The sequence below is a fragment of the Spea bombifrons genome, chromosome 3 (assembly GCF_027358695.1).
Source record: "Spea bombifrons isolate aSpeBom1 chromosome 3, aSpeBom1.2.pri, whole genome shotgun sequence".
Classification (NCBI taxonomy): Eukaryota; Metazoa; Chordata; class Amphibia; order Anura; family Pelobatidae; genus Spea; species Spea bombifrons.
This window is the reverse complement of record NC_071089.1, coordinates 118,405,972-118,478,060: the sequence shown is the minus strand read 5'-3', so window position 1 is coordinate 118,478,060 and position 72,089 is coordinate 118,405,972. Positions and strand designations below refer to the sequence as shown.

At 42.1% G+C, this 72,089-nt stretch overlaps 1 protein-coding gene across 1 annotated transcript; it reads left to right on the top strand.

The window, feature by feature from the left end:
• The first annotated feature begins 25,944 nt into the window (after positions 1-25,944).
• Positions 25,945-66,277, top strand: LOC128484385 (uncharacterized). Its single transcript, XM_053460744.1, has 3 exons — positions 25,945-26,233; positions 61,771-62,258; positions 65,660-66,277. Exons 2-3 carry the CDS (start codon positions 61,777-61,779, stop codon positions 65,814-65,816), a joined length of 639 nt encoding a protein of 212 aa, XP_053316719.1. The 5' UTR covers positions 25,945-26,233; positions 61,771-61,776; the 3' UTR covers positions 65,817-66,277.
• Positions 66,278-72,089: the final 5,812 nt, after the last annotated feature.

Here is a 72,089-nt window from a genome sequence, read left to right as displayed (position 1 = left end):
CGCAGCAGGTTGTACAAGGACATGAGAATGAGCAATGAGTTTGCTCTGACTTGTTGGGATGTATAACGAAAAAATGCCGGCTTCGTTCCCGCCCAACAAATTGCTTTGGAGATGCCCTCCTCGAAAGTTTGCGTCGTCCACACAGCAGCAACCCGGGTTTAGCCGATATACGAACAGAGAGGCAGGGAGGTGAAGTATAAATATATTTAATTTAAAAAAAATATATAGCATGCTTTTAAAAAAGCAATCTATAGCGCATCTAAGTCTCAGCGTTCCTTTTCAAGGTAAACGATTTGCAGATTTAGCGCGATGATGATAATCCAACACGCAAACGCGTTTCACCCAATAGGGCTTCTTCAGTGACGTGTTGGTTGGTTCTCTCCTCCCTCCTTAAATACTTGATCTCATGAGTGGAACACCAAAGATATATTTGATTTTCACATATTTGCGGAAAGCACTATGATTTTTTTTTTTCTTCTATATATTGACACGCGATATTGACACAACGAACGAAAACTGAAAATCAATATAAGTATTTGTTTATTTTTTATTGTATTGCACTTGTATTGGAATAATTAGCAAAATCACTATCTTTCACGATTTTAGGCGCAACACTTTATTCTATTTTGATAGGTATTTTTGGGGTTATCCTAATAGTGTTTGCTGCATTTTTTTTATATATTCACTTATATTGATATATATACACACAATTGTTTAATTATTCAACTATATTTAAGCGCCTGATCACTATTATTTCTAGTACAAGGACATGTAATATTGACAAAAACACTTAGCTATCCGATCGAAAGTGTAAGCGTTGCTTGTGGTCCCTAATGCGAGATATGAAGCTCTGGGCACGTTTGGCTCGCAATGCTCTTGCTAGGAGTTTTCCCGACTTCTCCCCGAACTTGTAAAACAGGCGTTTAGTCAACAGGTAGTTTCGTTTAATTTTAGTGTCAAGGAGAGACGCCAACCTAGACCTGAGGGTCGATAGTTCAAGTTGAAGGGATGGGAGAAGGGTCATCTTATGCCTCATCTCCAGACGCGCTATTTGTTGCATAAGTGACAAAATAGCTGCTAAGTTCATCTTTCATTGTGGCGCCTAGCTTAATAAGGTGACCGCGGATCACCGCCTTATGTGCCTCCCAGATTACTGGGACAGGCACCTCAGACTCTGTTTTCCGTGACGTAATGCTGAAGGTGGGAAGACAGGTCAGAGAGGTGGTGAGGGTTAAGGGGGAGACTTTATGAACCAGGGCTACAATGCCAGGATTATTGACAACCAGATATGGAAAGCCACCAACATTCCCAGAAAAAAAAAAAAAAAAAAAAAAAAAAAAAAAAAAAATTACTGAAGTACAGAGAACATCGTAATGGAACCCATGTGCCGCTGGTGGTCACTTACTACCCCCAAGTAGAAGCTCTACGCAAAATATCCAAAGAACTTCAAGCAACACTACACACCGGTGACAGACTCAAGGAAATTTTTCCACAGCCTCCTGTACTTTCCTTCAGACAGCCCCCCAATCTTAAACAACTGATAACCAGGAGTGCCCTGAACAAGTCCACCAAAAAAAAAAAAAAAAAAAAAAAAAAAAAGCCCCTGCCTACAAGGAAGGTGTAAACCATGCACACACATCCACACTGTGGTCATGGTGCCTACACCAAATACACATCATACGATCAATGGTGCCTTCTCCTGCAAATCTTCTAACGTGGATTACCTTATTGTGTGCAAAGCATCCAACAGCCCTCTATGTGGGTGAAACAGGCCGGCCATTGCATAAAAGGTTTAATTCACCCAGATTCAACATCAACAACAAGAGAGCAGAGACACCAGCGGGGAGAACATTTTTGCCAAAATGGACACCGTATCAGAGACAGACTATTAATTGGACTGTTCAAAACTCAGAGGGAGAGAAAAATATGGGAGGTTAAATACTGAAATTTAACTAACGGTCATAACTCCAGCCCCAGTAGTGTGAACAACTGGCCTATCTAGAAGCCGAGGTTGGAGCTCTGAAGAGGCACATTGAAACAGGATTGACAATCTTGGAGTCTCTTGCTCACTAAGTTTAGATGGGGCCCCTAGCAATGAGGGAGGAGATCAGTCCGAAGGGAGCCAGGCATTTAGCTGGGTGACAGTAAGACGTGGTCGCAGTGGGGGAGGGGAAGAGGGAAGCCAGTCCTGAGTTTTTTCTATCCCAACAAAATTTGTCCATTAAAGCGAGCATGTTGGGGAGGCAGACCAAGAGGTGGGATTTCTTGAAAAAGCTCTTCTCCCCAACAGCCGGGAAAGCAGCTCATCCAGTGTACAGGAAGGAAGGGAAGCACAGGGAGGTTGTGGTGGTAGGGCATTCTATAATTAAGAACAGACAGGGTAATCTGCGGCTCTGACTAAGTGGTTTGCCGTCTCCTGGGTTCAGCATGTTGCAGACAGTGGATAGATTAATGGGAGGCTCCAGCTGTCTTGGTGCACATTGGCACCAGAGACGTAGTCGTGATGGATTGCACCTGAATGCAAGAGGGTCCAATGTGCTTGGGGGGAGAATAGCTAGATGGTTGGCGATTTTAAGCTAGGACTGGGGCGGCGATAAATACCAGGCTAGACAGTATAGATATAGAGCAGCATATATTTTGCCTGCATCATGTGTGAAATCAGCTTCTCGGCCTTTTGGCCAAGATCAAGTGTCTTATCCTAAGGTCTGACAATTGGTTGTTAGAACCCCAATAGCAGCATATATACATGAGTGGAAAGGCTGAGGTCTAACTGATGCCTTTCTGACCATATTCCAGTCCTCCAAGCAGAGAGCACAGACCCATCTTCCCGGTCCAGAAGGAGCAATGCAAGCAAGATGACCAGTGAAGCAGGCAAAGACTCACCAGGCCCTAGCTCTGCTGCTGGATGCCACTGAACCCAGGCCTCAGCACACCAGCATTTTTCCTTTCTCTGCTTGCACATAGATGAGGTTGTTGGCTCCTCATCAGTCTGGTTGCAGCTTGCTGTCCAGGGGTTAATAGGGAGGAGGTTTAATTGCACCTCCCCCAACACATTAATAAGGTTTTGGTAGCGTATGAACTGCTTGTGTGTCCACTATGTAGGAGAGTAGCTTCTCACCCTATTGAGAGTTTGCCTTGACATGGTAGGTGATCTTAATTATGCTTTGGCCAATTCATATAACCAAAACGTCATTTACGTTATATTTGTTGCCGACTTAGAGAATGTCATGACCCACATAATTGTCTATTCCTTTAACTGGTTTCCTGTGGCCCTAAGCTACTTAAAGACCATTGGTCCTTCCCTGCAAGCGACAAGGAGATCTGGCCTTGCTGCAGGCCTTATGGGTGGGGAGGGAAACGAGGGGAGCTGAGAGAGCTAGAAAAGGAGGCCTTAGAGGAATGGACGGAGCTGTTAGAGTTTGCTATGGGCCCCATAGCTAGTATTTTAGTGGGATTTAATGGCAGCGTGTCTAAACAGCCAGGAAGAATTGCAGCAAAACAATTCACTCAGTATAGAGAAAGAATTGGCTAACATTACAATGAAACAAAACAGATGGTCCTAGAGAAGTAGCTCAGCGAATATTATTCTGGTCTACACTACGCCAGCCACAGCAGCCAATGGTGTTGGGTTCACCAGCACATATATCCAGAGTGTTGGATGCTCTGCCCCATGGAAGTCAGGAGTTTGTGAGGCTGTTTGACCAAAGGCCCACAGACCTAGAACTGCTGCTAGAGCAGACAAGTGGTGGATTGATCAAGGAGAACCTGGAGATATGACATGCAAGGAGAATAATCGGAGAAATGGGCAATGGGAGGAGCTTCAGGGAAACAGACAGACTTGGTCAAAATTGGAGGAGATAAGAAGGACATTGGAGGAATGATTGGAATACCAAAAGGATAGGTATATTAGGGAAACAGATGGGCTGAGACAAAAAAGGTACAACTGCTACTGGCAAAATAACTGGGACGCTAAGAGGGATAGAGGATAATTGTAGAAATCAGAGATGGGAGTATCCTCAGAGAAACATCACTAGGCAAAATGATGATAATTGGAGGAAGAATGAAAGTGTGAATGACTACAGGGAACCAGAACAAGCTGAGAGAATGAGGGATGATGTAGAACAGGTTAGGGAGTAAAAAAGGGGGGGGAAATCAAGAAACCGGAAGAGAATAAAGTAGTAAGAATTGCTAGCGGTTCCTGCATCTGACTTAGAAGATGGACAATCTGATTGTTCCTCCATCTATTCCTCCAGCACAGGGTCACAAAGTTCTATGAGTGAAATATTGTCTGGTTGTGAATACTCTAAAGAACACTCTACAGGACAGAACAGACCCAGCAGATCAACTTTTCTTTGGGTCTCAAACTAGACACTGACCCTGAAGATCCAGGCAACTAAACTTCATTCTGGGAAAGAAGGAGTTTCCTGTGCCTTATGCAAGACTTGAGAAGAATGTGGGCTAAAACATGGTAGTGTGGTTATTTTGCAGGATGGGGAGCAGATATGGAAGATTAAGGCCAGTATGGGCTCCTGATTTGAGAGCTGCACCACCGGCCATAAGCCTTAAAATTAGTGGAAATGTACTCCAACCTACCACATAGTTAGACATTGGGTCATTAGAGAATGAAGACCAAGGAAGGACATGTCTGCTGCTTACATTGTAGGGAAGGAAGTAAATAGTTAATTATTGCGGTGGATTGATATATTAGAAGCCTGAGGTATACATAGGGATGACATAAGTGACATCTGTAGTTTAAATACTATTACATACCACATGCAAAGACCCATTTGACAACCTTAACTCCCTAGCTAAACATTGAGTAAAAGAAAGTATGTAGCCTTGTTGGCTAACTTTGTGCAGAGACATGAAGCTGTAATCTTGAATTCAGGGCTGGATTTCCCATAAGGCAGACTAGACATGTGCCTAGGGTATGATTTAAAGACACAGGGGGGTATAAAGACTTTGTTCATCTCCCACTCTTACACACACCTGCCCATTTAGAGAGCTTCAACACCTACGACTCCTGTCCTGTCTAGAAGGCTTTAAAAAATGTCACAGGAGGGGGCGAAGTTTGCATCTGGATCTTGGAAAGCTTTTTGCCCCAAACACAATTTGCACTCTCTGCTTGGACTTGGTTGTTTCCCTCATTAAAAATTCACAGCCACCTTCCAATGTCTTCTTTGAAGCCAAGTACATTGTTGGCATTAAATATTTACTATCTAAACCCAGCCACCCTGGCCTATTCGTGTATTACAGATACTCATCCAATGCCTGGCAGGGTGGTTGATTTCTGCCCAGTGTTCTGAACGTCAAAGTATCGAAATTCCACAAAGCACGGGAAGAAGAGCGCTTGTAACTTAACGCAGGCACGGCAGCGAGGTTTCTAAAATAGACTGGAATCCTGATCTAAGAAAACAATCTACAAATGGATGTCAAATGCGTTGTGGCCATGAACAGTGTTCTGCTAAAAAGAATTGAAAAACTGCTTTATGAGATAACACTTTAAATATGATGTATTAAGTAGCAACAGCTAAGTTTAGCTAATTAGATTTAACTCTTGATCACATTAATTAGAAAAGGATAGAATTGATGTACTTAATATAAGTGAACAGTTGAGGAGCACTTCAGACCAGGAGCAAACTATGAAGATAGTTGTCCCTTTCAACAGATAAAATATCTTTAGCGCAATTAAGACTGTTACAGGGTTAGAGATTTATGCCTTAGATGCCTAGAAGTAAGAAGCACCGTCTGGCCTGTTTGGGTATTACAGATGCTCTTCCATGGCCTGAGAGGGTCCTTTATTTCTGCCCAGTGTTCTGAATGTCAAAGTAAAGAAATTCCACCAAGTGCAGGACAACTGCTTCTAGCCCAAGGTGGACAAATGACATTTCATGGAAACAAAAAAAATAAAAAAGCCTTAATATGGGGCTGGATTTCCCATAAGGCAGACTAGACAAGTGTGAAAGGATAACTTTTTCACAGTAATACGACTTATTCTTCTATAATTAGTGAAGATCGGTGTCAAAGCCTTTAAAATAAAGAATTTCAGGAGCTTTCCTCCAATATTGAGTCCTCAAAAAAAAAAAAACAAAAAAAAAACTAAAATTGTAAAGCCCTGTGGCATCTCATATATATAAGAAATTGTAGTAGACAGTAAGTTAACCAGAAAAGAGGCTTAGACCATAATATGAACAGAGTGCAAATCAAAAAGGGAAGACTGAAGACATGAGAGTTCAAAGATTTAGTGGCGTAAGATTAGAAAAGTTAGGGGACTAAGAAATTTAAGATACTTAATTTGGACTAGAGGGGCCAACTGGTCCTTCCACCAGGACCTGAAGCTAACCAATGTCTGTCACACCAACTTGTGTAGTACGTACATGGACTTGCTACCCTGTATGGTATGGCCAATTTCAGTATGAGAGGTGTTAATTTGATAGTATACGCATGTGGTGACAAAAGGTCTTAAGATAAATTTGTCTTCTGAAGCTCAGACTACAAACAGCCCTCTACAAGGTGTGAAATCTTACAGTGGAGATGCCTCTGTCACGGGCGTCCAACATGCGGCCCGCGGAACCTCGAGGTGCGGCCTGCGTGAGATCAGCAGCCAGGATCACAAGAGCCCTGCTGCTGACTTGTGGGAGGGTCTTTTCTCGGCTCCAGTTCTGCTTCCTCTGTGAAGAGAACGAGGGAGGCCACGCCCCCTGCTGAAGTCTGTGAGCGGCATCGAGAGCTGTAGTGAAGGTAAGGGGGTGGGGGAGGTTGTGAATGAGTATGCCTGATTGAAGGAATGAATCTGTGAATGAATGGATTTGTGTTATAGCATGGATGTGTAAGTGCTGGAACCTAGGCATGATGGGACTGTGATTGCTGTTAGCAATCACACTCCTATCATGCCAAGTCAGCCAGTACATGCTGAAACCTGGCTAGCTGCCCCCCTTATGTATTGATGCTGCCAGCAGTATGGGGTCTACACTTACAGCCACCCTGTACCAGCATGTACTGGCTGACAGGAGTGTGAGTCCAATTGTGGTGTGTTACTTTTAATAAAAGTGTGGTTATACACTAAAATTGGACAAAAAATACAATGCCCAGCCAAACCAGTACATGCTGGAATCTGGGTATGCCTGAGATTGCTGTTAATCATAATATATAATTTTTTTGTACAATTTTGGTGTGTAAATTACTTTTATTAAAAGTGTGTGTGGGGGTGGGGTCACCTTCAGTTTTGGCTAAGTGAACCCTGAATTTTTGGTTTTGGTCCAGATTTTTTTTTTTTTTTTTTTTTTTTTTTTTTTACTTATCCAGAATTTGTAGTCACAAAACTTTCTAGGCCCAGAAATCAGTGAGAGGAAAAGTAAAGGTTTTGTGTCATTTATTTTAATCTGCGTATCTTATTAAAGGCCATATTTTCTCACAGTGAAAAATGAGTGCGGCCCGCGCACGTATACAGTTCTGATGAAGTGGCCCACCGCAGAAAAAACTTGGGCACCCCTGCTCTATGTCTACTTGATCTACCGTATGCCTGGATCCCCTCATGGATACTGGATTCTTTGATATGCTAAGTGACCACTAGCAGTCAGGAAAACAATTTCATAGCCAACATATATCAATAATAACTCACATTCGTTATCATACCTCCTTGTATGCATACCTAGAACGGGGAAAGCGCACCCTACAAAAAGAGTACAAACATGGCGGCGCCACTTAAACGGTTTGGAAGGAATTGTGAAGTCTATGATGTTCAGTCATAAGTAGCAAGTGTGATATCTACGGGCTTCACAATTTACAAGAAAATCATAAATGCATGAATTATTGCAGCGGCGAGCACAGGGACGATAAAATGAAAATAACTTATTTGGATTGATATGTTTCCACCACACAAGGGGGAGGTCACTTATGGTACACCTTCCCTCCGCTTATACCACCTCTGGGCCGGCATGGAAACTCGAGATGAACTGGGAAAGCGTATAAAGTTAATGAGAGAAGATGGGTCAGTGCTTACTAGGGGCCAAGATCTAATTTTGAGTAAGTCGACCATCTTTCCTTGCCGGAGCCCTACAGACAGAAAAAAAAACTTACTTACTTTACCATTCAGTGAGTATTTAGGTTTTCTGTAATTTTCTCCTTTATTTTATCTGTTTGGTGTAAATCTGTTTCATATTTTTTGTATGTACTGTGACTTTTGTTCATAATAAATATTCCTTTATTAAGTCCTGCCTTTGTCTGGTAAAGACTCGCGTTACCTGATGAGACCATTTTATCGGTAATTTGAAATCACGTAATTATTGGGTTAAAATATATTGTGTGGGTTTTTAGTCTGATTCGCTTGGGGGACCAAGGCACCCCATTTTTAAATTGTCTTGGTGGTGGCAGCGTTATTTTGATGTTATATCATTATAGTTAATTGAGGGTGGTATTAAGGGTGGATATTTCAGACAGTGAATTTTAACTCTTTTACCACCAGAACCAAGTCACGCGCACGCTTGGGGTAGGGAGCGTTCATGACAATGTCCATGTATAAGAAAAGAAAGCCCCAGGCGAGAGTATGGAGCAAGAAGGGCGCATGACTGAGGGGACGACAGGCAGCCCTCTCCCCCCTCCCGTTTTCCTGTTTATCTGAAATTCTGAGTCAGCTCAGGGGGCTGTCAGTTTATGTTGATTGACGGCCCTGGGCTGACTATGATAGGAGTGAATCATCCTACTGTGCTTAGGGGTGGGGGTCACTATATATATGGGAGCCCACCCCATTTAGGTCACTTTTTCAATTGACCTGAAAAGCTTTCCCTCCCTCCCCTCTCTTTTCTTTTAATTGTCTGTTCCTTGGTGGTTGGTTATCAAGCTGGCATAGAGCAAGGGTTAACCACCTTAGGTGTGGTTTTACCCGTGGTGCACAGGCCCTCGGCCTAAGTGCAGGACACTCCCTGGGCTTGTGCCTTGGTGAATCCTAGCAGTGGCAATGGCTGCCGTGCAGGGGACGCCGGTGGTCTCTACGGTTTTACGCCTGTGCCAGCCGGTTCGGTAGTTTCAGCCGTTGTTTACAATTTAGGGTTACGATGTGTAACCTGTACATTTGGTTTACAATTGTTAGTTTTAAGGCTTGCACGTGTCATAAGTAAGTCGGGTGGTGCGGCACGTGCATCGCTATATTATATGGTGTTTACATAATAAAGTTTATTTTCTATTAATAAAGTTATTTATATCTGTGTCACGGTGTGGAAGGCGTAAAGCGGACTGCACCGTGGCCTTATTTTTCCATAAGTTGACTATAATAAAGCATTATATTGTTTACTTAGTGTTTGTGTATTTATTTGGGAAGGGGGGTAAAAGAGGGCGACGCATTGGCGCTACCTCGGTCATGTCTCCACGTGAAATGGTAACTACGTTTGTGTTATTAGCACATTACAGCCAAGGTTCTGCTGGTGTTAGAATCTTAAGTGAAAAACTACATGCCAGGGTCACGCCAAGCCGTGATGCCAACGTTAACTAGATGTAAAGACGAATTTTGGTTTCCCCAGAGTCATCTACAGGAGATTTTTAGGTTTTTGTAACGTCATTCAAGTAACTCTTAGCCAAGATAGAAAGTATATAAGTTACAGAACAGTGAGTTGGGTGAGAGGACCACGGAAGGTAGCAGCTTGGTAGTGATGATCCCTGCAAACTAGATGGGCTGAATGGTTCTTATCTGCAGTCAAATTCTATGAAGTAGCATGTATGTTCCTTCACCCGTTAACTGGGACGATACACAATGGGACCATTTCTACAGCATTTCTGCCCTTGGAGGCTGAAGTATGCTTCTGTAGACCACAGGTAGCATGGGGATAAGTGGCCATATATAACTAAACCATCAATTCTACCACCACCATCTGGTTTGTATCCCAAAGCTCCAGTGTTTATGGGGGGGGGTGTACTGAGGTGAATAAAAAACCTACAGAACAGGGTGAAAGAACAGCTGTCACCCATATGATCAGCCTTAGCCATTAATGTGTCTGGATAGTGATGGCACCATAAAAATTCAGCAGGGATGTGGATCACTTCATGCGCAAGTCACAGTAGAGTAGATGAGTGGATTAAACAGGACTTTGCATTTAATTCACACATATATTGCTCATGCCCAGCAAGCACATTATTATAAAAGGCACAGCTAAGATTCTCATGACAAACCACCACCTTCTTACTCATACAGAAAGTAATTGTTGGGTTTTTGGAATCCATGGTATTTGAACCTTTAAGTAGCTGCGTCACAGCCTCGGAAATGTAACTGTAAACCCTAATGAAATCAAAGCCAAGTGTGATTTGTTGGACTTCACTGTAGTCATGCGTAACCAGTCAAAGCCCTGACACGTGGGTTACATTCATCGCCAGACTGTAGAAGACCTTTGGGATTTTTTTTTTTTTTTTTGCTTCTTGTTTGATGATCTATTGAAATACCGAGAATCGTTTGGCAGAGAAAGATTGAATGTTGCAAGTATGCCTTAGCTCCAGAGCAGTCTAGCCACGTTATGGTAGATCGCATGTCTTCCATCTACTGTACTGACCAAGACACCCGCTAAAAACCGAGAAGTCTAGCTCTTAATGTATCAGAATCCATGTCATTGTACGGTTGGTGCAGACACCAAAACCACAGACAGCGGATGTGAAGCCTGTTAATGTATTTATGCCAAATTTGATTTTTATGAGCTCCTTCTGTAGGTTTTACAATTTAGTCTTAGTGGCAACTCACTGCGGTGGCCAGTGCGTTCATATTCTCTGAATTAAACCCTCAATGGATGAATAGCTAAGCTCTCCGAGCAGCAGCCAAGGACCCTTCATAGAATTTATCCTTTACCCACAAGCCAAAGGCTAGGGCAGCGGCATCCAACCAGCTTCTGCAGGACTACATCTCCCATCCTCCTCAGCCGGCCCCTTAACCGAAACAGCATTAGGGGAGATGTAGTCCTGCAGCAGCTGGAGGGCCGTAGGTTGGACGCCCCTGGGCTAGAGGCTCAATTTATTCACGTGTACATTTTGGGTGCGTTTGGACATTGCATGCACTGGAGGTGGGCCGTGTTCCCCATAAGGACCACCATGGCCCTACAACTTTGGAGCACCCACCCTCATCTTCTGACATGGAATGTGGAGATGCCTCAGGCTACAAATAAAGGGGCAAGTGTTGAAGTAAAATTGTAGTCCCACAGGGAAAAATGCAAGCTCTAGCTGGAATTGTGGCTTTCATCGCTTAGAACTTAATGAACTCTTAACGTCAGACGGTGGTTCTTTTGCATTTCCAGCCAACTTTCCATGGTTCATAAATAGTGGTGGGATTGGGGCGCATCTCTTTATTCAGAATCTTTACCACCTGAGGCCATTGCTGGATCCCTTTGACTGCCAGCATTAATCACTGATCTGTGGGACGGGCTATGAATCAAGATATGCTCGCTTAGCGAATTCTTATATATGGCGGTTAAAATAACCCATTGCGTTACTATGCTGTGTATAAACGGTTTCAGCTTCACCATTGAACTACAACTCCCACGACACTCTGCAACACTCAATTTTAAACTTAACTTGACTGTTCAACCAGATTGCAGGGTGCAGAAAGTATGCGTAATGTATAATCACTTATCCAGACTTAACGCAAAAAAAGGTGGATTTACCGCTACATATATACGGTCCCAGTTACCAGACATGTCTATCATTAACACTTTCTCGCTCTGTCACACTGGACTGTCTTCATTTATAAAAGCCTCTTAATAGATTTCCCCCCATACTTAAAGCTAAATTTGAGAGACAGAGTTTCTTGCATTTCTAGGGAGCTGTGCTTTAGACCACATTTTGCCTCCAACCACCTGATTTTCAGCATTTTTGCTTTTTATCCGCTTGGATCTCAGAGCTCCCCCCCCAGCCTGACCAACCCCCATCATGCTTCAATCCCCCTGAAAGGCAATGATGGGAGCAGAATGGTTTAAGTAAGTAGAGGGGCAAGCAAATGGAGCACAGGTGGGGGAATCAGGTGCAGCGCGCTAGTAAATTAAAGCTGCCAGAAGAGCAGCACGTCACAGTGCCCCTACTGGTCAGAGCTGGTATTACCACAGCTGCCAAGTTACAGGTTTAAATCCTGTCTTGGTGTTTTTGAAAGACAAATCCTCACCACAAGAAGGATTATAAATAGGGTCTGCGTGATCAGTTATTCAATGGTTAATATTGAATATTGATATAAGTGTATCACAGTCTGCTCATTCAAATTCTTAAATCTATTTTAACCCCTATTGCTTTCTTAGGAGGTGTATGAACAGTTTTAGCTTCACCATTGGAATTATAACTCCCACAACACTCTGCAACCCTTAGCATAGCAATTGAGTTTAACTCTTTCATACTGTGGCTGGTGTTAAGATTCTTCTGTTGACCAGGAACTATACAGCTAACGATTAGCAAAAAAAAAACAAATTTTACTGTCCAACTTCTGCCACCAACCATTAGTCCCCAGTATAAAGCCTCCCTAAATATATATATTTACTATTAAAAATAATTAAAAAAAATACAATTTCTCCCTTGCATTTCTAGCAGACTAGTCCTGTAATCAGCCCACATTATACCCCCAACCCCATGATTTTCAGTATTTTCTCTATAAGCTGCAAAAACCATAAGTTCCATTAACAGCACCTACAGTTTCCAACCTGCCTGGAGCTGCCAAGAAAGCGCAGGGGCACGGCTTACCCCCAGAGTCTGAATAAAAAAATAGCAGACCCCCTAAGGGCCAGGACAGCAGTATATATATATATATTGTTTTTAAATACATTTTAAAAGTTTTTTTCAATAGCATTGATTTCTAACCAAAACCCAAAGCTCCCCCCGCACCTAACCACCACCAACCCCCATCATGCTTCAATTCCCCTGAAAGGGAGTGATGGGAGCAGCAGGGTTTAAATAGGTAGAGGGGCAAGGAAATGGAGCACAGGTGGGGGATCAGGTGCAGAGCGTTGGTAATTAAAGCTGCCAGAAGAAGCTAGGAGAGTATATTCCAAACAGCAGCACACACAGTGCCCCTGGTGGTCAGGGCTGGTATTACCACAGCTTTTAAGGTTTAAATCCTGTCTTGGTGTTTTTGGAAGACAAATGCTCACTACAGCAAGGATTATGAAAAGGGTCTGTGTGATGGGTTGTGAAATGGTTAATATTGAAAGTGTGTCAAGGTCTGCTCACTTAACAAATTCTTGGATATGGCCATTAAAACTATATATATATAGTACAGTATGTATATAAATCTATATATATGTATGTATGTATATATATATATATGTATATATATATATACATATATATAGTTGTAACTCCCATGACACTCTGCAACCCTCAGAATTCCAATTAAACTTTTTTATAATAATATTAATTAATATTAAATATTAAGTAATAATCTTATGGGACCCTATATATTTTTTCATGACAACCATTTATAGGTACGTGGTTTAAGGAGAGCCATGCATCCCATCACCGTCCCATGATATGATGCTAAAAATACAAAAAATCCCTCCAAAAAGTACAAATACCCATTAGTAAAAGTAACAAACATTTTTTTTAAAGCCCACTCTCAACTAAATGTATCACATATATGACATTGTTCATACATATAGACACACAACGCATGGGGACAGTTTACAACATTTTACTGGGGTTAATTCCATAATCATAAAAATCAAGACACAAAATGTAAAATTATAAAAAAAAAATTACACGTTCGCAGGAATTCCAATAGTTTTTTGCAGCCCTGGTGAACACGCTTTTCTACAGAGCTACGACTCCCATCACCCTCATCATCGTCCTGGCTGAGGGTGATGGAACTATGGTCTAAAAAAAGTTCACCAGCCTTTTTTTATATATAAAAAAATGAATATAAATGTATTCAATAAAATCCTGAACCTTTTTTGATCTTATTTTGTTGACTTTTATTGGGGTAGGAGGGTATTTATAGTTGGGGGTAAAAAAGCAAAAATAAAAGCAAATCTATCTCCGTTAGTACATATATATTGATATTTTCCATCAAATAAGGAGTTGCTCCCCACTCTATTTTGAGAACCCTCAACCATCTTTATACATATATAGTCAGAATGGGAAATATTTATACAAACTGACTTTTAGGGAGAAATATACCGTAGTTGATTATAAAACGACCCTGATTATAAGACGACCCCCCCCAAATTTGAATATTAATTTAGGGGGGGAAAAAGCCTGAATATAACACGACCCTATAGGAAAAAAGTTTTACTAGTTAATATTAATTCACATGTAAACTATTTTTTCATATTTAATAAAAACTGATGCCTTCTAGCAAAAAGGAGTACATTCCTTCACCTCTCAGTTTTACTTTACTGAGCCTCCCAGCAGAGGTGGTAGAGGGTATTAAACATGCATGGGATAGACATACGGCTCCTGAATCTAAGACGAGACCAACGACTGATTAAGGTTTGAGTCTTTACAGCAGGAGAAACGGGCAGACGAGACGGGGGCCGGATGGGGCCGATCTGCCATCAAGTTCTATGTTTCTACCGAAGAATGCGTGTGCGTGGAAGAACCATGGGATGTAACATATTTTGGCAACCAGGTGTTTGTTGGTTATGTTCCTGGTTGATATCTTCCATTTGAAAATATCATCTGTTTCTTACTATACGTGGGTTAATTGGCTAAATCCTTTATTTTCCAACAATACCCCAATGTATAAATATATTTGAATTTGGAATTAAATTCCCTATTTTTTTTCAGGATGAGAAGAAAGTTAGGAGTCCTTAATGCCTACAACCAACATTCAGTGACGAAGAGGACACTAAGAGGGCTACAGATCGTGTTCCACCAAGGATATTCTCCTTGGGTATCTATATACTATCCTAGCCTTTTTTCTCCCTTCATGGCTCTTTCCATAACATTTCATAGAGATACGTCACCTTATAGAATCGTTGTATATGGGTATGTCTCTCCCTTTTACGTTCCTTCTCTTTCTGCCTATCCATGTAAAGGTCTTTGGTGTTCTAGCTGCGTCTGTTCTAATCAAGAAATAACATGTATTTGTGACTTTTAAGGACGTTAGGAATAAAATATATTCTATGAAACCTAAGGCAGTCTGGATACATCAGCCGATCGATTCTGCTAAACATACAGCAGAATTCTATAATCTGTACAAACGTACTGTATCAGGACATTCCGTTTAACAGAAAAATATATACGAAAGCACATTTTTTTATCGAATCTGTTGAAATCGTATAATATTTGCCGATATGTTGCATAATTCTAAAGACGATGGGAAAATATCACATTAGTCATCACTCCCTGTTCCAAAAAAAAGTAAATTAGGAAATATTTTTATTGTTATTATTATTATATTTTTTTATTATAATTATTTTATTAAATCCCAAAATTAATTATTTCAATAACTTTTGAACTTGAAAAAAACCAAACTGCTCGCATAATAATTTATTTGGAGCGAACGGCTGGATTACTGTGTAATCTAACAGCGTATTTGAAGTTACGATATTGTTCATAAATACTTCATGTTGCCGACCCGCAGACTGAACCGTGTACGTTTTTGATGTTTTGTAAGACGGCTTCAAGAGTTTTCTGTTGCCGTCTCTCCCTCCTGAGATGTTCAGAGCTTCGGAGTTCCTCGGTCGGAAAAATATCACCTTCCTGAAAAGAAAAAAAAAATAAACACTTCTCAGATCCTTCCGTGGTCCCAGTCGGAGTTTTTTAGGCCTGGGGCTAGTCATCGACTGATCTTCACGGAGGAACATTCAACTGCCGTGTCACGGATCCACCGGCTACTGGAGCCCAACACTGATATATTGTTACGACATTTTGGAATAGAATTAAGCTGCTTTAAATAGTCTTTGGGCAACCGTAGTAGTTTTTTTTTTTTTTTTTTTTTAATACCATTAATTTACACTATGTTAATAAGTAATAAAGTTTTTCTTAAAATTAATTTTAATTAAAATAAATACATTTAAAATACAAAGTTTAAAAATTGTTATTAGTAGGTATTTCTACCAATACTAAGCAAGTCTTCCAGTATAGAACAAACAAGTCTGCTTTGTTTTTATTGGGTTTTTTTAAATAAAATGTAATTATTATAATCTTTTTTTGTTAATCATATATATATATATATATATATATATATATCATTGAATGTACCACAGGAAAAAGACATATTGGTATACATGCTGTAAAATATACAGATCCTCACAACCACCAAAATATTGATCATAAAGCAGCCTAAATTAAATGAAATGTCTTATACAAAGTCTTAATATAAAATAAATTAATTAATTGAATAATACGTAAGCAAATAGCTCATGGCAGGTTTTCTGTAAGATTTTTCGGCAAGATTCTTTGTGTTGTGCTTCTTACCCGCCGCCATATTGGTTTATTCGTATGAACAACGAAAATGCAACTTTCGCGTTGGTTTTCTTGTTCTCCCGAATACGAATGCACAAGTCTCGTTTTCACTGTGGAATCATGGGAAATATTGTAACATTTTAATGGAAATCCCTGGCTAGGCTCTCCATAGGCGTCCGAGCGGGAAAGTATATTTATAAATACATTTATGAATATTAATGACGGAACTTGAAGTATTCTAGAGGGTTTTCAGTGCTGGATTCAGTTCTGGATGTATGCGATACCCACTCCCTTCCTACCCCCCTTCTCACGATCTACCCCCCCCACTTCTCACGATCTACCCTCCCCCCCCCCCTTCTCACGATCTAACCACTCCCTCCCTACCCCCCTTTGTAGGTCACTTACCGTGCAGTCCTGTGGTGGGGGGCGCGTGGCCTCTGTCTCGCTGCGCACGGCTTCACCGCTGAGCGCCGGCATATGACGTCATATGCCGGTGCTCAGCATGAAGCGCCGGCACCCGAGACAGACGCCTCACGCTTCCACCACTGCAGTCGGGGCAGCGCTGAGGCAGGCGGCGGGGAGCAGAGGAGTCCTGGAGTTCTGTCAGTAAGGGGGGCCTAGGAGGTGCCGAGCGGTCGTTTTCAGCAACCGCTCGGCACCCCTTGGGCCCATCTGACTGGCAGAACTCCAGGGCCCGGTCGCAGTCGCGACCCCTGCGACCCCGGTAGTTCCGCCACTGCCGAAAACCGTGACTGTACGGAGGTTTTACTCAAACATACAGTGCTGTGAAAAATGATTTGCTCCCTTCCTGATTTCTTTTATATTTGTCACAATTAACTGTTTCAGATCATTAAATTAATTTTAATATTGGACAGAGTACCAGAAAACGCAGTTTTAAATGATGATTTCATGTATGGAAGAAAAAACTATCCAACCCAACCCGGCCCTGTGTGAAAAAGTAATTGCCTCTCCCTCTTAGTTACTTAATCAACCATTTAACTAAATGTAGTTGATAATTGGGTTATATTTCACTAGACACCCCCAGAGAGTGCTCAGATCACAACGTGACAGCCTCCTATAAGCGTCAATACATAAAGAAAACGAAACAAGAGTAGTGAGAGCACTAAAATTATTAAATTATATTAAATAGTGTAAATATGTACCAAAACATACCAAAATGGTGTAAAAATAAAAATAATAAACCAGTGTTACCATATACTGATTGGAATTCAGTTATATTAGTATATACTTATGCGATGCGATGCGATGTCATCACAAACATAAGGGGAAAAAATAGGAAAAGTATAGAAAATCCTGGATTTTATAATCTATCAAACCAAATCTCACTGCAGAAATAAAATGCTTTAAACGCTCGTATTGCTACGCCGCGGTGAGTCCGCCAATATAATTATCACAAAGTCTGCCGTTTCCAGGAAGGATGATGTCACCGCGACGTGTAATGTGAAAAAGAACCTCTAAGTTCAGACCAACAAGCTTTGATTGATAATTGCACAAAGGAGGCAGCCGGCCGACCGACCATAATTCCTCCGAGACTCATCCAGGAGGTCAAAAAAGAACCCAGACTAACGTGTAAAGATCTGCAGGCCTCTTTTGTGTCAGTGAAGGTCCATGTTCACACAATAAGAAAGAGACTGTGCAAAAATGGCATCCATGGGAGAGTTGCAAGACGCAAACCAACCTGGCCGAAAAGAACACAAAGGCTCGTCTCAAATTTGCAAAAAACACCTTGATGACCCCAAGACTTTGAGGATAATATTCTTTGGACTGAGGAGTCTAAAGTGGAACTTTTTGGAAGACATCTGGAGTAAAGCTAACACAGAATAAGAACATCATACCAACAGTCACACACGCATTCGCGTAGAGCTCTACATGCTGCCCGGACTAAGCACCGGGGAATCAGATGCAGGGGACCTGGATCCTCCTGTGTTATGCCCCCCCAACTTACCGGTGCTTCTGAGCCCCCGTGCTCAAGCGGAAGTTGTCTACGCGAATCGCGTAGAGCTCTACACGCTGCCCGGACTAAGCACCGGGGACTCAGAAGCACCGGTAAGTTTGGAGGAGGGAGGGAGTGTTAAATTGGGAGGCATGAGGCATTTCTGGAGACAGAGTGCTGTGTGAAATGCCTTTTAACCCCCTTAATGCCACTCTGCCTCCAGAAATGCCTTTTAACCCTCTATACATCACTCTGCCTCCTGAAATGCCTTATACCTCTCTATATGCCACTCTGCCCCATAATATGCCTTTTAACTCCCTAAATGCCAGAGTGGCATATAGGGGTATAAGGCAATTCTGGAGGCAGAGTGGCACATAGGGGGTCAAAAGGCATATCATGGGGCACAGTGGCATTTAGAGGGTTAAAAGGCATATCATGGGGCACAGTGGCATATAGGGGGTATAAGGCATTTCTGGGGCAGAGTGGCAAGCCAGGGGGCAGATGTGCATAACTGGGGGGGGGCAGGTTGAAAAAAAGGAAATAAAAACAAAATATTTTTCTGAATTATAGTTTTAATTAACAAACAATTGTTCACATAGTTTACATGAATTAACATTTACTGGTAAAACTTTTTTCCTATAGGGTCGTCTTATATTCGGGCTTTTTCTTTTTTTCATAAACTAATATTCAGATTTTGGGGGGTCGTCTTATAATCAGGGTTGTCTTATAATCGAGCAAATACGGTATTATTATTATCATCTTTTATTTATATAGCACCAACAATCTACGCAGCACTTCATACAATACATATATTCAAGGGGTCTGACAAGACGAGAATTGACAGACTAAGACAAACCGATACATTAGGTGGAGAGAGCCCGGCTCGCAAGCTTACAATCTATCAGAAAATTCTGAAGAAGAACGTCCGGCCGTCAGTTTGTGACCTAAAGCTGAAACGCAGTTGGGTTATGCAGCAGGACGAAGATCTCTGAATGGCTCAGGAGAAACAAAATGGAGGTCATGGAGGCCGAGTCAAAGACTTAAATGTGATTCAGATGCTGTGGAATGACCTTAAAAACGCAGTTCATGGATGAAAAACCCCCCAATGTGGCTAAATTAAAACAATTCTGCCAAGAAGAGCGGCCAAAATTCCTCCACAGCGATGGAAAAGACTCACTGCCAGTTATTACAAACGTCTGATTGCAGTCGCTCCCGCCGAGGGTGCCACAACCAGTTATCAGGTTTAGGGGCAATTACTTGTTCACATGAGTGATATAGGTTTTGATTAACTCTTTACCGTCACTGAATTAAATGATTATTTATAAACTGCATTTTGGGTTATATTTGTCTAGTTGGATGATCTGAAATATTTAAATGTGAAAAAATAAGCAAAAAAATAAAAGAAAATCAGAAACCATCAGGGAAGCTGGATTATGTGAGTATAAAAAAAATGTGCGTTACGGATAAATCTTTTTGGCCCAGATAAATGATTTTGATGAATTCCTGCCTTTTCTCTGTGGACCAAAAACAATAAGAATATTGTGGAAAACAATTTTATTTCCTAGAAATATTCTTCAAAATAATAAAACAAAATTTCCTGATCAAATGAAAATGTCGTTGGCACAGCAGAGATGGAATAGATGTAGAACATGTCCCAGAAGAGGGTGGAGCGATGTATAAAGCGGGCAATAAATGGTAAAAAACATTAAAAAAAACACATTTGCCAGCTTAGTCAGTCTTGATATAGAAAGGCGCTAAAGAAACCTAGAAAAAAAAAAGAATTTCATTTAGTTTCCTATTATCTGGTAGCACACGGGGAGACATGTAGCTCCTGCTTTTAGTAGGCAGAGCAGAAATAAACACTTAAATACCCCCACACCACCACTTACCCCCTCAGTGAAAGAACAAAGTATGAAAAAAGGACAGAAAACAATGTTCTACAGGATGATAAAGGAGGAAAGGAAACCCCTAGGTAAGGAATTGTTCATTTCCCTTTCTATCACCGGTAGCACATTTGAGGAGATATAGAAAAGAATTATGGAGGGTACAGAACAAGAATCTGAAGAATTCTGTGTACAAACTTAGAATCTTCAGAGGACAACTCAGAAGTCAGAACATCTGCTGACTCGGCTCAGGAGGTAACCATGGAACGAGGAGAGAGAACTTCAGACCATGGGAAGGATCGAGAACGGCTGTTATATAAGCTTCAGACAATGGTGGTTCTGGAAAGCATTAGGCCTCTCTCTAGAACGATGCCTGGAACACGATTCTCGTGATCTTGAGATGTGAAAGCGGTTGGAACTAAATCTAGGAAGAAGTCTCTTATGAGGTAGCCAATTTTTTTCCCTATGGTGTGTTCCAGGAAGACGTCCAATTCCTTTTCTAAGAGCTGTTTCCCTCAGGAAAAGAAGGCTAGATAAATTGTTCTTGGAAGCCATGTCCATGGGCCGGCCCTTCAGCCACAATGCCCTCCTAGCCAACACATATAGGGCAGCATATCCGGCAAACATCCTAACCAACTGAATGGCTGCATCACAAATAAAAAAGTCCCACGTAATAGCGCTGTGGAGGGTACCTTGGCTGGGATCTTGTGGTCCGCATTCAGGACAGAGATGGGATCTTCATCATTTCAACTGTCTGTGTGGGAGGCATCCTGCCCTCCACCACCATCTACACTATGGACAAAAGTATTGGGACACCTGACCATTACACCAACAGGGACCCTGTTGGTGTAATCGTCAGGTGTCTCAATATTATAGTGAGGCTCCACAGCGTTGTTTATGCCTCGCCTGAGAAACTCACTGTCCTACCCACCCTGAAGGATTTGGAGGCAGAGTACAAGTCCTCCAGCATCAATGGGGCCTCCACTGCAGTTTGATCCAGGTCCCCTGGGGCTGGGGGTGGACACTACTACACCCCTCGCCTACATTGCTTCCTGTGGGAGGACAGCAAGTCTCAGAGCCCTGGAAATCGGTGAGGGTCCTGGCAGACGTGCCGCATCCAGGGGCAGACCGTGGATCTTTCCTCATGACGTTAGCTGTAGCCATGAGCTGGAGGAGCTGTTGTTGCCGTCATGTTTTAACCTCAGGCGTCAATGTCACTCCTCAAAGATGGGAAGGGGTGCAGCTATGCTTACCATCTTAGGACAGGAAAATGGTAAAAAAAAAAGGGAGGGGATAAGAAAAAAGGCAAAAGGAGCAAATACGGCAAATCAGAGCTATAGAGCCAAAAATAGATAAACTAAAACAAAGAAAAAATAGAAAAAGTTGAAAAACAAGAAAGGAAACAAAAAGCAGAAAGTCTGAGGACTAGCGTCGCCTGGCAAAAATAAGCAATTTTACATTGCGACTCATTAATGGTTATTTAACCCCTTAAGGACAATGGGCGGTCCCTAAACCCATTGAAAACAATGCATTTTGAGCCTGTACATGTACAGGCTGTCATTAAGGGGTTAAACGAAGAATAATGGGTTTTATTTACCCCGTTTAATTTATAATGCCGTTCCCTGCTGTTTCTATACACATTATCGGGGCTTTTAGGGCAGTAGAACCCTGCGATCCCCTCATACCCAGCAAATATTCTGCAAGCTCTACGTTTTGGAATTAGAGTTTTAGGATTATTTAGCGAAGTTTATTTTTTTTTTAGCGTTTCTTGAATCTTTTAGAGATCTATTTATAGTCTTGCAGCTGTTTAGATGAGATGTGCAGAAATTGGCACACGGCGATCACATGAACGCAAAAGAGCCTTTAACCTTTTTTTCCCTACTTTGATTTAAAAAGCTCCGCTGCTTAAAATAGTTTTAAACGTGTGTTTTTTCAATCATTCTGGTCACTACCTCAACTGCTCTGAGCGTCCGTTAAAGAGATCGATTACCCCCCGGGAACGGATCCCGCAGATCCGGCACACACTGCTTACGGATTACACATTTCTGGATTCCGTCTTTTAGCGAGAGCAGATTCTACCGCGGGAAACAGGTTGAGCAGCTGCTTGGTGCTTTAAAAGACCTCTTAAAACGTCAAGGAAATACTCAAATTCTGTGTCTTTTCTTAAAAAATTTCAAAGGAGGCGGAATGTTACAACAAGAGACCCAAATCTAACACTAGAGGATCAGAGGCTGAGATGGAATGGAAGGAAGTTTTACTTCACTGAGAAGGTGGTAGATAAGCAGAACAGCCTCCCAGCAGAGGTGTTAGAGGATGATACAGTGAGGGTATTAAACATGCATGGGATAGACATACGGCTCCTGAATCTAAGACGAGACCAACGACTGATTAAGGTCTTTACAGCAGGAGAAAGGGGCGAGTAGACGGGGGCCGGATGGGGCCGATCTGCTGGCAGATTACTACACAGTTCCAGTTCCACAAATCATTTATTGTTCTCTCTAGGATGTTGAGCAAATAAACTTTACCAGATTTGTCAGTTTTATGCTAAACATCAAATCATTAAAACAGTAGAGAAACATATAAGAAGCCTTTTTCAGTTTCTATAGCAACAGCCTATCGGTGCCTGCTTTATGTGTCACATGATTATTAAGCGTTCCCAGCATTTATTATGAATGTGAGAAGTTTTTATCCTTTTTCTAATGCTGCATTTAGTTACAGAAGCGTTCCAGTCAGCGGATCGGTGAAACACGGCATTTATGGACTGCGTGTCGTCATGTAGGCCTAGAAATATTATTATCATTAAAGCATCAAGTCTTTAAACTCGAAAACCATCATTTCCCATCGTTTTGTAGCTTTTTCCACTTTTGAAAGGCCATTCCACTTATGCACTACTACAGAGTGGCATTTGCTAGTGTAGGCCAAATAGCATACAAGGGTAGATCTTGGCTCCCTCTTTGTCTAGCGGGTGAGCAGTTCCACTGACGGCGGCGGGCGGTATGTGCTGACGTTGCGGTGGAGGCTACCCCAAAACACAAATTTTTTTACCATGGTTGGAGAGGAAGTGGGCGGAGAGTGAGGCCGTTCCCGCAACCTGGCGTTTCCCCGGTTCTCCAGGAGTCTCCGGACAAAAACCAGAGAGTTCCTCGGTATGCCAGCTAGGCCTATGGCGGCAGATATAGAGATCCTGGGCTGCGTCACTGGGGGGGGTCAGTCACCCCTTGTTCTCCACAGCTTCCAGAGTTGGAGAGTTGGAGAGACATATTGTTACATTGAAACATATGGAGAGCACCAATATGATGTCATATCTTAGCGCTCTAGATGAAGAAGACCTCTTCGGATCAGGATGTCCTTTGAGCCTCTGTTGGTCTGACGCTCAGGCCTAATGGAAGCGACCCCTATAACTAGGGAATTGCATTTTTCTCTTTTAGTCCCTGTATACTTTGTATTATTATATACCGCGTACGCCCTCAGACAGCTGACGCAAACAAATGGTAAAGAATTCGAGGGGGGGGTATATACGGCTTTTTCAGATGTTTTGGAATTATATTTTTGTTTAATGTGATCCACACATGAACTTTGGACGATGGGGGGGGTAAGAAAAAAAGCTTCAAACACTGAATGAAATGAATAAAAGATGGAGACACAATGGGCACACACGCCCCGGGCGTAGAAACACACACAGACGCACTTAAAAAAAGATGCCGTTAGACTTCTGTCTCTCTAGTCAGTGACATCACTTTAAACGCGAAAATGTGTTTGAAGTATTTCGTCTCTTGGGAGAACCAGACAATGTTACGAGATTTCCGACACGCAACGCGCTGCAAAGCAAATGTTCGCCTCTCTGTGATTTAGTGCAGAAAAAGTAAAAGACGACCCTGTCATCTGTTTTCTGACTACAACTCTCATTATCCCGAGACAGAGCATGTCACTTAACATTCAGATAAAGAGAGCCCTGTTCGCAAGCCAGCAACATCTCCTATATACTCGATTAATATAAACCGGGCGGGGCATAGATGGGTGTGGACAGGAAGGGGAGGGGTTGGTGTTTATTTCGTAAACGAACACTCCACAGTGCACAGGGAAGTGGGGGTGGAGGGCGCTTAATTCACTAAAATCCCTACAAATAAATATTTTGATGCAACGGTTTCTTTCAATCCTTTCCTTTAACATTCCAAAGAAGTACACATTTCTTACACAACCGATAAAAAGTTTGGGGTCACTCAGCTGTTTTCATGTAAAACAAGGACATTTCTGGCTGTAACATAATTACAAAACGGTTTCTAACCATCAATTAGCCTTTTAAACTTAAACTTGGATCAGCAAACACAGCGTGCCATTGGAACACAGGAGTGATGGGAGTGATAAAGGGCCATTGGAACACAGGACTGATGGGAGTGATAAAGGGCCATTGGAACACAGGAGTGACGGGAGTGATAAAGGGCCATTGGAACACAAGAGTGATGGGAGTGATAAAGGACCATCGGAACACAGGAGTGATGGGAGTGAAAAAGGGCCATCGGAACACAGGAGTGATGGGAGTGATGAAGGGCCATTGGAACACAGGAGTGATGGGAGTGATAAAGGGCCATTGGAACACAGGAATGATGGGAGTGATAAAGGGCCTCTGTAGAAATCAAGATATGCCATTAAAAACCATTTCAGCTACAATAGTAATTTACAGCATTAACCCCGTCTGCGCTGGATTTCTGATCCATTTCATGTTATTTTAATGGACAACGTGCATTTCTTTCAAAAGCAAGGACATTTCTAAGTGACCCCAAACTTTTGAACGTTAGTGTGTAATCTTGGTATGTTTTGGAAATAAACTCCTGTGCCACGTAACGACCAATCACAGCTTGTGGAATTTTAGTTGGAAAGTTAAATACAGTGAATTCTAGCTTTTGTTGTGGTTTCTTTTACGCGCCAATATGAGTCACGGAATCTTGAGTAACGGCCCTGGGCGTGTGCATCCCGGTAACAATAAAATAAAAAGTAAATAATAAAAAATGAGTGTTTTTCTCAAAACAATCTGCATCCATTAAAATTTAGCTTAACAGGATTCTATTCATTCTTTCCTGATTTTCCAACTTTTTCCTTTAATCATCAACAATATCCCAGCTACGCAATTAGAAACAAAAAATTTGCCGGCAAATCAGTCCCATTTGGCCCCCGTCTAGTCGCCCGTTTCTCCTGCCGTAAAGACTCAAACCTTAATCAGTCGTTGGTCTCGTCTTAGATTCGGGAGCCGTATGTCTATCCCATGCATGTTTAATACCCTCACTGTATTAGCCTCTACCACCTCTGCTGGGAGGCTGTTCCACTTATCCACCACCCTCTCAGTAAAGCATTAGCCCAAGTCTTTATACTTCTCTTTGATTGGAAGAAATAAGACGCGTTAGCCATCTACGTTCGCAGTCTACAAAATCCTTTTTTCTTATAGAGAATCCCCAAAACGACGTTATTTGTTATGTCTCCAGATGTTTCCCCGAGACCCTGATTCACGTCTGAAGTTATTTAAGGAATAATATTTACGTAGTCCGGTTGGACGGTTGAGTAGGTGATGTAGGTGGTGCAGACGTGAAGACCTTCTGGATTGTATATATGTTCTCCATCCCGTTTCCTCCCAGGTGCCCCGACGCTTCTGTGTCTTTTTAACTCCGCGTTTCATCTGTCACTCATTAGCATTCCACAGATGTTAAGTACATTTAAAAAAAAAACTAGTTTTTTAGGAAGAGAAAGGGACTATTCACTCTGAGTAACTTCTCTGACTTCCAGCTCCGAGCCAGAGCCAAATTTACTGCGAGCAACTGCTAGGAGTAAAAATATATCTGGGCTTCCCGGGAGGAAGACGGCTCACACGGGATGGAAGAAAGACGTTAAGAGCGGAATATTTTTTTGGGGGAAAAAAGGGAACTTTTAAGACTCCTCTGCTATCCCAAAACCCCAATAATTTTCTCCTTGAGATGCGCATATATTGCTCCAAACTATAAAAACCGTAACCTGTGAACACAAAGGTTGGTGCAATTTCTAAAAAACTGGGGTAAGTTGTCTGTTTTAATTTTTTTAACTCTTTTAATGCTGGAAGGTATTCCCTTTGAGGCTTTTTTATAATATTCTTCTGGGGACTAGTTTAGAAAACATATATTTTTTAGATTTCATGGTCTTGTGCTACAGTGTGTTGCGAGTGAAATTAATAAATTGCTGCTTCTATTTAGCGATTTTCCTGACGTGCATAGCTGCCAACAGTCCTGGATTCCCAGGAAAAGTCCCTTGCTTTGACCAGCCTCCCAGAATTTGCCTCCATTGCAAGTATATTTTCCCTAGGGCTAAAATCTAATGGGCTTTCTAGTAGTTAATGCTGACAGCTAATTATGTCCTCATCATGTTCTGAGTAATTATTCAGATGATTTCAATATTGTAATGCGCGTTCTCTTACGCCGCTTTTATTCGTTTTCTTTGGAGATATTTAATTCTAAATTCCAAAATGTATTTAACTTTGGCACGCTGTCACATATAATATTCACTAAAACATATTACAAATCCCCAGAGTTTACTGCAATCAGTAAGATCGTTAGAAATGCGTAATAGTTTAGGGAGAAATGAATTCAATTTTTTTAATTATTTTTTAGGGGTTTTTTTTTTTTTGCTAATTAAGCAAAATACTCTATTATTTTTGGAATAATCCTTATTGTGAATTTTTTTTAGCAGGATTTTCCAATATTATTCTTCTGTGAAACTTGATATTCAGACTAATGTGTTTTCCATTAGATTTCTAATGATATACGATGTGAAATATTTACATGTAATTGTCTCGTGTCAAAAAAAAAAGACAGTTATGATCTATCCCAGCAGGACTACTGGTCAATGTTAAGAAAAAAAAAATCATTCTTAGCTAGTCAGTTCAAATAAATGTACATATATTATATAAATAGACATATATTAAGAATTGTTTTGAGGTTCATTTTTAGTTTATAAACACTCAAACGGTTAAAGAAACAGATGAGGTTCTATATTTGCTGGATTTGCTCTGAAAAACACCCCTTGTCTTATATTCGGGGTCGTCTTATAATCGGACCTCAAACAGAGATCTGACTATAAGGCCAAGATCCAGATCACCCGCAGCGCTGCAGGGGACCCGGATCCTCTTCTTTGGCAGCCGGTGAAAGTCTGCACGATGCGCACAGACAACCTCCGCTGCTGCCCGGCACTTCCTCTGCCGGCGTGACATGACCTTCCAGTGCTCTCAGTCATAGAAGTCCCGGCGGAAGTGCCGGGCAGCAGCAGAGGTTGTCTGTGCGCATCGCGCAGACTTCCACTAGACACCAAGGAGTCTGGAGCACGGGGGACAAGTTTGGGGATGCATCGGTCTGGGGGGGGCACAGTGTCATATAAAGGGGTAAAGGGCATATCTGGGAGGCAGAGTTGCAAGCCTGGGGGCAGATGTGCATAACTGGGGGGCAGGTTGGCAAATTAAATTAAATTAAAAAAAGAAATACATTTTTCTCAATCATAGTTTTTATTAAATATAAAATATATAAAATATAAATTTAAAAAAATAGTTTACATCAATTAATATATATTAGTAAAACCTTTTTTTTCTATAGGGTCGTCTTATATTCAGGCTTTTTTTCCCTAAATTAATATTCAAATTTTGGGGGATCTTATAATCAAGCCAATACGGTATTTCTATGTTTTGCCCCATTTTATGGGGCAGTAAAGAAAGTACAGAACATTTTTACATCATTCTCTCAACCAAATACCCCAGGGACTTGTGGGTTAATAGTTTGGAGAAGTTTAACCTCCAAATGATCATTATAATCGTTATGTTTACATCTGACGAGGGGGCCTCTGAGGTCTTGAAAGTTTATATGACTGTACATCTTACTATGTTATGACTGGTCCGGTAAAACCACAAACCATGTTTTAGTAATGGCTGCTTTGCTCCAAAGCGTTGGGATGTGACGGGTAAACGATGGCCTTTTTAGCTATTTTGTTTTTTTTTCTTTTGAAACGATTTGTGCTATCTTTTTTGCATTTAAAGAGTAGATGTGATGACCTCCCCAAGGTTAACCCCCCCCCTGAAAAAGATTGTTAATATTGCATACTTTAGAGCCTGGCATAGCTGGGAACTCTCTGCATTTGGCCCAGATACTCCGGGAGACACGCTGCATCTCTGGTTCTCCGGGTCGACAACCTGAATCCTCTGGGACACAGGAGCGGGGTCCTGACAGACTTACCGTCCATTTCCCCCTTGAATGGGGGTGTATCCCGTGATGTGGGCTGGAAAGCCCACTGGAGTCGGCGAGACCACCCACTGACTTCAGCGGAAATGTCCACCAACATCAACGGGTAGTCTTGGCTGCATCCCGCAAGAGTAGGCTTCAGGCCTGCAACCTAGCGAGCAGCCCAGCATTTCCTGTGATAGAAGGAAGTAAATCCAGAGAAGATACCTGGACATGTGGCAACCCCAGATAGAACAGGAGTTGAGTGCCCTGCATGTGAGCTTGCCATCTAGCCTTATGGCACTTACATACAAAGTTACTGGCAAGAATGGTGGCCTTCTGAGGGCCACGTGCATGAACTTACATTCTAAGATATAATCATTATACATTCTATAACATAACAGCATCTTCTAAATAAGACTGTTTGTAGTCAGTAATAGAAATGACCCCACGTATCTAGATTCTGGGAACTTGCATCGCTAAGCCCACTATGATTTACGGGGCTTGGATTCCGAGACTTTAAGATGAAGACATTGTTTTCCAGCAGATATGGTCAGTAATTTCGGTGTCCGTGAGGAACGCTAGCGTTATAACATTTTATAAGAACATCTCAGGGGAAATATAAAGTATTTCTAGAGCAGGGGCGACGAGGGAATGAAAACATATTTAAAGAAACACAATTTTCTCGGCATAAAACAAGTCAGCCCTTTCATAAACACATTCCGCTCGTGTTCTTTACTTTATAACAGGTAATTCACTGCGAGTGATCAGGCATAATATCGTTCTTCCTCTAGCTTCCCGCTAATAGAACAGCTCATTTAATGATGTACTCATGCAAAACAATTTACAGAGTATTGTATTATTTATATATTTATTTGTTGGTTTCACTCCCCCACAGACATACCCTTGAATATTTCAAATGACAAATTCGGGGCACCTGTGTTTGGGGGTGTGGCTACAGGTGTTAGCGGGCGGCGCTTGGATGTGGTCAAAATCGTGACTGCCCCGTGAAAAGCAGGACACTTGGGAGGTACTCATAGAGCAATGTAGTTTGGCCTGCAGGACCTCACTGTGGTGGCTGCACTGCACCGAGGCACCACTAGATGGCAGGCAGCATTCCAGGTATGTTAGGAGAGATTAGCAGCTCGATTTAATGACCCATCTACACCTTAATTGGTGGTAATCGTGGTTGAAAATACATTGTTTGGTAGAGTGGATTGTAGATTGCCCTCGCTAAAAAAAAAAAAACAAGAAAAAACATTTGGCACGGTACAAAGCTTAGATAAACATCCAGTTACAATTTAATACTTTCAATGTTTGGTCTGTTTTAAGCTATTTCTTATGCCGCTAATGGCCTTTTTAAGTTTAAATATCTGCATGATTATTCCTCCCCATTAAGTTATCTCGCTCCTACTGTTAATTTGTTGATTGGTTCAGGCAGCCTTTGTGAGTGTAGGGGGAGGGGAACGGAGAGAACGTCCGGAAAGGAAATTGGTGGTTAGGCTTAATTTGACGTCTTTGTACCACTCAACTTTGCTTTAATTATGAAAAGTAGCTCTACCATGTCATCAAAATTATAAAATTAACAAAAGCGCGCCCTAATGCAATGTAATAAAGTGATTTAATTGTGTTAAAAGAGGCAAAGTTCTCTCTAGACTGTGCCTTTTTGGGCTTTCTTGTGTTATGTCACATGATATGGTTCTCCAACATATGGTTTTTAAAGGGACTACGTCATCTGAACAGTGTTTACAGTAGAGACCTTATAACGTAGCCCGATCCCTGGATGTTTACATTTATAGGTTTTACCTAAAACACTAAATTTAGACAAAGTATAAACACTTCCAGATTCCTTCAGGTTCGGGCATATTCTTACGTTTATAGAAATAACCTTCGTATGTTAGAGAGTTTCTGAACAGGAAGACTACGGCTTTATAACCATATGTCTATTTCTTTAAAGGGAGACTTCAGTGGCTCACCAAATAACTCATATTAAAGCACTTTTATGCATTTACTAAAGTTAAAATAAATTACTTACCTTCAGAGGAAGCTGCAGCTCCAGAGGGCACTGTGGAAAGCTCTGTGGTCCAACATTTCACGCCACTGATTGGTTCCTTCCAGTGGCCAATCAGTTGAATGAATACACTTCTGTTTAAATCAATGGGAGCACTTTATAGACATGTGCATGGGAGGGGGTAGAACACATTCTCCAGTGTCTTAAGTAGAGCTCGGCAGGGCATCGGGATGGAGTGGCAAAATCGGGACTGTACCTCGCAAAGCTGGAAAGTTGGGAGGTATGCACACATTGTTTGGCTGCCATTAAAGGCTAGAGATACTTAGTTATACTGTGTATGGGTCTGATTAGAAGCTTCACCAAGTCCTTCACCTAACAGGGAGAAGAAGAACCTCAAGAGATGAGTTCCCATTAAACCGAGACATCACTCTCCTCATTTGGTGACCACTGACCTTAAAGTGCCACGGCAACCAAGTCATCCCCAGTCCATCCCTGATTGCCTTCGTGGATAATGTTCTTAGAACTCCTCAACTTATTCACTTACTGTCACATCTGTCACCATATTTTCCTGTGCTGGAAAATATCCAATGTTATCTAGCGTGGCTAAATAATTACAAATCTGACCTGAAAATGGTAACCTGAGGTCTGAAATCCTGTATACGTTATATCCCTCATTGTATCGGAATGTCTGGTTTTAGTTCTTGGAAAACCAGACTGTTAAGAAAATAATACCAAAGGAAAAAAATGTGTTTTTGTAAAAAAAAAAATAATAAAAACATAAAATTTAGAAGTCCTCACCCCTAGCATCCTAGGTTCGTGGCCCGATTAGAGTTAATTTGACATATTTAAATTATATATATACATATATATACATCTAATACATTAATTCTTGAATATGTTATTTTCTTTATTGTGGAGAAAAGGTCAGATTATCATCTTTAACCCTTTCAACTTTCGGGACCTAAGCATGGGCTGCCTGTCTGGGAATGAAAGGGTTAACGCCATTATTTAACATCAATGCTTTCACTCCTCTTACCAGCCTGGAACAAATGATTCACAATAATCTAAAATATGTTATTATATATATATATATATATATATATATGTATATATATATATATATATATATGTATATATATATATATATGTATATATATATATATATATATGTATATGTATATATATGTATATATATATATATGTATATGTATATATATATATATATGTATATGTATATATATATATATATGTATATGTATATATATGTATATATATATATATGTATATGTATATATATATATATATATATGTATATGTATATATATATATATATATATGTATATATATATATATGTATATGTATATATATATATATATATGTATATATATATATGTATATATGTATATATATATATGTATATGTATATATATATATATATATATATATATATATATATGTATATATATATATATATATATATATATATATATATATATATATGTATATATATATATAACTTAATACTTTAAGCACTGGGTATGACTTTAAAAGCCAGAAGTTGAAGCAGACGAAGTGTCCTGGGAGGAAGACATTTGGAAATGTCGATTTTTATTGCCGACTTTGTGTGCCAATCATTACTGGAGCCAGAAGGCAATATGTATGGAGTACAAAAAGTTACAAAGGGATAATCTTTTTAAGATCTGTTTAAAGGCCTAGACGTGATGTAACATCTTCCACATAACCATCATCATCATATTCTTTAAACATTAGAGTGTTTCATGCGCCGATCCCAATTTCACTATACATTTCTGGAGTTTAAGATTTATGGAAATTGGCTGAATTCAAAACAATCAGCAGAAGTGTCCCTGTGGTTTCCATGGTGATTGCTAAAAATGTAGTAAACATTAAGGAATACATACAGTAAGTATAGATATGAGGTGCTGGAAGGCTGCTAATCGGAGGAAGGGGGTAGAAGAACTGACTAAAGTAGGTGATGTCATATAACGGAGCGCTGGCTTTGGTAGGCGGTCCCAATGACATCAGTGGGCGGTCCTGCTAGCCCCAGACACAGGAAATGCTGTGGCTGCTCAGGAAGTGGGCAGGGAGCGAGGCAACCCAGAGTTTGGTGAAATGGTTCCCGGCTAAATGGCAAGGCACACCACTCCACAGTGTATATGGGCCGGTTACAAGGGAGGTCTCTCCAACCAGCCCTTGCATCAGTGGCTCGCTGGTGGAATCTGATTGGCCAGTAGAGTGTCCTGGTTTCCGGCAGAGGGGCTACTGCCCTCTGGAACTGCCGCTGTAGACTTAGTAGATCTGCAATGAGCAGAGAACTGGGTTTTTTTTAAGTCTTTTACAACAATACCCTAGGTGCCAACTCAGAACAGTCCTGTCTGCAGCAAATCTGGATTTAGGTAAAAAGGGACGAAAATGTTGTGTGTAGAAAAGGATGGTCAGTTGAAGAGCTTTGGGAGTCTCAGCTGATCTTTGAGGCAGGGTAAATTATTGCCACAGAAGATTAGTGCTTACCTGGTCAAACACTTATTTCAGGGAAGGTTTTGGGACATTACCAGAGATGATGTTTCTAAACAACATAGTCAGGGCTGTTGGTCCAAGAATCCTCCTGCAGACATCATAGTAACAGTAATTCAGGATGGAAAAAGAACACAAAGTCACCCCCGCTGTTAACCCAGAAGAAGTGATCTGACTGCTGCACCTCTTACCCGAGGAGTTTTGTCTAAAGGCTGCCCTGTCCTGTACAGCGGGCAATTACTTTCAAGGGATCCATGTATAAAGTGGATATAGAGGCAAATGATAATTATTATTGACCTTATTTGCATGCGCCTACCCAGAATCCCTTGTGGTTGTGGCAGCACCATGAGATTTCTGAGGGAAAAAACAAGCCTTCTGGCTTGTCTGGTGTCTGTAGATGAGTGTTTAATAATACTTCTACAACCCAGAAGAAGCAAAACCCCACAATGAAGTAATTTTAAATTCCGACTCAAAAGCAGGAGAAATTCCTTCTGGATGCCAAGATGGCCTCTGATTTCTCACTGGATCAACAAACTATAACTAATCCCGTCCTTATAACCCGTTATATCCCTGTATATTAGCCTCATATTATAGATTATATACTCTCCGTCCGTATAACTAATCCCGTCCTTATAACACGTTATATCCCTGTATATTCCTCATATAATATATTATATACTCTCCGGCCGTATAACTAATCCCGTCCTTATAACCCGTTATATCCTGTATATTCCTCATATTATATATTATATACTCTCCCCCCCGTATAACTAATCCCGTCCTTATAACCCATTATATCCTGTATATTCCTCATATTATATATTATATACTCTCCGGCCATATAACTAATCCTGTCCTTATAACGCGTTATATCCCTGTATATGCCTCATATTATATATTATATACTCTCCGGCCGTATAACTAATCCCGTCCTTATAACCCGTAATATCCCTGTATATTCCTCATATTATATATTATATACTCTCCGTCCGTATAACTAATCTCGTCCTTATAACTCGTTATATCCTGTATATTCCTCATATAATATATTATATACTCTCCGGCCGTATAACTAATCCCGTCCTTATAACCCGTTATATCCTGTATATTCCTCATATTATATATTATATACTCTCCGTCCGTATAACTAATCCCGTCCTTATAACCCGTTATATCCCTGTATATTACTCATATTATATATTATATACTCTCCGTCCGTATAACTAATCCCGTCCTTATAACCCGTTATATCCTGTATATTCCTCATTGTATATTATATACTCTCCGGCCGTATAACTAATACTGTCTTTATAACCCGTTATATATCCCTGTATATTCCTCATATTATATATTATATACTCTCCGGCCGTATAACTAATCCCGTCCTTATAACCCGTTATATCCCTGTATATTCCTCATATTATATATTATATACTCTCCGGCCGTATAACTAATCCTGTCCTTATAACCCGTTATATCCTGTATATTCCTCATATTATATATTATATACTCTCCCCCCATATAACTAATCCCGTCCTTATAACCCGTTATATCCCTGTATATTCCTCATATTATAGATTATATACTCTCCGGCCGTATAACTAATCCCGTCTTTATAACCCGTTATATCCTGTATATTCCTCATATTATATATTATATACTCTCCATACCGTATAACTAATCCCGTCCTTATAACCCGTTATATCCTGTATATTCCTCATATTATATATTATATACTCTCTGGCCGTATAACTAATCCTGTCCTTATAACCCGTTATATCCTGTATATTCCTCATATTATATATTATATACTCTCCATACCGTATAACTAATCCCGTCCTTATAACCCGTTATATCCTGTATATTCCTCATATTATATATTATATACTCTCCGGCCGTATAACTAATCCCGTCCTTATAACCCGTTATATCCCTGTATATTCCTCATATTATATATTATATACTCTCCCCCCATATAACTAATCCCGTCCTTATAACCCATTATATCCCTGTATATTCCTCATATTTTAGATTATATACTCTCCGGCCGTATAACTAATCCCGTCCTTATAACCCGTTATATCCCTGTATAGTCCTCATATTATATATTATATACTCTCCCCCGTATAACTAATCCCATCCTTATAACCCGTTATATCCTGTATATTCCTCATATTATATATTATATACTCTCCATCCCGTATAACTAATCCCGTCCTTATAACCCGTTATATCCTGTATATTCCTCATATTATATATTATATACTCTCCCCCGTATAATTAATCCCGTCCTTATAACCCGTTATATCCTGTATATTCCTCATATTATATATTATATACTCTCCGGCCGTATAACTAATCCTGTCCTTATAACCCGTTATATCCCTGTATATTCCTCATATTATATATTATATACTCTCCCCCGTATAACTAATCCCGTCCTTATAACCCGTTATATCCTGTATATTCCTCATATTATATATTATATACTCTCCCCCGTATAACTAATCATGTCCTTATAACCCGTTATATCCTGTATATTCCTCATATTATATATTATATACTCTCCCCCGTATAACTAATCCCGTCCTTATAACCCGTTATATCTCTGTATATTCCTCATATTATCTATTATATACTCTCCAGCCGTATAACTAATCCCGTCCTTATAACCCATTATATCTCTGTATATTCCTCATGTTATATATTAAATACTCTCCGGCCGTATAACTAATCCCGTCCTTATAACCCGTTATATCCCTGTATATTCCTCATATTATATATTATATACTCTCCGGCCGTATAACTAATCCCGTCCTTATAACCCGTTATATCCTGTATATTCCTCATATTATATATTATATACTCTCCGGCCGTATAACTAATCCCGTCCTTATAACCCGTTATATCCTGTGTATTCCTCATATTATATATTATATACTCTCCGGCCGTATAACTAATCCCATCCTTATAACCCGTTATATCCTGTATATTCCTCATATTATATATTAGACGTGGGCACCGACGGAGTCTTCGTGAAAATGTAGAATACGAATATTCGTCCATTTCTGTGTTTGTTTCGGACGAATATACGCATATGTTCTTCATCTTCATTTTTCTCTTCGTTTTCTGACGGTTTTCTAGCCTATCTGAAGTCTTCTGTAGTATAGCAGGGGTTAATACGGAAATCCACAAGGGAGAAAAAGCTAATTGTGTGAGAAAAGTAGATCCCTAGCACTCTAACCCCCAAAAAAATTTCCTTACATGCCGTTACATCTAAGCCTCTCACCCAATGATGCCCATGATGCCTGTTGAAGAACCAAGGATTGAAACCTAGGACATTCTTTCTTAATTTTCATGTGGTTGGCAGTTGGTTAATATTTTAGACATCCATCTGTTTAAACAACTGTACAGAAAAAGAGAAATTAATGGAAAAGGACATTAATGATAATTTTTGAGTAACTGGCCTTTAAAATTGAGAACAGTCTTACGTGAAAATCTGGTGAAAATAATGCTTATTTAATTACATTTTAATCCACATCATGGAAGATGAGTAAACTTGTAATATTCTAATATCGAATTTATTAAACTTTTGCCCAGTTTCAATGAAAGATGTAAAAAATGTTGAGCATCCTATAGTGTTCCCATCGCTATTTTCGATGGCTAAAGGTAAACCTTGTAATCACACTTTTCATATATATATTTATATATATTTTTTATTTTTTTTTGTGGTTGTGGGTAAATTATCCCTGCGCTCATCACGCTGACGTGGCCAATATCAGTTTACAATAGCGTGTCAGAGTTCATGCTATGATGTCAGAGCTCATGTGTACTTCCTGTATTCTACTAGACGCACTACTCAGATTACACCTTCCGCTCTTGTGTCATCTGGAAAATCTGGTGACTGTTTTACATTTTTAATTTTTTTGCCATTTTTAAATAAGTTTTTTAAGGCTACTAAAGGAGAAAATTTTAAGCAGAAATCCTCTTTCAGTGCTACTGGATGGAGATTCATTCATTCCAATCCATATTCCAGAGGGTGCCAAAAAACTTTTATTAATGAAATTCAAACCCCCATAAAGAAAGATTTCCCAATTATTGGGACTTTAAACCGTTCTTTCAGGATTTGATAATTGCTTATTTTCTAAAACTATATCAACAGCTAATCTAGCCACCCAAACCATCCAGGTACCCCATATTATGCCACATCTGCTTTAAATGGACCTGCGGTTCAGGCAGCAGTGGGGATGACTAGGGGGCTTGGGCATTTTAAGCCAACAGACATCAGTGGGACCCCCTACCTGCATGCTGCATAGGAGGGCTCCTGGTAGACGGAGCCAGAACGTTCCTAGGTGTGGATATCTAACACTCATAATTAATGTTTGTTTTTTCCTCCCAGTATGTTATGGTTGATCTCCCTGCTTGAATGCAGGTGACTCAATTAATTGTATCCTTAAATAATGACAAGTCAAGGTTTCCATGAGGACCGGTGTTCATACATTTGATGAGTCGCTACATAGAATCTCCATGATGGGCCATTAAAGGGTTACTATTTAGAGAGTCTCAGCACATTTCCCAGGTATGGCCGCCTGGCATTTGCCCATTTAGCCAGTCCAGGCCTGCTTGAAGTGAATAAAATTCAGGTTCTTACAGCTGCGCATGTTCCGTTCCCTCCCTCAATTCACCCATTCCAGCTTCACACATACGAAGATGTTGGGGGCTCCTGTGCTCTGTTATTAGGACCCTTTACATTCTCATTATTAATAGGGGTCACCCAGAAGACCTCCATTGACTCTTACAGCGGTTTATTACAGAATTCTGCTCGGGGTAACATTAAGATGTAATCGAGTTTTCAAACAAAATCTATTAACCGCTAGGGTTCCGGTTCACATTTGCAATAAAGTCCAATCCCCGCAAATTACCTGCAGAAATACATATTTATTCCTTCGTACGCAGGTAACATATTACGAAACCATAAACATAGGAGGCATGTCGTAAACGCGTTTCATCCCGCCGTGCTGTGCCGTTTGTTCACGCATTCAAAGTAAAAATGAAATCACTCGGAAATGATAATTTGACTGTAAAATGGCATAAAGGTTTTTTTCTTTCATTTCTATGCGATCTCCTGAATAAATTCCCCATTTGGCCAATGTGAAAATGAGACCGTTGCAGATGTTTTCACGTTTCGAAATTGGATGGGGTTATAGAGGTACAATAGAGGTGCAGATGCGGTATATCACACGTAATAAAAAAACATATATTATACATGTGAAAGAACGCGCCGGTACATCTAGGATTTCATTTCCATCGGGATAAAAAGGAAGAATATATATATATTAGAGTTGTGCGAACGGCCCAAAAATGATTCGCAGAAATTTGTATTTTCTTTTTTGGTCCATTCATTTACGCCCAACGAATTTCATTTCCTGCGCTTTCAGTTTGGATGAAATTCGGAGGGCTTTTGGCAAAGAAAGAAGACAGAAGAACCCTTACGAAAAAATTACTGCAGTTTTTCTGAAGTAATACTGCAGTTTTTTGGACATGAAAAAACTGCAATACTGCACTTTTACTGCAGTATTACTGCACATTTACTGCAGTTTTACTGCATTTGTACTTCACTGTACTGCAGTTGTACTGCAGTTATTTTTGTACGGAAGTACAATTGCAATAAAGCTGCAGTACTTTGAAGTACAATGCAGTATAATTGCAGTAAAAAAAAAAAGCGCAGTAAATGTGCAGTAATAATGCAGTACAGTGAAGTACAAATGCAGTAAAACTGCAGTAAACGTGCAGTAATACTGCAGTAAAAGTACAGTATTGCAGTTTTTTCATGTCCAAAAAACTGCAGAAAAACTGCAGTAATTTTTTGTAAGGGAACAAGCTGAGGCAAGAGAAGAAGCAGAGCTGCGGGAAAGGAGACAGGGATACGGTCAGTGGGGAAGTTACACATTGAGAAAGAGCGTGAGAATGCGTGAGAGACAGCATGAATGAGAATGTGGGAGAATGAGAATGAAAAAAGAAATGCAAACGAAAATTCGGAGCTCTCTGCTTCGTTTTTGTTTGTTTCGTTGGGATCCCTCGTTTTCAGGCATTCCTATGAATTGATGAAATTTCATTTAAATTCGTACAAATCCAAATGCAGACATCTAGTGTGTATATATATATATATATATAGATATAAAAGGTATCACCGCATACTCTGCAATACTCTATTTTTTGACATCGTATAGATATATATATATAGATATAGATATTTTTTACAAAAGTCTCTATCAGTTCTTCTGAGAGGCTGTTCCACTTATTTACCACCCTCTCAGTAAAATAGGACGTCCTTACATTACATTTATGTGCTATACAATAACATTTTACGTAGACAATTTGACATATACAGCGCTAGAACACCACCAATGAACCAATGCACTATTTTTTTTTAAGTGGGCAGGGCATCAGCATAAAGAGGGTGGAGCTTGATGTTAACAGGGAGAGTATCGTATTATTAAAGCCTCCTTCCTCCAGGACCATCGTAAACAATCTCTAGCGCTAGAGGTTTATGCGCAGTCCGCTAAAACAAAGCAGGAAGAAAACAGGAAGTGGCTTCCAGCTTCCTGCTTGGGCTGAAGGGAGGATTCCAACGCAAACTGCACTGAGGGGTCATGGGAAACTGAAAATTTGCATAAATGGTTGCAAAAGTGTCGTACTGTCTATATCTCCTGCTTGCAAAATACCCAGGGCAGGTGAAAGGGGCAAATATATATGGGGGAGGGGGAATTCTACAAATACCCCCCATGCATTTGCAAAAAGCAACATTATGGAAATGTAAAGAAACAACACAGCTAACATATGCATGAAAGCGGATGGGATGGCTGGGGTGTCCCTTTAAAAAAGAGTAACAGTAATGGCTGGAAATCTAAGGGCCTGGATTTCCGCAGGCGAGGGAGTGAACGTCGGGAACGAGGGAGAGACTTGAGGGGAAAAGTAGCTCTTTTCTGGGAAGGCTGGAATTTTTCTCGGTAACCTGGGAAAATTTGACAGCTATGAGCAGCAGTCACGGTGCCCAGCAAATCCCCGACAATTTTGTAAAATCAGTATAAAAATGTAGGTTTACGTATTACTGAACCCTGATTAAATTGGGGGCCACGGCATCATTTAAAATAGATCCACACGTTTCCCAAATCCTACATCTCACACCTCGACTCACTAAACGTACGGATGTAATGGTGCTTACAGATCAAATATTCAATATTTATAAAATTCAACATAAAAAAATGGTGTTTACAGATTAAAAAAAAACAATATAAACGTATTAGGAACCTACGTGCATGATTATTCCTCCCCGTTACGTTAGCTCTCTCTTGTTGTTAGGTTGCTTATTGGTGTTGATTGGTTCAGGCATGGATTTAACAAAGTACAGGAGGGAAGTTTATTCCAAAGAAGGAGAAAAGTTAGAAGAAGAGACCGGAATCTAACACTAGAGGGTCAGAGGCTGAGATTAAATGCACAGATGATTTACTTTACCGAAAGAGTGGTAGATAAGTGGAACAGCCTCCCGGCATAAATTTAAGCAAGCATGGGATAGACATACGGCTCCTGAATCTAAGACGAGACCAACGACTGATTAAGTTTTGAGTCTTTACAGCAGGAAAATGGGCCAATGGGGCCGATGTGCCGGAAGGTTCTAGGTTTTTTGCAAGGATTGAAAAGAGAGAACTTTATGATAGGGCAATGCATTTTTACTCCCTTTTCGAATGAAATATCTCCAAAAAAAATTTTCAAAAATCGCCGGGTAGTTTAAAAAATAATTTTAATGAAATTAGTTTAAAGGAAATATTTTAACAAAATGAGTTAATAAAACTAAATAAATTTAATCAGTACTGTAAGTGACAGGTCTCCTTTAACTCCCGACAGAAAATAAAAAAAATAAAACAATATAGACTTTATCTTAATAACGACAAGAACCGTTTCAATTTTCTCCTGGCTCCATCCCTCCGTGAGCTGGCTCGGCAAAAAGCAACTCATTTCATGTGAAACCCTGTTCATAAAAATCCTTTTAGACAACAGCAAACGCTCTTCCATGTAATAAAATCCGCCGTTCCGGAGAAATGAATGTTTAAGACAATACGAGCCTGGAATTTTTACAAGCAGTTTTCTGTAGACCATAAGCCACGCTAGGACAGCGCACGCTAAATTCACCAACATGCGCAATCTGCAAAGCGATGATGTCATAACGCATGAACGGCAATATTCGGCCATAAATATATAGTTATAAATCGGAGCAACCTCTATGTAGATTGCTGACACCCGCAATAAATCCCGAAGAAACATCCCTCCTCCGTTATACCGATAGAAGAAATAAGAAAACCCTGACGCTGGATCATAAAATATATGCTGGATCAAACGTGGTCACCACGATTACAGAAACATATTTTATCTCAAGAAAAAAATTCAAAACAGACATAGAAGAATAATAGAATTTGGAAGAATAATAGAATTCGGAAAATTCTTTTTACAATTTTTTTTGTTACATACGTTGCAAAGACGTCAGGAATACCAGCTTGCATTTTAAACAGGCCGTCATCGTACTTAGATATACATAAAGAAAAGGCAAAAAAACCTAAAAAACAACCTCCAAACATGTCAGAGACACAAGAATTTGGTTTTAGGCAAAAAAAAAAAATATAAAAATTATTCAGTCACAGAATAGAATAAATGAACAAATCTGTGTTTATAATTTATTAGGTAGACTGAAATTAATTTTATTTATTTATTAAAAATGTTGCACTTTTATAACTTGACGCTAGTACTAAATGACTGAATTGGCAAGATTCATGTCTTTAAATAATAATAAAAAAATCAATGAATTGGGACAAAGTAAAAAAAAAATTAAAATAAATAAATATTTTTTTAAAAAAAGGAAACGTTCCAACCAAGATTCTCGTTCTTGCCCTAGAGCTTGCGGAATTTCTTTTACGGTTAATTTATAACGCAGGAAAATTGGGCGACTGCAAAATGTCAATTCGCTTGTGGCAAAAGAAAGTCCGTTTTTTGAAAAAGAAAAAAAAAAAAGAATTGAGAAAATAAATTGTTGGTTCGCGGCCGGATGCAAGTTAATAGTTCCTGGAGGCACGGGTGACACAGGCGTCCCAAAATGTGTAGCTAATTCTTGTCTCGCATGCGAATGTTTCCTCTTAATCAGAACAGATTCCGCGCTGTAACGTTTAATAGACCCGTCCGTGGCTTCTCTGCATCCAAGATGTCTACCGAGTGACGTCCATTGCGTTATTTGGCCAAGCAGACCAGCCTACGAAAAACGCGGAGACCAGGGCCGGCCGAAGACTTAACGCCGCCTGGGGCGAAGTTTAAAATGCCGCTCCCCCCCCGCCGACGCGGGGGGGCGGCATTTTAAACTTCGCTGACGCCATTATTTCTCTCCCCCCCCCCGCCGGTACTTACCTTTAAAGAGTCCTGCCGGCGAGTCTCTCTGCTCTGCCACTGTGCCGGTTTGTAATGCTGAGCGCCGGAAATTGACGCCACTTCCGGCGCTCATCATTACAAGCCGGCACCGGGACCGAACAGGGAGACTCGCCGCAGAGGAGAGAGAGAGGGGCGCCGAGCGGGTAAGCGAAAACCACTCGGTGCCCCTCTCTCTCTCCTCCGCTTCAAAACAAACAACCAAAAAAAACGCTTGGGGCGGCAAAGTGCCGCCCCTTCTAAAGTGCCGCCTGGGGCAATTGCCCCAGTCGGCTCCATTGTAGGGCCGGCCCTGGCGGAGACTAAATGAGAGATGGGAGATTCTTTTTGTCTTTGATTTGGGGGCAGAAGATGTTCCCATCACCCTGCAGAACAGTTGTTTCTGAACAGGATCAGGGAAATTTCCAAATGGGAAATCATTTTAATGGAAGATCTTGGCCTTTTGGCCACTTGTGATAGAAGGAAAGCGTGATCATCTGGCCTTTTGGATGAGAATGCAGAGAACATTAATGGCGCCCCTAGGCTAGGTCCACCTGGGCACTCATCACGTCTGTTGGTATAGATGAGGGTTAAACTTCTGTGGTAGGACGGCTTCTATTGCACCGGCACCTTCGCGATATTCACCGGCGCACGATATTACGGGCTCTTTTGTTAAACTTTTATTGGATCTCTCCAATAGTAAAATGCGACTGCAAAACATTCTGTAAATGAAACCCAAAGCTTCGACCGAGAAACTGAAGTTTTGAAAGAACTTCAAAAAATTTTTTTTAGAAAGAACACATTATCACCCAATGATCAAACGCAAAAACATTTTACGTGCGGTTTTATATGAGAAGCCATTGTTGATTTAAGGTATAGAACATACTAGCCTACTGGTGATTTGTACTAGGATGTGGGTGATGGGGCTGGTGTTGGAGTTATGAGGGATGTTGTCCTCAGTCTAACTCTAGATAGGCCACCGGGTCTCCAGGCGTGTTTTCTGCCATGGTTGGGTCAATTGTGGACTCAAGGTACCATCGTTATAAGTTACATCAGTGGGTGTAGGACATGACTTATGGGTGACTGATTGCCAAATGTGTTTCTTGGCCACATTGTCTATGGACTGTTAGGCCGGGTTTGTTTCCTGGTCAATGACAACCAAACACTGAAACACGCCGGACAATACTCATAAAACTCATGCCGCGATGATGATGGCTGCACCAAAATGGTGTCGTGTGTCATGTGTCGTGCCACCATTTTCCAGTGTGAGGTTTTTACTTTGTAGATAATGACTCTTGGGTTTCATGCCTCGGATTGGGTGGGATACCTTCACTTCCAACACATGGGACATCACAAGTGCATGCGCATTTATGCTTTAGATTGGGTGGAAGAGAACTTTATGTGGCGTTCATTGGACCGCCAACATCTGTCCTGTTTCTCTCTGTAGGAGGTTGTTAGCTTCATTCTGCCCCAGCTGAGAGGTGGCTCTGGAAGGGTCTCTACGGAAGGTTATTAGCTTCATTCTGCCCCATCAGAGAGGTCGATCTGGAAATCAAGGTGTCACTGTCAGAATAATGGTGGCCACATGGTGTTACACGCCCAAGTCGCCCTAATACTTGCGTCATCCGCCTGGCAAAGCATCATTGGTTCTGTAGTCCAAAGGAGGGTGTCACCAGAAGTCTACATGAGAATGATGTCAGAGGGCGACTATCCCAAAGTCTTTGGCCGTTATTCTATGTTTTATCTGCTGGTGGTTATTTTAAGGTGGAAAGAGAAGATCTGAGAAACGGATGATCTCATTGGCAGCTAAGAAACGGCATATAAATCCTGAAATATTTGGAAAAGATCATCTGGGTCTATTTAACTCACATTCCCTGTACTCACTCTATTATAGTTAATCTTTTAAATGTGACCCCCCCCAAACGCATGAGGGATTTGCTAAAACTATATATTATTATTATTATTTTTATTTTTTTAACACATTGAACGCCAGATGGGTAAAGAACGCCGCGCGCAGCCCATAAATATAAACTAGCGGCAGGGTTGTCAGCTGTTTGATGGGCTTTCTTGCTGACTGTTAATGGCAGACAGCTAATAAAATAACAGAATCCAGATGGAGAACAGCGAGAAAGGGAAGATTCAGGAGCTGGGAAAACAGGCAATAAATAGGAAAGCGAGCTAAAACGGCGGCTGTGCACAATGAAAGGATCGCAAGCTAAATATTTCCAACGATGGAAACAAATGGTTAAAAAAATACACAAAATTCTAGAGCAAAAAATGGAAAATACTCTTTATTTTTATACCTCTCCCAATACGGCAAAATGTTTTTTTCTTCCTATCCTGGTGGTCCTGTGGCCTGAGCGCGAGATCTCTGTTTCGGGGCTCCCTCGTGATGCTCGCGGGTTGAGCGATGACATCATAGAAGGAGATCAATGGTCTCCCCAACCAGCCCTACTCCCCCAGCTGGCCATGGGCACTGCCAATCGTTGTGACGAACACCGCCGCCTGTGCCGACATCTTACTGACCCCAGGTTATGATGGCGCCCCCCTCAGCAGCGGGCACCCGGGGCAGTCCGTAGCCTAGCTATGCCATTGGTGCAAATGTATCCATTACTTGGAACACAATTTTGTGTCATATTTTTGGGGCATTGGGGCATTCTACCATCAAAAAAAAATATTCACAGAATTATCATTTTTTTGTCCAAATTTACTAACCGCCTGCTAAATGCTGAATACCAGAGGTAGAAAATAACAACAAAATCTGCTATTTTTACTCCTAAAAGGGATTTTATGTTTTTTTTTTTTTAATGTTTGTTCTTTAGCCCGTGCTGTTTGAAAGACGTTTTCAGATTGTCCGGAATTTTATATATTTTATATATTTATATACTGGATGATGCAGTCAGGTGTTTATATAAATACAATAGATTTTTTATGTACCTCTTGTTCAGGGTTTTGCTGTCACCCATTAACCCCATCTGGTCTCTCGACTTGTTTTCAAGTTTTTATCTATTTTCTCTACATTTTTTTATTCCTAGAATATCCAACCCCCCCCACCCAAAAAAAAAACTGAATTTGCCCCCGAGTCTTCCTTAGAGTCTTTGGGTGAATGGGCAGATTCCTACGTTTTTTACCCCATTCTCAAGGTCATGAATGGGGCAGATAGTCAAGGTCAGACAGTCCAGAGCCGACTCCTTCATATTCTGTTCTGATTTAATGATATCTGAGCATCCCGATTGGTGGTTTCCTCCCTGCTATATCACAGCTAGAATCCCTGCTTGAATACAGGTGACTTCATTCACAATATCTTTACCTTCTGTGAAGTGGCACGTTCCATAAGGATCATTATCAGAACCATGTGGTAGACTCTCTGTGACAAGCGATTAGAAAGTTAATATGTGAAGTGTCTAAAAGCTCATTGGGTTTAATGCTTATTCAGCTGGAAGACTATTCCACGTGTCTACTGCTTCTTTTTATATAAAAACCTTATTTTCGGAATGTTTTTTTCCCAGACGCATCATACCCAAACATCCTCTTAATTGCGCGTCATATATATATTTATTTCCCCCCAAATTACCATATGTAGACAATTACCGCAGCTGGTAACTGGAACCTGCTATTGACACAACTGTTTTTTGGGGGGAAAAACAGCAAACTCATTGTGACATTTCTTATAACCACCAACCCAAACCGCAAGCTGAACCACATGTGGAAATAAAACGTGAAGCGTCACACGGATGTTTTCATTTTCTTTAATATGGCGGCCTCTGGGAGACTTTACTGCGGGTGAAAATAGCTGGCGGTCCCGATGTCTTTTCCATTAGCATCTTAATTAACAAACGCATTTTAGGCCATTTGTTTCATCTCAGCCATATTCAGATGAGCCAGGGATACGATTAATAGCTGGCGCCCGTGGGAGGAGCTTATAGAAACAAAATGGCTCCGTACATGCATGACCCCAAAAAGTGTTAATAGAGCAAAATTGCACATTATATCAGAAATAAACAGGAAAGATGCAATCTAGACCAAAAATGTAATGAAATAATACCTGCTTTACCTTTTCTGACGGGTTCCGAGAACTATTTCCCAATCCTTATTTTGTTCTGGTAACGTGGGACACGGTTGTAGATTACCAAGCGGTACAAAATGGTTTATTCACCGCAAAACCCCTGACGCTTCCCGACATTTGTAGGCAGGATCATCCATTCTTATTTAGAGTTTATTCCCTAAACAAAGCTGAAGTGTAGAGGTCTTCCAGCCGAACCCTTGGAGCTCGCGATCCACTTACGGTGATGGATGATTCAGGAGGATATTTCGACAAGTTGCGTACTTTCTAGACACCTCAGTGCGAGACCCCGATGGGGGTACTTCTACTTTCAGGTAAAAAACCTATTTTCACATAATTATGGTAGTTCTTCGGGGCATTCGTCTAAATGACGTTCTAGATCTGGATTTATTTGTTATACGTTGAGGATTCTGGAGAAGGAAAGTGGAGAAAATATGATACCTCCTTAAGGGGACAGTTTAATGCTCCATACAGCCCTATCTTTGTAAGCCCGTTACTTCGCATTACTTACCCGTAAGTGAAAAAGAAAAGACTTATCTTTAGAAGATGCAGCAAATCAACCCCATCTTTGTGCCCCCCCAGATGGCCCACTATTCATGCTCCTTGTCTATGGATTAAATGCCCTTGCTTGAAGACTTCTAATCATCTCTCTGGCCAAGTCCAGAGAGTTCCCAGGTATATATTAATATATAAAGGTGGTAGATAAGTGGAACAGCCTCCCAGCAGAAGCAGTAGAGGCTAATACATTGTGAAAATACTCCTGAAATGTCCGATTTCTTCAGCAGGTCTCAATGTGGCTTAAGAACCAAGATTCCACGTTGAACGTTCTCGAGATGGATTGGAATCCCGGATACCGCGTAATTAAATTCTTAACAAAGGGGGTGGGGCTTGAAGTGGGAGGAGTTAGGTGGCGCTGCATGACTCTGCAGCATCGAGCTCCAGGTCCATTCTGCGCCCAATTCGGACACTTCGCATAAGACAGCAGTCCTAATAATGGAAACATCTGTCCGGGTAGCCAACAGCCAGGACATAAATCCATTTTACAGGACTATCACTGAAACTTTGGGACCGATGGCAGCTATGACTAAGCCAATGCGAGTTTGTCTTTCTGCATTAAATTTCAAATTAATCTAATCTGAATTTTATTCCACCCAAAATTTGCCGCGAGATCTGTCTGTAATTAGCTTTCATGATAACACGCATGTCTGGGCTACACGTCAGAGATGGTAGGAAACGTTGGTACAATGCAGTCGTTCTGAAAGTGTGAAAGTTAATCACGGGAAGAGCAGGAGGCCAATCCCAGCGATACCGCAAGGACGGGAAATTAAAATTCAGCCGCACTTAACCCTTTGAGTGCTGGGGACACGTGCCTCCTAAAAAAAGAAGCCCCCCCGGGGGAGGAAAGAGGGGCCCTGAGGTTTGGGGTCCAAAGAGGGACCGGCCTCTAATGCACCGGTCAAAAGCAGAGGCCTGAAAGTATTAGAGGTCGACCCCTCTGATTACCGGTACCAGGCGTGGAACGAGCGGTGAAACCCTGCAGGGCGTTTAAATGAAGGAGAGCTCTCTGTCGATGTGGGAAGCCACGGCTAGCGGCCCCGCTTGTGGTTTGGACTCCCAGAATAATATCAGCCGCCATCATACAAGCAGCCGGCAGGAGCCGAAGCCGCCTGATTCAGCAGTGCTGTGGCCTGGCGTGGCTGCGCTGAGTCAGTTAATTTAAGGACGGATTTAATGTATTTAGATCAGGAACTTGACCTGTTTGATCTCCGTGTGTCTGTGGTCACCTGCTATGCGTTCTAGGAATGGGGTCTGCGGTGTATCCTCTCCCAGATTCCTGGCTCTGGTACATCGATACGGGAGAGTAAGCTTTTGGGACCTGAATAAGAGACCTCTGAGGTCCTAAAAGCTTATAAAACTTTATATCTTTTTCTGTAAAAGGTATGAGACTCCTCGTGTATCCATGTGAATTTGTGTTTTAAAGGGACGTTATTAAAAATACTGACCGGAGCCAGAAGCTGCAGCTGCCTCCATGGTCTAATGATTCTTGCCACTGATTGGCTGTTTGACACAACGCTCTCTCGTTCACTCTCGCAATGTCTCCCTACCTTCTCCGCCGACCACTTCTTGCAGATTCATGGTAACAGTGATGTTAACCGATTCCAATGATTCCTTTAACCCTTTAGCTGTTACTCTGGGTTCATTCCGCATTGTGCCCTTGTAGTCATCTTGTCTGGGTGCCCGCTTCTACGTTCTTTGTGTTCGTTTTTTCTCTCTGATTAATTGTACTCCAGGTTTGCCTGACTCCAAATAGCTTTTGTTGAAGTCATTAGCCTAGGGGTCATTAGCCTAGGGGGTTCACAGACTTTTCCCAACCCACACAATGAATGGTTGCATGATGTAGTCAATAGCGACAATAATGTGTGTTATCAGTTAGAATAGATTGTGTTTGTTCGTTATTGTAATTTAGATGAAAATCATATTTTAAGACTAATTAATAAATAAATGCTTGTAATTCCAAAGGGTTCACTTACTTTTTCTTGCCATTGTATGAGTATGATTTCAAAGGAAAGTCCTAGTTGTCTGGAAAACGATAATACATAGTGCGGGAAATTACAGAAAAGAAAACAAGAAATAGCAAAAAAAAAAAAAACAAGAAAATTGCCGTGGTCCTGTAGTGTCAAATAGCCTTGGTCCTGAAGGGGTTAAACCCGGCCTTAGCTGTAAGAATGACAATGATCATATCAGTCATGACTCAGTGGATGTGGTATTCCTCGTTAGATTGGACACGCTAATGATTCCTTTACATACGTGTACGTTTTAACCCTTATAACGCAATTTGATTTGGTTTTGACTTCTGTTGTATTTTTATATAAATGTATAATTTATAATATAATAATAAGGTTTTTCAGATTTTGTTCCCATGAATTACAGTCCGATAATATAGTTACCATAGTAATTATTAAAGGGCGGGGGGGGGTCTCAGTTCATTACTCCGCTCGCAGGAATGGCGCTGTAATTTTTATTACACAATGGAATAAATGGAGCGCGCGATTTTTAATGAATTCGACTCCGCGCCGCTCTTCATACCTGATTGTGCAATCACAGCCCATGGATGCCGAGCATGAAATTCACATCCCAGGACACGCCGGGCCTGGCAAATAAACACAACGGGCTCTGGATTTAACTCCTACACTGCCAATAATCAGGCTGGACTCTGGCTTTAACCCCTAGACCAACATTAATCAGGCTGGACTGCGGCATTAACTCATGCACTGCCAATAATCAGGCTGGACTCTGGCTTTAACCCCTAGACCAACATTAATCAGGCTGGACTGCGGCATTAACTCCTACACCGCCAATAATCAGGCTGGACTATGGCTTTCATCCATTAGAGATTTAACCCTTAGCTTGACAATAAATAGAATGGACTGCGGCTTTAACCTCAAGGCTACCAATAATCATGAAGCACTACTACTTTAACCCTTAGAATGCTGATAATCAGGATGGACTACAGCTTCAGCCCCTTCATTGACAATAGACAGGATGGACTATAACTTTTAACACTTAGCGTGACAATAATCAGGATGGACTCTGGCTTTAACCCCTAGATTGCCAATAATCAGGATGAACTACGGCTTTAACCCTTGCATTACCAAATAATCTGGATGAACTCCAGCTGTAACTTTGAGATTCTCAATAAATAGACTGGAACAAACTACAGACAAGAGTTCCACTCATTCAAACCAGCTGAAATGATGAGCTATGGCGAGAGAGAGTGGGTTCCTGTATCCTGCAGCAACATCTAACAGAATAGAAGCTACATTAACCCTGATTGATTGGGCTCTATTAGCACTTTGTGCCATGCCAATGAATTGTAATAAAGTGTAATTGTTTTCATATCACACATAGTGTTACATTGTGTATACATTTTTCTCATCTTCCTTCCCATATGGCCACCTGAGTCTCTCCATATCTCATCATCTGAGCTGCTTTCACTAAGTGGAACTCTTGTCTATTGTTTGTTTCTGATATGGTTGAACTGAAGAATCCCTGGAAGAATTCCTCCCAAAAAGTAGAATATTGTTTTATCTTCTTTATAAAAAAAAATAGACTAGACCGAAAGTTTAACCCCTGGACTGTCAGTAATTTGGCTTGATTCATGATTTAACCCTTAAAATGCTAATAGTCTACATGTACTCCTGCGTTACCTCTTTACGGTGCCAATGATCAGGATGGACTATGACTTTAACCCTAGAGTGTCAGTATTTTGGCTAGACTCCTAAATTACCACTTAAAATGTAATAATTAACATGTACTTCTGCTTTAACCCTTAGAATGCCAATAACCAGACTTAAATCCTGCTTTGATCAGCCAGGAATCATACTTTAACCCTAGGAGTCACAGTAATCTGAATGAATTTCTTATTTAACCCTTGGAGCACCAACCATCTTTCCTGTCTCATAATAATCAGCAGAGTTTTCTCCTTGGCTCCTCAAATGGCTCAGAAAGTGTGTTTCTGGAATGTTTCTTTACACAAATACTGTGCCAATAATCACGGTATGCGTCTGTATAACCCTTAGTATGCCAGGATCATGGATGGACGTCTGTTAATTACTTTTACCCTGCTACCCATGAAATGGTTAAATCCCTCTCTTGCACTTTAAATTAACCTTTCCCATTAGTCATCTCTACAAAGCACCCACCTGTCCGTAACACCGAAACGCAGCTGCTTGTTTAATGCCATTTTTAATGTGTTCCTGGAAACATCCAGATGAGCTGACATCGGGACCCTTGCAATTATGGACTCGCTATGTTTGCCATTGCGTTGATTTTATCCGCCTCCGGCGCATGTTCTAGGTCAGTAGGGCTCAGAACAGCTGAGACAGAAACCTTAATGTCAGGCACCCCTATTAGCGACATAAACCTAAAGAATATTAAAGGACCAGTGAAGCAAATCACAGTTCGTGTTCCTTTTTCCTGCCGTGTTTCCGTAAGGAATAATACTGCCTGCTTATAAAACAAGGAAAATAAAGGTATGTATTGGGTGAAAAACATAACTGCCAGCAGGACTGCATTTTCTGGGACAGTCCTGACAACCTGCGTGATGGCCCATCTCCCTGCTGCCCCACAATCATAACGGGAAACATGATGTATGAGACTCTTTAAACATTAACCCTTTAATAGCCCATCACATTCTATTATAGTGACTCACTTGCTGTAATAACGGCACTCTTCCCAGTCATTAAGTTGCTGATCGTTGCTGATTGGTTCAGGCAGCCTTTGTAACGGTGAGGAGAGAAGACGGGAAATAGATCAGATCATACCGTCTCTGACACACAGGCCATGCCTTTCCAAAACACTGATTGACGAACCAAAAACCACAAATTCTGGCCGGTTTTATGAAGTAGATGTTGTTATGGTAACAGTTGTGACATCGATAACCCCGGGTAAACGGTATCCTTGGTTAGCATACTAAAGAGTTTGCAAAGATAAATCAAATTTTTTACTGCCTCCCAATTTAGTAATCCCACATCTGCAAACGGGGAATGATAACTTTTGAATTCTTTTTTAAAAAGCGAAATGCGTCGGCTGCATATAGCTGCTGAAAACGTAACTAATAACGTAATTAATAGCGCTATATAAAAACGAGTCGTGCTTTTATTAACAAGGAAGTTTTGTGGCAGACATTGAGCCGTGTTTAGAATTATTAATTTTGAGGTGAAGTTCCATAGAGCGATTCGCGGTAAAAACCATTGGAATGTTTTTGCTGACTTAGTGTGCATGTATATATATATATATATATATATAAATATATAATAACATTTTCTGCGTACTTTTCTGCGATGTTGTTTTAGCCGTAGAGAAAAACAGTTGCACGAGAATGAATAATCATGAGTGTATCTAATTTCTTCCCAAGTTTATAAGTTCTGCTGGTACAATGCTCTAATTGTTGGGATTGCCGAAGGCTCAACATTTCCAAGTTCAAAATGGAAAAACTGACCTTTCCGCAGCATAATAGAAACCGTGCCCCGGCGTCATGCATTGCGGCCTTTAATTTGGCACATAGTTTCCTTTATGCCAACAACAAGTTTTCCCCTCCAATGATTAGATACACACACACGGTGGTTTTGTACTCCAGCATTGAAGAGGTTAAGAAAAAGAGGCTGCAGCTCACTGCCCCCAATGTATCCCAAGGCTTCTCTTCACTGATCGGTTGCTTGAAGCTTGAAATCAATGGAAGGGCTTTCTGTGCATGCCCACTGGGGTCTTCTAAGACCCCCAGCCAGAGAGTTCAATGAGCCAGCGCTGGAGCTGACTGGGGGTAAGTATATCAGGCAAAGGAACATTTGGCCTGCATCCTGCAGAGTCCCCCCTTTACTTTCCCTAGGGGGGCATCACAAAAAATTAAAGGGACCTCTCAGCTACCGTATGCATAAACTTCATTTGAAGAGGGAAAGCTGCTTGTTCCCTGCATTGCCATACAAAAGCAATCTGAGATGCTTACCGAGAGCAGTCAGCCGCTTTGTATGCTGCCGCCGGTGCGTTCCCCGCTTGGGCGCTAGAATTTGAGATGCGTCCGAAGGGGATGCTCCGCGGGGCAGGCTAGGAAGCGGCTTGGTGAGCATGTCATTTTGCTTTTTGTATGGCATTGTTCCCTTTAAATGTTCTCCGTGTGATTCCTGTGACATTGTATCTGTTTGCTCTCAGAGAAGCGCCAAGGCTGTGAAAACACAACCTTCTCCCCACAAACGGATATCCATAGAGCGTATTAGGGTATCCAACTGGTAACCAGCTCGACCTTTTCAAAAGCTGGTCAAATACTGGACACTTGGCGACCCTACCGTTGGCACCAGTGCGCCGGTGTTCCATCTCTTTGATGTTAGTTTGAATCCCACTTCCATCACCAATTTTAAACGTCTCGTAATCCACAAACTTTACTCATTGATGTCAAAACTCCGTCGCTGATCTCCTTGTGTCCGAGGGCCACGCTGTCTGAATGCACTCCAGCTTCTCCTACAGGCTGATGACATAGATTTCTACAGGACCCGTGAAAGTACATTGCGTGTCTACCTATCTTGGGTCCATTTTGGCTTTGTCTCCCCAAGAGTATATCGTAAAACACGTCGGAGCTCACCCGCGGGCCACTGATCTCAACTCGTGAGCCTGGGTGAGGCTGGACTTGAGTTTCTTATGGGCTGAGGCTTTCAGACGACCCTCAACCTCACAAAGCTTAGAGATGAAGAGGACAACCATTTTTCTTACTGAAGCCCCAGGCTTATTTATTATATTCTTTATTTCAAAGGAGAAATGTTAGAACAAGTAAAACTAGAGGGTCGAAGGCTTAGATGTAAAGTTTAGGTAGCTTTACTGAGAGGGTGGTAGCTAAATAGAACAGCCTCCCAGCAGAGGTGGTAGAGGGTAATACAGTGAGGGTATTAAACATGCATGGAATAGACATACGGCTCCTGAATCTAAGACGAGACCAACGACTGATTAAGATTTGAGTCTATACTGACGGGCGACTAGACGGGGGCCGAATGGGGGCCGATCCGCCGGCAAATTTTATCATTACTTTTGATTGTTGCATATTCATTCCAATGTCCAATAGATTTACAAGATATATTAATTATAAAAAATGTTCTTTTTATTAACCAATCAAAAATAATTCACCGAACCCCAAACTACGATTGTTTAACCCACAACATCGACTTTTGTTTTTTTTCCCGTAAGTAGACAAACACATTGCGGTTTGCGGCTGAAGGATAAGTAGATTTCCTTTCCAGCATCTGGATCTGAAAACATATGTTTCTGTTTGGTTGAGATTATAGACTTGGCCGGCAGAAAGCTCCGGTGATTCATATTCCCATCTGAAGCGAGCTGCCGGGGCTGCCAAGTGGTTGGCCCGGCTTAAGCATCACATCTCGGGGCTTCACGTTAGAAACAAAGACATTTCTCTTCTAAAGACGGCTAAGCGTTTGGCTTTGTGACACTTTCAATGCAATTACCGCTAATGACGCCATTGGTGGAACATTTAAAAAACGTGACTCGCATTCTCATGTTTTTAAAAAAAAAAAAATTAATCTTATTAAGGACAGCGCTAATTAGCAAATTAGAAATAAATCCTGGGGTTTTCGAATTTTCTTAGTCGTTTATTATTTTGAAAGCACTAATAAGGAAAAAAATAAATATTTGGTCTTATAAAGAGTAACAAGGGGGTGTGGTTAGAGGTGTGGCTTGGGCGGGGCTTTATTAAGACTTTGTTTGTGCCTTATTGCTGGTGATTTGTGTCGCTGATGGAAGTATTTAGAGGAAGAATAATAGATTTTATTTAGTTTCATTTATAAAGCCATTCCCTGCTGTTTCTATACACATTATCGGGGCTTTTATTGCCGTAGAACCCTGCGATCCCCTCATACCCAGCAAACATTCTGACCTCCTAAAAAAAAAAGGGGGGCGTTGGAATTTGGGGCCCAAATAGGGACTTGCTAGACTAAACAGGGACAGTTGGGAGGTGTTGCTATATATACCTTTTTGTTTAAACTACTTTTTGTATGTTTCTTCTCCCACAGAAATGATCACTGCTCTGGCACTTTAAAGGTTAATTACAAAAAAAGAATAGTCAACTAATTAAAGTCCCGGTTTCCGGTGCATCATATAGATACCCCATTAAATTCTCCATGCTTTATTACGCTGGCTCACATGATTTCATACGACTGATTAATAACTGTCATATTTACAGCATCCAGTTGTCTTGACTTCAATAAATTAAACAGATTATGATCCGTTTATCCGATTGTTGGCATTAAAATAAAATTTAAAGAGATATTTCTGGTGTTACTTAACTGAAATACAGCTAAGATCTGATCTATGTCTAAGTGAAACCCCGAAATTAATTAAATAAAAAAAACAAAAAAAAACAAATGCAATAGTAATATCTTTGAATATTAAAAAAATCCTAAAAAATAAACATGAAATCAAAATCTTAAACTAGGGGGCTAAATGTAACATTAAGGCAGTTTTACTTTACTGCGATGGTGGTAGATAAGTGGAACAGCCTCCAAGCAGAAGTGGTAGAGGGTAATACAGTGAGGGGATTAAACATGCATGGGATAGACATACGGCTCCTGAATCTAAGACGAGACCAACGACTGATTAAGGTTCAGCGGAAAATTGGGGGGGCACTTTTAATTCGGGAATTAAATTCGTTGCCCGCTCCCCACATTCACTCTCCTTCTCACACGCTATAAATGTTTCACTACCTTCTCAGCTGACCGCTTCTGCATCCTCTGATTGGGGGAGAGGACGTCACCGAAAGCATCACGATCTTGGTGGAAGTTCACCTTAGGGCAAAATGGTGGCACTTTCGGTGAGGTTCCCTAACATGAACTTCCGCCAAAATGTCCTCTGTTTGACCTGCTGTGCTACCTCCTGGAGCACTTCCATATAGGAGCCTTGGTGCGCACCACGGAAACAACCTCTCCCCCGATTGGAGAAATGAGGAAGAGGCTGTACCCGTGATGCGCTCCGTGGCTCCGCAACCGCTGAGAGTAACTTTATTTAGTTATTTTTCGCCTGTTCACAGAAATATTTCCCAGCAGGACAAATGAAGACGAAGGAAAATAACCAAAATCAGGACTGTCCCTCTTAAACCCAAGACACTTGGGAGGTGTAATAAGGTGCTATATATAAACCAACAGAGCCTTCATGCTGATTACTTCACGTGTTACCAGAATCATATTTTTCAAGTAAAAATTTGAGCAATTCTGGTGCAAAACAAAGAATCCGGAGCAATTTCTATGAAGGACAACGGAATATTTCAATGAAAAAAGAAAAAAAGATTTTCAACAAAAGTCAACATTTGAAAACACTTATTTTTATTTTCATATTGGAGGAGGTTTTTAGTTTTGCACGAGCTGCTTCCGAGGTCGGTATTTTTCCAGCCGAAGCCAGTCCAACGCATGAATTCAGAAGCCGTTCGGCGCAGGAGGCCGATTCTGCCGCATGGAAAGGCGCTGGAATTTTTTAACCCCTTAATGACAAAGCCCGTACATGTACGGCTCAAAATGCATTGTTTTCAATGGGTTTAGGGACCGCCCGTTGTCCTTAAGGGGTTAAAGGGTTAATTTAAACCGATAATGTGTTTAATATGGAATCATTCCTTCTGCTCAGTGGCTTGTGTTCCTCCGCGCACCCGGCCTTAGTTACTGGCCGGCTGGGTACGGAATAAACCGTGAAGCCAGCCAAACGACAACAAAAGCAAAAAAATGATCTAAAATCGTTCATTTTATACAAACCCTGAAATGTCCTCAACTAGGCCATATTTATACATTTTTCCCTCAGGACTCTGGTTTTTCGCCCGGAGCCTCCGAGTGAAGCTTCGCTTCTCCGGGTCTCCGTGGAGAATCTCCGGGTCCCCGCCCACTGCAGCGCAACATCTGTGGACCGCCCACAGGCATCAGCAGACCGCCCATTGGCATCAGAAGACCCGCCCACTGCCCTAAAAGGGAGGGCTCAGATGTTATATAGATTTTATAGATTAAAATCATATATGTATTGGAATCTCACTCTATGTGTATCCCATGGATCTGCATGATTATTCCTCCCCTATTGTTAAGTTTGCTGATTGGTTCAGTCAGACTTGGTAAACGTGGTGGGGAGGAGCAGGAAGAGAACTTCGAGTCAGGAAACTGCTCAGACGATGCTGGCTCTGCCACTGGCTGCCACCAATCTCAGATTATACCCCTACTTTTTACACGACTGAGGAATTATTTATTAATAATCTGTTTGTACAGCGCTGTAGAACATGATGGCGCTATATAAAACAAACAAATAAATAATAATAATAATAAATGGATATATTATATTAGCAGCCATCCCTACTATACATCTTAAAACTGTTGTTGTGCTGGACACAAAATAGTTAAATCCGTCTGAATGCTTTAGAAGACGGCGGTCTGCGCATGTTAAACAGATTAATGAATTGTGGACATATAATCTAGGATGGCGTTTCTCCAAAGCAGCTGAATGGGAAAGCGCCAGAGGAGACCTGTAACAACGACGACATCGGAAAATGAAATTCGGAAGCGTTTCGCTCCTGACCCCCGTACCTCGTTAGAGCTTAGCGGGGCGCGCTGCCTCTGGGGGGCAGATCTGGGCACGGGGTGGGGGCATTCGTGGCATTTACCTCCATCAGAGATAGAAGTGTCACCCTCTCTTAACAATAAAATAATGCGCGAGTGGCTGAAGAATTATGGCCGTCCTCACTCATACTAACACTGATCGCAATGAGTTTCTCCATTACGATGGCGGTATTCTTTACATCACGTCTACGTTGTCAATCATTACCATGGAAACGTACGGCCCTCTGCCTGCTGCCCGCGTCAATGTGCCCTTTCTCCTTTATCTCCAATATCTATTTGCCCCGTCTGATTATTTCTCTCCTCAGTTTGCCCCTTCAACCTGGCACCATCCATTTTCCTTTTCTCCCTGTCCCTAAAATCCATTTGCCCCTTTCTACTGTCCATTGTCCATCTCCCCGTCTTCCCATGTCTTTTTGCCCTTCTTTGTTCCATGCCTCTCTCCTCCTGCCCATTGTCCACCCGTCCATTCTTTACTCCATCCATCCATCCATCCATAACATCTGGTTGCTTTGCCCCCATCGTTTACCGATCACCTCCCCATTTGACCTCCATGGAGCGCAGTATGTAGATTTTGTCCATTTAGATAATAATATACTGTATTGGCTCGAATATAGGCCGCACTTTCCCCCCCCACTTTAAGTCTTTATTCGGGGTCTAGTGCCCGACGCCCGGGGACATGCAGTTCTGGACGCCGGGCAGGCAGCGGGGTTAGGATACAGATCCCCCGCAGCGGTGCAGGGGACCTGCATCCTACTCCCCGATACGCTCAGACAGCCTCCCCTGCCGGCACTTCCCACGGGGGGGAGTCCCGGCACGGGAGATTGTTAAAGCACATCGTGCAGATGTCCCGGCAGCGGAGGTTGTTTACCTGCATCGCCGCAGCCAGTGAACGTCCGCACGATGCGTTTTACCTCTGCCCCCAAGACTTACCAGAGCAGAGTGCCGACTGTCTTGTGGGGCCGGCGGGGGAAATCTACGCAATACGCATATACAACTTCCGGTGCCGGCACTTCCGCTGAGTCTGCTCTGGTAAGTCGGGGGGGGGGTGGCAGCATATCTCGGGGGGGACAGAGTGGCAGCATATCGGGGGGGGAAAAGTGGCAGCATATCGGGGGGGCAGAGTGGCAGCATATCGGGGTGGCAGAGTGGCAGCATATCGGGGGGGACAGAGTGGCAGCATATCGGGGGGGCAGAGTGGCAGCATATCTTGGGGGGGCAGAGTGGCAGCATATCGGGGGGGACAGAGTGGCAGCATATCGGGGGGGACAGAGTGGCAGCATATCGGGGGGGGGCAGAGTGGCAGCATATCTATTACAAAACTTTTTCTTTAAAAAAGCACCAAACTTTTAGGGTGCGGCCTATATCCGAGCCAATACGGTATATAAATCTACACATTGGAACACAATGCATTACCTGATGCCTGACTGAACCATTTATCCCTAATCTCTGATGTTCTTCTGTCATCCTTTTCCTTTTCTTCACTCCGGATGCTATTCTCCTGCTCGAGTAACTTGGACCCTTTTAAAAAAAAAAAAAGTCTAAATACACCTGATTTATTTCAGCACACAAAACGTATATATATGATTTTCTCCCTCTCTACATCACTGTGATAACAATGTATAGTGGGCTTCGTGTACAGTAAATTCTTGCCTTACGGAGAAGCTGAAGCTCCAGAGCTGTAGCAGAACATCACCTCCATGTTTTGCGCCATTGATTGGCTGTTTGTAGTAGCCAATCAGTGACAGGAAATCATTGGGAACTGTTACTGCACATGTGCACATAGTCTTCTTAGACCCCCCCAAGAGCATCCGCCAAGCCGATGCTGGAGCTGACTGGGGGTGATTATATCCCCCGTCAGGAGATGTGTCCGTCCGAACACATCTGTATATGGTCAAAGTCTGCAGAATCTCCTCCCGTGCTTCTGCAATGGGGGGCACCACCTCGCTGTAACCCATTCCGCACCCCTTAGGACTTACTGGTAAAAGCTGTGCGAAGATGCTCATTAGGACTTACCTGTACGTCGTGACTTTGGTGAAGCGGCATCTCTCTGCCACTGCACAGGAGATCACTGCACTGCCGACCGGTTCGTCAGTAACGGCGCTCGGCTCAAGCACTGGTACACAGGAATACAATTTTTTTTTTTTAAAAAAACAGGAAAACTGAAAGATAAAAAATAAATACAGTTTATTGGGAGCCCTGTGATGTCATCATGACATCACTGTCAAAAATCCCGAGTCATACTGCACTGGGAACAGTGCGAAAAGGAAAATAATAAAATAATATATGTGTGGTGTGACTGTAATAGAAGTAATTTAAGAAAAAATATTTTTTTTTTTCTATTTTAGTATAGTTTTTTTTATTTCTTATCACTAATAACTATTATGTTTCACCACATAGCTATCATACATTTGTGTGCATATAACGGCTGGAGTGTCCCTTTAATGATGCTTTTTTTGGGGGGGGGATTTGTCTTTTGATTTTTGGGGCATTTTGGGCTAGCAGACGAGGCGCTCCATCAGAGCCAAAAGCTGGGTTCATAACTGAGGATCCGGCTCTGACATCTGACGGGCGGCCGCTCTGTTCCTTTCATTAAAAATAACAGAAAAACACGTCAAAAACACACATTCAGAGCCTGAGATGTTTACTGCCCCCTTTATTTACTGATGCCGTTAACCCTTTAGTTGCTGGAGGTGCCAAGAAATGCCAGCCCCAGAGTTAAAAGGCATTGCTGGCCCCTTTGGCACGTATAGCGCGTCCTGACGTTTGCGTTAGTCGGGTAATAAATTCTGTAATTATGTACTTAATGTTCCACTATGATGTCAGAGCTGTCGTGTAAACACGTGGGCTTTTGCCGTGTACTGAAGGCGGTTCTCTAAATACCCCATTAATGATCTGCCAGCTGCACCTGGATCTGCCACTAGCAGAGTAAACAGCGAAACGCAGCGGGTAATTAAATCGGACGAGCGTCAGTAGGGGTCATTTATTGTAGGCCCACCTCGGCAGCGTGACCGTAAGACAGCAGGGCTTTTATCAGACGACCAAGTCACACCTACGTACGATCAAAGCTATGTATGTAGTACGGGCCGTATGCAATCAAGGCAGCGTATATAACATTATTTATTTGGTATGTCTGCCCGGAATCCATGAAGGAAACTTTGTCGCTCAGAACAGGATTTTAGACACGGTATTTTAAAGAAATAGTCTAATATCCAAAAGTGTATTTTGATTTTTTTAAATTCAAAATGGCCGCCAACGCATTTTACGGCATGCAATTTGGTGCTGGCATTCTTTGGTTATGCGACTTCTGTCTTCTTTACCTCAGCCGCCTTTCCTGAAAGCAGGAAGTAGATACAGGAAGAATACCCATCGTACAGCGCTACGGAATATGATGGCGCTATATAAAAACAGTAAATAATAACAGTAATACTTCCTGCAGCTGCTTAAAGGGAGTTAGGCGCCCAATGAAATCAGCGGGGCTAGCAGCCAATCGCATTAACGCTCATGAAACGTCGATGTACAGATAGTATACATTAAATAGGCTAGAATAGGAGTTGTACTGAGCATGTGCAGGAAGTGTACTGGCGAATGCTTCCTGTTTCAGTAGACAGAGCTGGGGGGGCGGAGTTAAATGAGGCAGAAGTCGAATTTTCTAAGTCCAATAACTGAAGAATGCCTGCCCCGATTTGTTTGCTCTAAAATGTACTAAAGTCTATAGAGAATGACTTGAATATCCATTTAATATGCTGCAAAACCAGGGGGCAGATCGCCATCTTTGGGCCTGTCACAGGAGAGATCTCCATTTACACTGTGGAGGCTCAGCGATGTCTCCATGGGAGACGCTCAGGGCTTTTAAGACATGGCGTACGGGTATACAGCGCCATTTAATACAGTAAAGGTGCCGGCAGCGGAAAAGGGCAAATAATACACCATTACCGTCAAACCCCTTATGGGGGGGGGGGTGTTAAACAATGATCAGTCCTATATATATATATTTATTTATTTATTTACATATAAAGGCATCGTATCCATGACAAAAAATGGAGATACACTCACATAAGTTAACGCCGTGAGAATGCGCTAATTAATATGGTGTTAGTATCCCTTTAAGACCAAAAAAAATCAAATTCACAAATTAATATTTTTTTTTATTTGTTTTTCAGCCAACGATGTGGCGGCAGATAGCCTTGGGCACGGTGCTGAGACTATGGCTCGCTGTATCTTTGGGTTCCTGCCAAAGCGGGGACGAGCCCCCGGCAGATTTAGGATCGGGGTATGTAATGGACGTGCTTCGAGACCAACCGAAAGAAGCGCAGAGTGATCCCCATCCACAACCCACGAACCAATGCCAAGTGACCTTCGTGACTCCCCGGCGCGACGCCTGTGTTGGGAAAGACGCGTCTCCGGAACTGAAGGAGGAGGTGGCGTATCTTCAGACCCTTCTTCAGGACAGCAACAGGGTCCTACAGAGCCTTCAGTATACGGTCAAAGCCGACACGCAAGACGCTGGCTACCAGGAGGTCATTTCAGAAAACAACAAAGGAACCAACGAGGACAACAAGGAATTCTACGTTGTCCTAAATAAAGTCATGGCGGAGCTTCAGACGCACATGGGCGATGATCCTTCGGACATTCCCGACGAGAGAAAAAAGTAAGAACCCGCCTCATTCCAGAGTATTTCATGCTACCTGTTTTACCGTCTCAAGGGTTCTGTTTTGGGGGCGTATGTACTAAGTCATTGCCGTTACGGAACCGGCTGGCACTTAGTGAGTTATGAAAGAATCCAGCAACTTCTGGATTGCCGGCTGACTTTTGGATACTTTACGCTTTTAGAGTTCTACTTTATCAGTCTTTTAGACTATTTAATAAAGAGGGGGTCTCATAACCCCACATTTTACAGAAATTTTGGGGAGAATAAGATGCTTCATGTCTCGTTTCACAAAAGAGTTCCAAGATTTGCCCTCTGCGCCCTTTTAAGTCCAAAAACCAACTGCCAGAATCATCTTTAGCATGTCAGAGCTGGTATATTTTCTTGTTGCCATAGTTTTTGTGCCCAGTAGGTTCCCGTGAACTTTATAAATGTGGGAAAAAACAACAATCACAATGGAAATATCACAAGGCGCATGTTTTGACCCAAAAACTGAGTTGTATAGAGACCGTTGCTCCCAAAGGCAGTCTAACCAGGTTCTAAATACGACCGGACCACCTTGGCAAAGCAAGACTTCTGCGACATAATAATGGCTACTTTATGTCAAGTAAAGAAAAAACATTTTATTAACCCAATTTATAAATATATTTCTTTAAATATACCCATTATTGGGGCTTTTAGGGCTGTAGAACCCTGTGATACCCTCATACCCAGCAAACATTTGGGGTCCAAGAGGGACTGGACAAACCAATTAGGGACACTTAGAGGGTATGATGCATCGCATACAAGAATAAAAGGAACCCCAGACCCCCTAATCTCCATCACATACATCCTGCATTGACTTCCAAGGGTTAATTTTATTAATTGTATTAATTTTACTCACCGCCTCCACGAGCTGCAATCACCAGGCAGACGGGGATAACGTCGGATATTAACGATGACCTTGAAATAACATTTTTTACAGATGATTTCCCTCCCAGATTAACACAAAAGATTCACATTAAGAAGCAAAAAAAACCCAGAATCCTCCGTCTGCCAAGATTCTGATCGTTTCTCTGCTACAAAACAAAAAAAACTTCACCAAAATCACCTTATTTTATAGGAAAAAAAATTGTCCCCCGACCCGGCGGACAGGAAGTGGATATTCAAGGTCATTAATGCCCAAGAAAGCATTTTATTTTGTTTGATTGGGTAGAAAATGTTCGTTGCCGTTTGCCGATGACATCATTTAGCGGCCTCATCTTCTGTGTAAATTAGCGCTGCCCCCGGCGTTACCGTCCTCTGTCCTCCAAGCCAAGCGGCTTTCATTTATTAAGACTACCCATTTCTTGCTATTTTTTGCCTGCTGATCGGTATAATTGTTAATTGGTGTCTGTTAGGGAATATTATGACTGATGGCAGCCTGTGGCAGAGCCAGCATTAGCTAAAGTTTCCCGTCGTCTAGCTCTTTACCCTGCTTCACCTTCAACCATTACAGAGGCTGCCTGGACAGATTCAAACACGCAATAAATATGCATTAGAAACCCACCTTATGGCTCTGCATCATTATTCCTCCCCGTAAAGTCATCTCTTATAAGCTGATACTATGAAGTCGCACCATGATGATCTTGCGTCCGTCTGTTTTGCGTATGTGCAATGCGTGTATTATAGTATGTTCTGTGTGCTTGACGTGCACATTTTAATTTCTAGAAATTAAAATTTTATTGAATTTGGTTAAATTCATGAATTTATCTGATTGTCCAAAAAAGAGGAAAATTCATTTGAATTCTGTTGGTTTTTCTTCACTCTCGCTCACTCTTTCCCTGTTCTCCCCGTTGCCGCTCCTCATTTGCTGCTCCTCTACTCCGATTCTGCTTCTCCTTCTTCATCTCCTCATCCTCTCCTCTGTCTCTGATTCTGCTTCTCCTTCTTCATCTCCTCATCCTCTCCTCTGTCTCTGATTCTGCGTCTCCTTCTTCATCTCGTCATCCTCTCCTCCGTCTCTGATTCTGCTTCTCCTTCATCTCCTCTCCTCTGTCTCTGATTCTGCTTCTCCTTCTTCATCTCCTCATCCTCTCCTCCGTTTCTGATTCTGCTTCTCCTTCATCTCCTCTCCCCTGTCTCTGATTCTGCTTCTCCTTCTTCATCTCCTCATCCTCTCCTCCGTCTCTGATTCTGCTTCTCCTTCTTCATCTCCTCATCCTCTCCTCCGTCTCTGATTCTGCTTCTCCTTCTTCATCTCGTCATCCTCTCCTCCGTCTCTGATTCTGCTTCTCCTTCATCTCCTCTCCTCTGTCTCTGATTCTGCTTCTCCTTCTTCATCTCCTCATCCTCTCCTCCGTCTCTGATTCTGCTTCTCCTTCTTCATCTCGTCATCCTCTCCTCCGTCTCTGATTCTGCTTCTCCTTCTTCATCTCGTCATCCTCTCCTCCGTCTCTGATTCTGCTTCTCCTTCATCTCCTCTCCTCTGTCTCTGATTCTGCTTCTCCTTCTTCATCTCCTCATCCTCTCCTCCGTTTCTGATTCTGCTTCTCCTTCATCTCCTCTCCTCTGTCTCTGATTCTGCTTCTCCTTCTTCATCTCCTCATCCTCTCCTCCGTCTCTGATTCTGCTTCTCCTTCTTCATCTCCTCATCCTCTCCTCCGCCTCTGATTCTGCTTCTCCTTCTCCACTGAGAGGGAGCAGCAGAGCAGCCGGTGAGGAGATGGAGAAGATGCACAATTGGAGAAAAAGGAGTAGTGGTGGAGTAGAAAAGGAGGAGCGGGAGAGTGGTTGTTGGAGAAGGGAGAGAGTAAGTGAGAGCGGGCCAAAAAAAGGCCCTCAAAATTTGTCGGAACAAAAAAAGGACAGGAAACTCAATTTGTTGTCCAAAAAGGAATGGACCAAAATGAAACTGCATCCACTTGGGTCCATGAGCGCAAGTCAACTGTTGGTCAGAACAGCAGCCGGTTATCTCATTGGTCAGTTCTGAGTAGTGTGAGCCAACAAATTGATGGGTTGGTATGGGGAGATCCACTGGTCTTCTCGATCAATCTAGAATCTGGAACCTGACAGACTCAAAGACCCCTTATCCGAGACTTTACTGGTCCAGGATGATTTCCACCATGATGATACAGAAGGCTATAATCACAATCCACACTTAACCTCAAGCATGTTCTTTTCTAGACAACTTCTAGACATTCTTCTGGTCCTCTGCCTGTCTCCATCGATATGTCTCTCCGTCGTCTGGAGGAAAATATCTACTAAAACGCAGAGTTCCCTTAACAATTGCCCTTTCAATATGTTCCTTCTCCAGTCGCTGGAATGCTAAGACCACTGACGTCATCTTCTTCCAGAGAGCAGATAAGACCACCTATTCCTGTTCCAAATAGATTTCATTAATTACCGTAACTAATTTCATTTTTCTTTTCTATGTTTTAACTCAGGCTCCAGAAAAGCGTCCTTGCGATGGATCACTTGATACAATCAGCCTCGCGTCTTGCAGACAAACTTGACGAAGCCTCTCAAGACCTCGAAGTCTTACTGGAGAAACAGCTGGAGAGATCTACAAACTTGGCTTATCAGAACACCATCAAATCCTGACCTGGAATGAAAAATATGACGTGGTGATAGCCCCACACGGACACGACAGAAGAAAAAAAAATTCATCGAATAAACGTGTTTTCACGGCAACGGTCCTGATACGGTCCTCGGAGGCCACCGCCGAGAAGACAACCATCTGTTCCGCATAAATTTAGCGGCTAAATGGTGACCTTCAACCTGGAATGTTAATAACGTCTACATTCCACCAATGTATTTCTCAGGAAGTCGTGAATAAGATTTTATTATGCAAATATTATGAGGAACCGAGGGTTAATCCATGTTTTTATTCATATCAGGATGGCCATTTTCTAATAATATGATAATGTGTGTTAATATGTATAGATGACGGCGACACTCTCGGGACTATGCCTGAAACCCTTGCCTTCTCATAGAGAGTTCAAGAGTATCTTCGGCCTCGAGTCATCTTAGGGATGAACCGTTCTTCTCGACAGCGGCTCTCGTGGCCCCAGCACGTGACATCACATGGTTCATGAGTGATGTTGTTTTATGCCCTGCCCAGCGAACACGACGTCACGCAATCTTGTAGAGAGCCCCATCTCCTCGTTTTTCCCAGTTCAGATGCTCAACATAAACCCTGCCAGCAGTCCCAATAAATGCAACATTCCCAAGGGCAGCTGTTTGGCTCCACCAAGTTCTGGACCAGGGGTCGGCACCAGCATGGCTCATGGTAGACATTTACAGGGGCCTGTGGTGGACAACTTCATGATGTTCTACAGACCTTCACAAACCTTGCCACCGACACTTTGATCATCCCCGTTCTGGACTGTTGGCAGCTATAGGGAGATGAGATGTTTGAGTTATCCGAGCAGGTAGTAGAGCGATCTCAAGAGGTCTTGAGCGTGCGGCATCCCAGGGCTGGCCTTCTACAAATGTTGGAAACTTTAAGAGGAAATGTATTATAAATCTCCTCCTCTTCGCCCGTTGAATAGACCGTCGGTGATGAGTGAGCTCGGAGCGCGCGGACGTTTTGTGGAAGGGGATCACAGATTGGGGGGCGCCATGATCCGAGCTTCATTTTTATTGCATTCATTTTGTCTGGAATTTCTTTTTTCCTGAGTGTCGCTCTCTCCCTCTCTCTCTCTCTTTCTCCCTCCCTCCCTCCATCCCTCTCTCTCACTCTCCCTCTCTCTCTTTCTCCCTCTCTCTTGCTCCCTCTCTCTTTTCTATCTCTCTCTCCCTCTCTCTCTTTATCTCTCTCTTTCTCTCTCTCACTCTCCCTCTCTCTCTTTATCTCTCACTCTCTCTCACTCTCCCTCTCTCTCTTTCTATCTCTCTCTCTCTCTCACTCTCTCTCTCTCTCTCTCTCTCTCTCTCTCTCTCTCTCTCTCGCTCTCTCTCTCGCTCTCGCTCTCGCTCCCTCTCTCTCTCTCTCTCTCTCTCTCGCTCCCTCTCTCTTTCTATCTCTCCCTCTCCCTCTCTCTCTCTCTCTCTCTCTCTCTCTCTTGCTCCCTCTCTCTTTCTATCTCTCTCTATTTCTCTCTCTCTCTCTTTATCTCTCCCTCTCTTTCTCTCTCTCTCTTTCTCTCTCTCTCTCTGTCTCGCTCGCTCACTTTTTCACGTTTTGTGAATCTTCTGATGATGGATCTTTCTCAGTATATGAACTTGTAAAAAAAACATGTTTTCTCCCATTTTTGCCCATATTTACGCGTTTCACCACCCCCATAGCTTCCAGTTTAACTCTTTCCTCTCCAATCTTCTAGTAGTCCTTGAAAAGGTAGCTCAGAATTGTATTATGTATCTTCTGCCCGCGCAGGTCCTGGGTTTCACGGTGATCTCTCCCCCATAACACAGGGAATGATCATCAGATCAGGACTGACCTGACAAACAAAGGCAGTTGACAACTATGATACCTTTTCTCCACTTTCTCTCAAATCTAGACTCGTGAGATCTGTGTATAAAAATTACACAAATTACCGTATTACTTAAATGGAGAAAACTGCATAAATATAAAAAAAATTATCTGAAAAACAGATGATATAGGAGCCTAGAACCCGCCGGCAGATCGGCCCCATCCGGCCCCCGTCTAGTCGCCCGTTTCTCCTGCTGTAAAGACTCAAACCTTAATCAGTCGTTGGTCTCGTCTTAGATTCAGGGGCCGTATGTCTATCCCATGCATGTTTAATCCCCTCGCTGTATTACTCTCTACCACCTCTGCTGGGAAGCTGTTCCATTTATCTACCACCCTCTCAATAAAGTAAAATGTCCTTACATTACATCTAACCCACTATGTATCCATCTCCCGGGTCGTGTCACCAGTGTGTATAATGGAATCCTAACATTTATGTTTATTAATAAAGTAAATCTGAATTTCCGTTAGTCGTTTCTGTCAATGCAATCTCACAAATGTGCCTTAAAGGGGAAATCCCATCATTTTTTTATTACTAGTTTCTAGTTTAAAAATTTGTTTTAAATATCCCTCTGTACAGCGCTGAGGACTGTGATGGCTTGAAAAATCAATAATAATAATAATAATCATAATAATATCGCACTTTCTTTTTACCGCACCTTTTTGCCCCCATAATAATGTTTTCAGGCGGCTGCATATCAGCCGTTTGTATGATTCTCGCTCTGTTATCTGACCCCCGATCTACTAAACACCGCGACTCCTTATCATACTGCCTGTGGGGAACAATAGAATGGCTCAGTCTTAATCACCCAGCTGGGGACTGGGGAACGGACTTCATTAGCATCGCCATAAAGCATCAGCTCAGTGTGGGGTTTGAGCCGGGAAAGTCACCCAAAATATCACATGACTGACAGCAACGGCGGCTCCAGGTCTGCAGATAAAGGGAGTTTTTTGCCAATGCAGCAGCCCCTCTATCACACCGGGCATGCGCATTGGGCCACTGCTTGACATCGCTCCGTGTGTCCAGCACTCGGTTTCTGCCGCTGAAATGTATTTTTATTCTCAGTTAAAAAGCTTCAGAATTGGGGTGAATCTCCTACAACGAGGGAAGCCGACCCCCCCTCCCCTATGATGTCACAGACTGCGTTTATTTTAAAGATCGGAAAGCATCTCGAGTGTTCTTCTCAAATCTAATCTTCTCAGCGAGACGCCGGTCGGGCCGACGCGGGGCTTCTTCCAAGACGTGAGCGACCCCTCCAGAGAGTGTGAGTCACGCAGGAAGGTCGCCCATTCCTTCTGATAAAAGTGCCGGCGCGGAACGCGTGAGAACCGGCCGTGCGATCAATCCGGAACCAGATGCTCGGGAACGCTGCCTGAAACACAGATACCAAATTTAACCTCTCCAGTGACCGTGCCCGCACAAAATGATTCCATGTACCGCTTCTGCTGGGAGGCTGTTCCATTTATCTACCAACCTTTTCAGTAAAGTAAACAAATTCTAGTATGATGACGATGGAAATCGCTTGTATAATCAGAAGCATCAGTCAGAGCGACGCTTTCGCTTTCCTAGACCCTGATAGAAGCTGCCGTTCCGCCTACTCTGCTGAATTTAACTCTTCAGTAACTAAATGGGGCATTAAAGCCCCGCCCCCGGCCCTGCTGGACGCCGAAACCTTTCCCACAAATAATTCTTAACTCGTGTTAACGTTTGGCTCATTCATCAATTTTGTTGGGAACACTTAGTTGTCATATGACACAAACGCAGGCACTGATAGGGCGAGTGTTCCGATACGGGGCGAGTGTTCCGATATGGGGTGAGTGTTCCGATACGGGACGAATGTTCCGATGCGGGCAAATGATCCGATGCGGGGCGAGTGTTCTGATACAGGGCGAGTGTTCCGATACGGGGTGAATGTTCCGATACGGGGCGAGTGTTCCGATGCGGGCGAATGTTCCGATGCGGGCGAATGTTCCGATACGGGGTGAATGTTCCGATACGGGCAAATGTTCCGATGCGGGCGAATGTTCCGATACGGGGTGAATGTTCCGATACGGGCAAATGTTCCAAAGCGGGTGAATGTTCCGATACGGGGCGAGTGTTCCGATACGGGGTGAATGTTCCGATACGGGGCGAATGTTCCGATACGGGGTGAATGTTCCGATACGGGGTGAATGTTCCGATACGGGGTGAATGTTCCGATACGGGGTGAATGTTCCGATACGGGGTGAATGTTCCGATGCGGGCGAATGTTCTGAGACGCTGTGAATGTTCCGTTAAGGCTTAATGCTCTGATAAGCCGGCTTCTGGCACGTGAAGAGTTAATGCACTAAGGCCTGGATGAATTGTGTTGAATAAAATCCATTATGGATGAGAAATAAAACGGATTTTTTTAATGGAGAATGAAAGGAATTTGGTGAATCCTGGGGGGTTCCGCGTTTATTCCAGACGCTGATCACATTCCGGGAGTTCATCCGATTCAATCTCTTCCAATTTTATTGTCACAGCAAAGAAACCAAATCTGCGACATGCGGTGCGACATGCGATGCGACATGCGATGCGACATGCGGTGCGACACGCGGTGCGACATGCGATGCGACATGCGGTGCGACATGCGATGCGACATGCGGTGCGACATGCGATGCGACATGCGGTGCGACATGCGATGCGACATGCGGTGCGACATGCGATGCGACATGCGGTGCGACATGCGGTGCGACATGCGGCTCCCGGACGGAGACCACGAGAGACGCGGCCAGGAACAGCTGGACGGGTTGTGCTCATGCGCGGCAAAGTCTAACGTGTATAGTAACAATAACACCAGCAACACTGCTACTTTATTAGATATAATGTAAGGAAGATTTACTTTACTGAGCGGGTGATAGATAAGTGGAACGGCCTCCCAGCAGAAGTGGTAGAGGGTAATACAGTGAGGGGATTAAACACGCATGGGATCGACATACGGCTCCTGAATCTAAGACGAGACCAACGAGGCCATCATGTTCTAGGCTCTTATCTGGGCCTTTTATATGCTTTATATGTAGCTAGAGGTTCCCTGGTGCTCATCAGCATCGCTTCAGACCTCACTGCACCTCGGAACTCAGGGTTTTTGCCCCAGTATCAGGGTCTCGGGGTGAAGGGGCAGATCTCGGGGTCACAGACTCTGCATCCAACTCCTTCCTACCCCCCCCCCCGATGTGATCATATATAAGACTCCCAGGTATGGTTGATCTCCCTGCGTGAATGCAGGTGACTCAATTAAAAAATTAAAAAAATCTTTAAATGATGACACCTCAGCGTTTCTATGACGACCAGTATTAGAGCCATTTGGGTGACACATTTGGTGAGTCGCTACATAGAATCCTCACGATGGGCTATTAAAGGGTTAATAGTTCTCAGCGTCGGAGTTCCCCGGTACGATCAGTGAGCGTGCAGCTGGGACTGATAGCCAAAATGTGGGTCACTTGGCACCTCTTCCTATAACTCATATAAGTGTAAAGCGGAGTGACCGATACATTTCTACCCAATAGGAGTTCAGATCGCGCACCCTTCGCACCTCCGTGGGTAATTCACGCTGTCGGGGGGGGGTCACAGAATGCTGATCCTACAGAACGTCTACTCAGCCGACCGTCGGGAAACGAGTGGAGCGGAAAGCAGTGTCAGGTTGATTTTGTCACCAAAAACACGTTTTTTTTAGGCAAAAAAAAAAGACAAAAATGAAAAATAAAACATAAAGAATAAAACTAAAGAATAATTTAGTATAGATTTTATTAAAAAATACACTATTCATCTGGCCTCTACCACTTCTGCAGGAAGGCTGTTCCACTTATCTACCACCCTCTCAGTAAAGTAACATTTTGCTTACATTACTCCTAAGAACTGGAGGAACTAACGGGGATGAAACCCCGAGCCTTGCAGTGAGAGCCTGGAGACATAGGGTTAATGGACAGGTTTGACTAGTTAATGGAGTGCAAGCTCTGTGCGCATGCGCGAGTGTAGAATAAGCATATGGTGCATGCGGAGCAGGGTGACCACATCGGCCATGTATAACTAAACATTTTCATTGATGATGGGGTACTTGAGATGGCGGGGGATGGGGTATTTAAGACGGGATCCCCCTTATTCTGTTCCACTGGTAAATCCTGACACCCTTTGCTATTGGCTGTAGCCGTAGATCCTATATGATCAGAAAAAAAAGAAAACCTTCCATTCTATATTATTATTCGCACAGAAATTCCACATATTTCACCCCAATTTCTCCCATTTAACCCTTAAAATAACTGAGGCTTCTGCTCTCGCAGACACACCTATTGAACCCTAAAGGGTTAACGCTAGAAAATCAAGGCTCATAAACCCTTCATAAACTGATTTATCGCATTTTATTCGCCGCTGCCGTATGTATTAACTC

Coding starts and splice junctions, on each gene's coding strand:
- LOC128484385 (XM_053460744.1), top strand. CDS start 61,777: ATGTGGCGGCAGATAGCCTTGGGCACGGTGCTGAGACTATGGCTCGCT. Junction 62,259..65,659: donor ATTCCCGACGAGAGAAAAAA/GTAAGAACCCGC, acceptor GTTTTAACTCAG/GCTCCAGAAAAGCGTCCTTG.